Genomic DNA, 69,676 nt, shown 5'->3' on the forward strand with positions numbered 1-69,676 from the left:
CCATTTTCACAAGAGAAAGAAATGTCACCATCAGTGTTGCAGAAAGAAGTTCACCATTATCTACACGAGGGGTGGGCAGGGAAGGAATGGGGACGCGGGACACAAAGGGTGATAAATTCCAGGTTTTTCTGCCCAGCTCTTTCCCCAAAAGGAAAAACAAACCAGTCAATAAAAACCCAAAAGATTAAAACTGAAGAATGGATTTCTGCACCCACAGTAAAAACAAGAATCAAAGTAAAGCCCAACTGTTTAATCCAAACCTATTAATTTCCTTACATAGGATGACAGCCCTGAATACAAAAAAGGTCTCAGTAAATAATGAAAAGCTGGGAAATCCTGTCTAAGATCCAGTGGGGCAGAGTTCAGCAGCCCAGCCCTCCCGAAGCGGACCGGAGCTGGTTGGACAGCGGGTGCTTTCAATGCCTGTCCCCAGGATATTGCACAGAAATCCTCCCGATCCCGTGAGCTCCCTACAGCGTTTGCCTGTGAAGCCACAGTCACCTTGCAGCAGATGCATCCGAACCCTGGGCGCTGTCAGCGGCGTTTCCTGCAGAATCTGTTTGGTAACACAAGGACTTTATCAGGTCACTCCTCCCTAGCGGGCAAAAATAGACAGCAATTAATTAAAATCTAAAGAGCTGAGACCCCAGAAGGTGGAAGCGCCGCTTCAGGGGCGGCAGAACCCATCTTTCCAGAGAGGGATCTCGACAATGCCCAAGACGCGAGGGGCGGCGCAAAGATTGGCGGCATTTGAAGATGAGGACGCAGCAACAGCTCAGGCTTCAGCCCCTCACCAGGGATGTGTTCACGCTCAACAGCGGCAGCATTTCAGCGCCCAGCGCTCCATTCACACCCCGCAACTATTCCTGAATAATTCCAAGAAAAAAAAAGCCACAACGGTAACTTGGGTAAAAATTTATTTTACATACAGACCATCGCAACTTAACTATGAATCAAGAGAAGTTATCTTTTTCCTTACAGGAAGTGACCAGCTGGTCTGAGATTAACAGAAGGCTAAGCCTGAGAGCTGGGGGTTAATATGGAAATCAGGGCTCGGGGGAAGGTCCTTCCAAGCACCACTCAGTGCAGTGGGGGCTTTTGGCTGCACTGCACTGCGCTGGAAGCAGATTCCCAGTGAGTTCAGACCTTTCTGAAGCTGAACGCGCCAAGAAAGACGATGCCCAGCAAGGTACGGATCCAGCTCTGATATTTTGTTCAGCTCTCAGGCTACAAATGGAAGTGGAAACAGCACAATCTCTGTGAGGTACAAAACACCGAGTTACGGGGCAGCAGACAGACAGGACAGCGATAACGGCCAAGTGCTCTACGTGTAGCGGGTTCCTGGCCGCGTTCATACTATGGCCCTAGTTCAAAGGGACAGAGTACAAAAAATACTTTGACCAATCAATTAATCGTACTGGAAACAAACGGTCTACGAAAAAGCAATTCTTACTCTAGGTGCCAATGAGTCCTTAAAAGCAGGGAAGGGACTGAGGAGCCACACTTGGGCAGTGCTGCCGGGATCATTCGCGCTGCTCCATTTTTACTTTGGGAGGTCTCAGGAAGGTCCTGTTTTTCTTTTCTTTCTTCCCCTTTGTATTGGCCTGGAAATTCCTCCAGCTGTCCACGCGACCATCCCGACTTTCCTGGGAACAAGAGCGGAAATGGAGAGTTAAGAAGTGCAAGATGTTCAAAGGAAACAAGAAACCTCATCTCCAGTGGATGTTCCTCATCTGTCAGCCCAGAACATGCGTTTGTTTTCGCCGTCTCGCATCCTTGAGACAAAGGGATCTCATCAACCTGCGCAGTATCTGAGGGATGGTGGAACGAACACCTGAGCTGGGCTCTTCTTGCTGATGCCCAGGACCAGAGGCACAAACTGGAACACAGGAGGCTCAATCTAAACATCTAGAAACACATTTTTATCGAGGGTCCTGGGCTCTGCTTGAGCAGGGAGGCTGGACCAGATGGAGCCCAGAGGTCCCTTCTGACCTCAACCATTCCTACGAGGATTCAGAAATACTGCGGAACATACACAAGGGACAAAACCTACAGGTTTTAGGGTAAAGAGTGAGGATCGGAACAATGATGCAAAGACCAGAATCACCAGGAGCGGGAAAGCCCAGAAGAGCAATGCAGACGTACAGCACAAGCACCCTGAAAGGCTGAGATTGTTGCACTGGGTTTGTTTGGGGCTTTTCTAAGAGTTTTCCAGAATATCCAGCTTTTGTATAGCACATGAACACAAATTCTTCTCCAGAAACACCCTAGTTGTCCACTTCACGCAGCTCACGCACTTCTCTCCCAGACACCCTCATTCCTCAAGTCCTCTTGAACACAGGCTGGGATCTGGCTTTGGATTAAATGACCAATCCAGCTCATTTTTTCACGAGGTCCTGCACACCATCACTGACTGCTTTCCTGCTCACCGCTCCTCACATGTCACATTTCATCTCTGGTGTGTAATGACGGAAGAGTTACAGCTACAAGTTGCTGAACAGCTACCAGATGAACTTTGACTGGTCACCAGTGACCTGGGGCAAGCAGCAATTCCGATTTCTAACTGGGGACAAGGAACGAGCTGCTGACAGAACTGACAGATCTTTACCTACCAGACCTGTTTGTGGGAAGCGATACCAAAGCCCTGTTGGTGGCCCCTTCTTTCCACAAAAGGACAAAACCCAGGCTTGTGCAGCATCTTTTACTAAGTGTCTGCTTAAATGATCCTATAGCACCTGCAGACTAAAAGTCTCTCTTCCCTCCAGAGTCATTAATTCCCTGCAGCGCGGCCGAAAATTGCTGGAAGTTAAAGCTGGTGGTTACCTCAAAGTTCTTCTGCCATTCTCGCTCTCGTTTGGCTTTCTCTTGTGCCTCAATTTCCTCTTCCCTCTGCCGCTTCCTGGAAGGGAAGCCACAAAGAAGTTATGAAGCCACAAGCATCTGCCTTATAAAGAAACGCAGTAATATCAAAACATCTCGGAAAACTCTTCTCGCTTCTTGGTAGATTAAAGTGCTTATCAGAAGAGATGAATACGCCTGAGCTGCATGAGCAGAACACCCCTCATACCTTTCGTGCATTTCTTTAGCTTCTCTTTCTTTCCTCTTAATTTCCAGTTCAGCAAAGAGCTTCATCGTCTGTTTGTATACAGCTTGTTTGAACTGTAAAACACAAAACCAGTCTTAAAATGATGCCGATAAACACAGTTAGGGAAGGCTGGTTTATGTAAGAACGTAAAAAGGATAAAAGGAATGCGAAGTTTAGATAATATTTACTCTCTACGCTACAGCTAAACTGTTTTCTAAAATGTGTGGGTTTACAATGTCTTATAAGAATTCGTTCTTAAGTGCAAGGATTTACAACACTCTTAAGTCTAATAAATACTTCTGTACTAGTTTTGACTTTAAATTCCTCCAAATACATCCTGGGCTCCCCAGTTTCTCTGAACAGCACATGACTTACAACTTCAGGATCATCCTCTTCTACAGTGGGAGGTTTTCCGTCCTTCTTCAACTGCTTCTTTTTTTCTTTCACCTAAAGGTAAAGAAGGAAAATAAGAACCTAGAAAGTTTTATAAGGTTTATATTCCTGCTCCATTGTGTGGGAAGAACTCTGGATGACAGTAAGTTCTTGATTTGGATCAATGTTTTATTACAGGTGAAGTCCTAGGTCTAGATAAGCATATATAAGATCATTATCACATGAACTGTAGTAATTAAAGACACTATGTTAGATACTACTTACTCAATGCAATCCTTTTGGTTTTTTTAGATATATTTGTATCCAAACCAGCAGGAAGTTTATTTTGCCTTGTGTTATTTAAAAGACGAACAAGCAGCAGAATATCAAATGTTCCTTGCCTTAGAGTATCTGAGTTCTCTCATATTATCTGCTCTCTCGAGTGTGTTGTGTTTTAGTCCACCCACATCACTCAACTAACTTCTTAGCCAGCATAATCCAAGCTCCTTTTCTTATCTTATAGGTCATTTCCCCCCAAACTTCCCAGTCTCCTGCTGTCACCACTTATTTTCTTCCACCTACGCACATCTGAACCGCGTCGTTCATTCACAGACTCAGAAAAAAAAATATTTAGGTCAGGCTGTGTGGCTTGACCTAATTATTTCCAGTACTGAATTTCACGGGATTATCTGGCGCTGAGCTCACCGGCAGCCGGGGACAAAGTGCGTTTGTTCGTGTCGTGAAGAGCCCCAGTCCAACTGCGTGGTGTCACTACGAGGTTTGCTCAGCTCACCTTCGACTGACCCAAACATGCAGCAGGTTGGACCAAAACCACGCCACAAACGACCTGGCCAGGCCTATGGAATACTTGCCGTGTGTTCCACGTATTCTTTTCCTGCCTGTATCACATCCAAGGCCCTCTTCTTTTGCTCCTGATCCAGCAGCAACTTGTACGCTTTATCTACAGCTAACAAAAGGCATCAACATCAATAGCACCATTTACCAGGCATCACAAGATCACTACGTGGTGACCATCACTACAAATTTTGCTTCCTAGAATTTGGAGGGGGGTTGATTGATGCGTACACCCAAAACCATCACGCTCTTTCTTTCGTGTGGGCTTCGAATAAAATCTACTGCACAGATTAAACAGTTTTTCTTGAGCAATCTCAACTTGTTTGGCCCCGTTGCAAACAGGCAATGTGATCACTGCCACCTAGTGAAAAGCCACCCCACATCTGCTGCTCCCTCATCTCCAGTGCCTCTACAGCCTCCACCCCTAATAAAAACTGAAACCAGCTACAGGAAAATACGAGTCCCACCACTATCATACACCAGCCCAGAAAAAGGGTGAGAATGTTACCTTCAAATGCCTTCTGGGCTCTGTCTGCATCATCTTGATTTTTGTCTGGATGCACCAAAATTGACAACTGTAAGAGAAAAGGTCTTGCTATCAGAAGATGAAGACTGTTTCACAGATTTTGGAGAGAGTAGGGAAAGAGTCTCAGCTAAAAGGAATCACAGAGGATGACATTCCTTTGTATACAGACAAATCAGCTAACAACATGCAGAAGGATGCACCGGTAAAAGCTTATAAATCAAATACAATCCCAGGCTGTCTGAGAAACTCTGCAGCTTGAGATGTACAGAATAATAAGAACACCCTTCAGTTGCGGTGCCTGGGGATGACAGGAATGCCTTGATCACTCAAGGTTTTTAACCGTGGTCTTCAGAAGAAACACACCTCCAAAGATCATCCTCAACTGAAGTTTCCCTTTCACCCAACAACACCTCCCATGCAGTTCTCCAGTACCCATAAGGCTGTTCAAACACTAAACTGTTTAAAAGAGCGGGTAAGGTTTTTGTTAGGCTCCTTTACTGAAAGAAAACTGCAACAATCCCAGTTTACTGATTCACAGAGCTGACAAGTCAGTAACAGACTGAAAGGTTCTCTTCTCACCTACAGAACTCACTCGCAGCCCATTGTCAACCCCTCCAGGGATGGTGACTCCAGCACTGCCCTGGGCAGCCTGTTCCAATGCCCCACAGCCCTTTGGGGAAGAAATTGTTCCTAAATCCAACCTCAACCTCCCCTGGCGCAACTTGAGGCCGTTTCCTCTGCTCCTGGCGCTTGTTCCTGGGGAGTAGAGCCCAACCTCCCTCACTTGTTGATACAAAGATTGTTCTATGCATTTCTTCCCCAAATGGCTGCTCCTCTACCACTGTTTTTCTTGTTCCCAAGCACAGCTGCACAATCTTCACAGACCTTCCAGTTCCCTTCCAGAGGCTTCAAGTGCAAAAGCCAAATACCTGTCGGAATCTTTTCTTTATCTCTTCATCTGTGGCTTCAGGATCCACCTGCAGCACCTAAAAGAGACCAGGAGAGCAGAGGAAGTTCGACAATACTCCCCACGTTTCAGGTTCTTGGCAGCAAGCTCTAACACTTGGTTCCCTGGTGTACAGACACAACAGCAAAAAGCTTCCCCCATCACGGAGCTGCTTCAGGACATGAATATTCACCTAGTGAGACAGAAATATTATAAAAGAAACGTGGTTTGGGATGTTCACGTAGACAGCTGCCAGCCCTGAACAGCCACAACTGGTCTAAACCTTCAATCAGTTGTAGAAACTCTTTGATTGGCAGAAACAGAAGCATTTGGTGCCTTTGGGACACCATCGGATCATTCGCAACTGAGGATCTGGGGCAGAAAACCTACTACTGTGTCATAAATTAATCATTTTACCATTTTGGAAGAAGACAGGACAGTTTTACTGTTTGGTTTCCATGAACATCTAGGGAATTTTCTTCTTTCTTTACGTTTGGTCTTTTTACTGAAATAAATCTGCAGTAAATCTGGAAGCTGCTATACTGAGTCAAACTAACCTCGAAAGGGTTCAAGTTGAAATAGGAAGATCCAGGTCGGGTCAGCCTGTCGATTTGGTTTTTGGATGTTAAGACAGAATCTCGTTTCTCAATTTGCTTTACCTGAAGAACAAAAGAGACCATCACAGTGCGTTTACCTGTTTTCCACCAGTCATCACTGTCCTGTACCACAATTCTTGCTCAGCCCAAGCCTGCAGTTACTCAAGCACTAGCACAGCACATTTTTTTAGCCTTCCCTACAGCATGACAGTATTTTTAGTATTTCATTATAGCTATAAAAACCCCCAGCAAGCATTTCTGGTTGTCTCTCCTATATCAAGCTCAACAGCTGTGGTTTTCCCCCTCACTTTGCTCCCATACCAGCCCTGTCATTGCAACTCCTCAGAAACCCGCCCCACTACTGCTTTTAACTCCCTGTAGGCAGGAAAGCCCATTAAACACTTTAAATTATACCAGTGCAAACACACAACTCCTTTCTGACCACAGGTTAGTTTGGTTCAATTTACGTTTTGCCCATTATGGCAGGGGGGTCAAATCATTGTCACTGGGAGCCACATCAGCCTCAAAGGGTCAAAAAGAATTTTCTGACTGTATCAATGTAACTGCTTCTACATTTACACAGTCCTAACATCCCATTCGGCCCTTCAAAGGCAACTGCAAAATTGGTGTGGTGAAAAAGAGTTTGACACCCCTGCTTCATGGTATTAAGCCAAACCAAATCTTGCATGTATATTTAATGTTCACCTTTATTCTTTAAATAAGAATAAAGCACCGGCACCACCTTTCCTGAGGTAAACACACCCGAGCTTTTGCACAAAGTAACGGGAATCAGCACAGGCTGTGGGAAAGGGCCCCGCGCAGCTTTCCCAACGCCCTCCTGTCCCCAACAAGGCCCAGCAACGGAGCGAGGCCGGGGAACAGCCGCCCTCCCCCGGGCCCAGCACCTGCCGCTCGCCCACCCGGCCATTCACTCGCCCCCCACCCGGGGCAGTGCCTCGGCCCGCCCTCCAGGATCGGGCCCGCCAGGGTCGGACTCGGGCCTGCCCGCCAGGATCGGGCCCGGCGGTTCCCTTCAGAGCTGCCAGCCCGGGCCAGGCGCCGCGCGGCCCCACAGGCCCCAGCGCCGGGAGGGAGGCTACCGGCCGCCAGCCACGGGTGGGCAGGGCCCAGGGGACGGGGCAGGGCTCAGGAGGCGGAGCGGGGCGGCCCGGTGGCTCCGGTACCTCGCTGTAAAAGGTGAGAAACGCCTCCTCGGCGGCGCCCCCCGCCCCGGGATCCCCCGCCGCCGCCGCCGCCATCGCCAGCACCCACGTGACGCCGCGCAAGTTTGCGTGAGCACGTAGCCGCGCGACGTAGCAACAAGCCCCGCCCCCCCCCGCGGCGTCCCCCTCCCGCGCTGCCACCGCCCCCTCGGTTGGACCGCCGTGGGGGGGACGGAAAGAGGGGGACAGGACAGGACGGGGCGGATAGGACGGGGCGGCCCGGCCCGGCGCCCCGCCCAGGGAAGGGAAACGCAGCCCAGCGCCCACGGGCTCGTATAGGCCCCTACTTCCGCCCGGAGCCTGCTGGGGCTGGAGCGGGTTCTGCGCATGCGCGGGCCGTGCCGCAGCGGGCGGGCCCCGTCCCTCAAGGGCAGGCGGCGATGGCGGCCGTGGCGGTGCTGAGGGGCGGCCTGCGCGGGGTCCTCCTGGCGCAGCAGCAGCGCTGGAGCTCGGGCTCGGGCGCCGACCAGGTGGGCGAGGGGCTGCGCGGGGGTACCGGGGGTGTGTGTCCCTGCCGCGCTCACCGATGTGTCTCCCCGCAGCTCGGCGAGCTGGGCAAAGGCGCCGGGAAGGGCGGCGGAGGCGGCGGCGCCATCCGGGAGGCCGGGGGCGCCTTCGGGAAGAAGCAGGCGGCTGAGGAGGAGCGGTACTTCAGGTGAGGGGGTGCCCGGTGTCCCCCCGGCTTGCTCATCACCCCCGGGTTTGCGGGTGTCGCACCTTGGGCCTTATGTGATTTTTCTCACAGGGAGAAGGAGAGGGAGCAGCTCTCGGCCCTACGGAAACACCACGAGGAGGAGATCGACCACCACAAGAAGGAGATCGAGCGGCTGCAGAAGGAGATCGAGCGCCACAAGTCGAAGATCAAGCAGCTCAAAGATGACTAAGCCGACACTGCTCTTGAATGTGCATGGTCAACGCTGATTGTGGTGTAAAACAGACTGTATGTTGGCCAATATAATCCAAATTCATCCCATTATACTGTGGCCTGCAACACTGTCGAATAAACTACTCAGCCTCTCTTTTCTGCTTAGTAACTTTAATGGAAAAAGATACCTATTGTCTGGTTTTAAACATTGTTATTCCAAAATAAGGCGATACTATTGAGGAAATGACTGTTTTTACTTTGTTAAAGCTGCAGGAAGGGTTGGGGAAAAGTGGTGCCTATGTGGAGGCCCCTTGACACAGAAATAACTTCGTGGGGAGATGTGTCTCTGCTTACCTAGGAGAGTTTCTATAAAAATGAGGTTCCTTTGTTGCACTTAGTGCCACAGAGACAAAAATACTGTTCTAAGTCACAGTGATTTCAGTTGTGGTGGTGAAACTTCCTGGAATACAATAGCTGAGGTGCTGACTTCTACATGAATGAAACTCAATGAACAGCAATATGCCATTGACCTGTTTATTTTTTGCCCATTTAAAAATCCAGATGTTTACCCATTTAAAAATGTTTGTCCCATTGTATCTGTCAACTGGCTTACTTCCCTGAAACGCTGCGGAGTCACTAGTGAGGTGTCCCTGTTGAAGACCAATTTCTTGACATTGTGGCTGCAGTGGACTATGGAATAGCTGAAAAAATATTAGGATGACTTTGTATTCTGAAAGGAACGGATGAGGGCTTAAATTCCTGGGGTGTTGGGCTCATGGGGGCGGTCATTCAGCCTGTTACCTCACCAGCCTGTATTTTTTATCTGACCCTGATGACTGTTTTTCTAGGTTAGCAAGTTGAATGACTTGTGAAGTCCAGAAGTGTCAAAATCACCACCAAGGGAGCTACTGAGGAGATGTGGGGGGGGGGGTTGGATGCAACTTCTCCCAACTCTTGAAATTACCTTTGGTAAATTATAGGGACAAACTTCATCAGGGCCTGTTGTGACAGGACAAGGGGTGATGGTTTAAACTAAAGGAGGGAGATCCAGGCTGGACATGAGGAAGGAATTGTTGCCCTGAGGGTGGTGAGAGCCTGGCCCAGGTTCCCAGAGAGGTGGTGGATGAACCATCCCTGGAGACATCCCAGGCCAGGCTGGACGGGGCTCTGAGCAACCTGAGCTGGTGAAGATGTCCCTGTCATGGCAGGGGGAACTGGGAGAGATCCCAGTTATTAATCCCTTAGTGGAAAACTCACATGCTCAACTCCTATACTTGCAAAAGCATCCCAGGCTTAACAGACAATCAGCGTGGATTTGGGTTGAAAATGAGAACTACCTACCCCCAAACCCCACAGCCTGGGAATGCTCACAACTACCTGCAGATCATTAATTACCCACAAGGGGCTTGGGAAATACCAGCGCAAGAGAGAAGAAAGTGTCAGCAGTGCCATAAAGGCTTTTATTTTGGCAATTGGTACCTTAGGAATGTTGCTGTAAGATCCGAACAACTGAAATTATTACACTGCCATGTTGTGGAAGTGTAATTTAAGGTTCTGGTTGTTCATACCTCAACATACCTTTTGCTGTAGTCTCATCACGTTCAGTTGTCATCTGATGGGAGACGTCTCAGTAAACTCCATACTTCACTCCTGGATTCTACATTATAAAATATTTCAGAGCTTTGCAGGACATTTATTAAGCACCACTAAAGGAAAAGATGCTCAGATCCCTCCGTTCCTCTATCCTAAAATTTTTACCCAAGCTGAATTCCCCCGGACTTATTTATTGCGTCCAATCTTCACTCATTAAGAGCCTGATTCAGCAAACCAAGTTAATCACGGATTAATTGCAAAACAGCCGGCCCGGACATCAGAGAAGCCGCCCCCGTTCACCCCCCTGCGCTGCGGCCCCGGAGCCGCCCGGGACCGGCCCCGGTTCCCCCACAGCGGGACACGGTTCCAGCAGAGCCCGCCGGGTCCCGACCGGCACCGCCAAGGCCCGAATCCCCAGCCGGGACCGCGGGAAACGGCACCCAGAAGACGCGGGGTCGGGCCCGCCCCCAGGGCCAGGGTTCACCTCGCTGGGCACCGCCCCCCAGCCAGCCCCGGGCCCGCTCCGGCGGAGGCTCCGCCCGGGCGGGGAGGAGCGGAGCGGGGGCGGCCCCGAGCGCTCCCTTTGTTCGGAGGCCGCGAGTGGCGCTGCCCCTTTAAATCCCCCCAGCTCCGGCCCTACCGGCGCGCCGGGTCGAAGGCGCTGCGCCATTGGCTGCAGTGCCTCCCTCTCATTGGTCCTCCAGGAAAGCGGCGCGTCCCGCCCCCCGCATCTTATAGGTCCTCCCGGCTGCTCGTCCGGAGCGTGAGGCTCTGAGTGGGCGAAGCGGCGGTCCCTGGAAACAGTTCCGGGAAACCCCGCGTGTTGCCGGGGTCGCGCCGCCGTCCATGAGGAGAAGGAGGAGCGCGCGCCATTTGCCGTCGCTGCTTCGGCCCGAGCTGCGCCGCGCAGGCCCCGCTCCGGTGAGTCCCGGGGGATGCCGGGGGGGCCGCTTCGCGCGGGGGGGGCTCCCGTGTAGGCCTCGGCGCTGGCGGAGGCGGGCCCGGGGCGGTGGAGAGCGGGGCGGCGGCGCCGCTGGGTGCAGGCCGCGGTGTGGCCACTCTGCAGGCCGCGGCGGGGCGGGGGGGCTGGGGAACGGGGCGGGGCGGGTCCTGCGGCCTGGTGGGGGGGCGGCCCGGGCCGGGCCCGGCCCTGCATGCGGCGGGGGGGCCGGGACGCGCTCTGCCCGCTCCCTCCTGGTCCCCGCCGCGCCGGTGGGGCTGAAGCTTCGGGCAGAGCTGTGGGAGCTAAACCGCTCAGCACCTGCTCCTGGCTCCCGCTCCGTGCGGGGGTTGAGCGAGTGACACTTGTCAAAGGAGAAGGTCTCCAGAATTTGGTTGCTAAGACGTTGTTTTTCTTAAACACCGCAGGCCTTGATTAAACCTTCAAAACTTTTAATAAGTCGTTATTGCTGTTGTGTTTAAAGTTAGGCCCTAGTTGCTGGGTCTTAGCAGCCTCGTTACCTGTGGCTAGTTCTCTTTAGATGATTTAGTTTACTCTGCTGGACTACTCTTTAAAATAGTTGTTTGGATTCCCCTCCCGTTATACACTCCACCAAATGGTCCTACTGGTAGTCATGTGTTTATGCTGCAATGCTGTGTGTTGTGTTTTATTTTTTATTTCTTTTTGAGATTATGCTTTAAGACTGATTTTTTTTTTTTTACGCGCCTTCTAAACGTAAAGGTAATCTGACCACAACGCTGCGTCTCGCAGTATAATTTTCTTTTTACCTATGCAAACTAGCAGAGTCTGCTTGATAATTTTGTGTCCTAGAAGCTGTCTTTCCCACAAGTATTTAATGACTTTACTTCGTAGTTTTTCTGGCTAGATGTGAACACAGTCAGGATAATATTTGAGCCTCTGATTATTTTTGTCATAAAAACCCCAATACTCCTTCCTTAGGCAAAGATCTGACCAACTCTTTGAGGATAAATGAATCAGGACAAAGCTTATTTTGGTTAAAGTGTCCCGCCAGCATTTTGCTGCTGCACAGCCCCAATAACCAGCTGAGCTCTGGTTGGAAATGAGCGCGGACGGAGTTTGTAGCTCAGGTCAGCACGACGTCGCGGCTGCCAGTGCCGTGTTTGGTGCTGCTGTTGAGGTAAATCTACCTCTTGATGGTGCTTTTGTCGAGTTTCGGTGCAGTCTGTGCTCTTCTCTTGCTGAGCATCCTGAGGGTCTCAGGTTTTTTCATCCCGTGGGGTTCGGGAGGGGGAAAGGCTGAGGTGCCGACTGCACTTGTCACAAAGGTCCTGCCACTGAAACGTGGAAACTTCAGGGGGTGATAACTTCAAAACAAGCCTTGTAATTCATGCTGATAAACACATCTCTCATAATTAAACTATTAAAAATGTACTTTCTGGGATTGAATTAGCCACGGTACAAAAGAAATGGCTGTTAGAGGCTTGGTGTAAAAATAAGAGGATGTGCCAGTGCCGTTGGTGAGACTTTATTAAGCTCCCAGCTCAGAGTTTTAATGTGAGTTCTTACCCTCGCTCCTGTGTTTCTTTCTCTTTTGACAAGAACCTTCTTGAAGTGTCAGGTGTCAACCTTATAGGGACTACAGTTGTTCTGTTGTGGTTAATTAAAAAAAAAAACAAACAACAAAACAGAGTGAACCAACCAAAGAAAACCCCAAGAAACATTCCCCTTTTAATGTGGTATAACTTAAATGCTTGACAAAGTGTGTTCAGTAGAAAGAACAGTATCATAGGCAAGTTGGATGACTTTAGTGTGGAGTTTTTCTGTGTCAACCTGAGCTGAAAAAGCGCAGTTTAGTTCCTCTGTGAAATCAAGTGTCATGTAGCAGGAAGCTGACAATATTGATGGGTAATCACTGCAAAGTTGGTTGTGGTGGCTTGAGATATTGTCCCTTGGCCAGAAATTGCCATTTCTGCTCTGTTACTAAGTGTGTTTTGAGTTAACGAGGCTGTGAATTTATAATTAATTGGCTGGAGTTATACTTAGAATGGCTGTGGGTGGCAACCGCTGTTTGAGTCGTGGTGGAGGATCCAGGGAACAGGAACAGCGGGGCTGTTCGAGCATCTTGTCATACGATTAGAGCTCAAAAAAGGGCACATGACTCTTTAGAGATGCAGGAATTCCAGGTGAAAGATACTGGATGGCTAGAAAGATGTTTTATATTATTAAGTATTCATGACCTGCAGAAAAACAGTGTTGACACCAGTGTGAAGTCTGAACCAAGACAATCCTTCCATTCCCCTCGCACATACTAATATGCAGAATCCTTTAGTTAAAATCCACGCTTCAATCAATATCCCTCTTTGAGATATTTGAGTTAATACAGCTGGAGAAACTCTCAGTGCACGTGGGTGCTTTTTTGCATGACCTGGCCTGTCATAGGCTGAGCCAAATGAATACTCCTCTGTCCTCTAATATGCTTTTAATATTTTTTTAGAGGAGAACAAAAATGTTAATAAAACAACTGTGTTTTCCTTATTGATAAAATAAGTTCTAATAAGTCTAATCTCAGATTTCAGGCCCAGCTTGCAGAGCCAGCAGGGAATCTCATTATTAGGATTGTGAGAAGGAACTTATTTCTTCTGGATGTTGTGGAGACCTGAATATTTTGGCAGCTGGGTCACTTCAAGATTTTCCAGAGTAAATTTCTTCCAAGTCAAGTTTGTGTGACAGGAAATAGTTAAAATTTGAACACCCAAACTGAACTGTTCTGGCTAGTGACCATGTGTTTGAGTTGAGTTCTTTATGAGGATACTAATTCTTAAATGAAAATAAACCGTATGGCTGGAGAATTAAAACGCTGAGATTTAATTGGCGTTGTCTAAAAGCCTGTTTAAATAAGCACGTGGTGCTGTGCAGTAATCTGGTGCTCAGGGGTGAGGTATTGCTCCGTGTGTTGGTGATGAAGGTAAATGTGTTTTCACGCCATCAGGAGTTGGAGTTATTGACCGGCTTGTGACACAGAATAGCTGGCGAGCTCTTGTTTGGTTATAGGAGATGCTGAGAATGGCACCAAACTTTGGGGTGTGTGACACTCGCAAGCTGATTTAGATTCACAAAAACCCCGTGTCTGAAATTCCGAAGGTACTTGTAATAGTTTCAAATAACTTGATGTGTTGGCTCAGCCTTGCGGCTCTTGGCGGGGTGGTCAGACAAGTCAATGTGTGTGTTCGGAACTGATTTTATAAGCCAGTAAAAACAAAAAACCCCTCCCTGGATATTTTTTGGGTATATCACCCCGTGCATCTTGGAGCAGAGGGGTTTGGGATGATACTGCACCCAAAGCATTTGCAGTTTAACTAACCCCCCCCTGTTTCAGATTCGAGGGCTCAGCTGATTTCTGTTTTCCATGATTTTTGTAACTTCATGTTCACTTAATATTTGGAGAATTTGGTTGATACTTAAAACGATAGATAAGCATTCTTGTAGTCTTCAGGTAGGACTTCTTGTTTTCTTCTGTAATTAGGCTATAGTTGTGGTTACTTTTTAGTGAACTGAATGGGTTAGAAATTTCTCTTTGTCAAGTAACACTATATATAGAGATAGATAGATAGATATAATTTTTGTTTTCTTGCAAGTCTTCATAGGAAATCTGCCCAAAAGCTCATGAGCTTTAGTGTAGAGGGGCTGGGTGTACAAGTGACTATTAGAGGTGCGGTTGTGTTTGGAGACTTGTTTTGCAGCACAGTAAATAGCTCGAGGCTTCAGCATTTCAAATACAATCCAAAAGTGTTCTTGAATCACCTTCATACCCGTATTCCAGCACCAAGTCGCATTGCTCTGCCCGTGCTGCAGACGTTGTCATTTCACATTTCATTGACTTCTTCCCCATCTTTTAAAGTCCGAGGCGCATTTCACGTGTGGGTTGAGCAGCTGATTGCCCCGATGTTCTCTGCTGGGTGGTTGGATCGTCTCTCGTCAGCCCTTTTATTTGCGAGCACTAAATATCAGCCGTCTGGCTAATGGAGAAATTGAAACTGGATATAACGAATTGGGCAAAGCCCGCTGGGGTTGTTGGAGAAGATAGTTGTGCACTTTTCGGTGCACGTGTTTGGAATCCAGTTGTCTTCTTATTTGTGTAAGAACTGAAGATGCCGTGGTCATGGCTTCCTTTTAAACCAATAACTTACATATTATAAAAACAAATAGTTGTGATTTGTAGAGCTCCTATTGAGTAGAACTGAAAGTTCAGTTGCAGCTCCAAATTATAATGTGGATTACGGTGCAATTTTTCTCTCTTTTCTGACAGTGTCATGAGAAAGCGTTTGAGTTGAATGCAGCACATTGGGTTTGAAGGAAGACATGGCAACAAGAAAGTGAAAATTAGCCAACGAGTACTGACGTTCCTATATGTTAAGGGTTATGTGTTTGCTAAATTTGAAACGATTGTTTGAAAAGTAGTGGAATGGGAAATGAATATAGCACTAGTTCTTCTGATGAAGGATGTTATTGTGGTGTCCCAGTAGCTGCTATGGTAACCAGTTAACTTACAATTGGCACATAAACTTTAGACGTCGTTATGTACATGAGGTACATTTTTTTTAATTCTGTAAATTCTTCCATGTACATTTTTCACGATATCAAGGGTTGTGCTTTCTTTTGAAACTTAGACCAGCTGCATCAAAACAGTATTAAATATTTTGCTACAGGTCATTTGCAGCATGTATACCGATTAGTTTAGATAACTCATGCATTGTCCTACAACCTAGTGATTTATTGTAATGCAGCTCCTGAATTTTTTCCAGCAGCCTAATAGAATGGCTAATCAGGTGAATGGTAATGCGGTACAGTTAAAAGAAGAGGAGGAGCCCATGGACACTTCCAGTGTAACTCACACAGAGCACTGCAGGACACTGATACAGGCAGGCCTCCCCCAGAGCGTGGCAGAGAGACTTGATGAAATATTTCAGACAGGTATCACATTGCATTTCTTGTTTCTGATTGGGTATGCAAGCGAGGGCGTAGCGCTGTCCAATTTTTAGAGATTAAGGTGTAAAAAAAATTCACTGTTTTTTGATCTGTGTAGCTCTGAATGTTTTGACTTTCCCTAAAGGCAAATTGGGTTTGACGTTGACTAATGACCTGACACATCCTTAGTGTTGTATGTGATAACTTCAGGGCACAGAGCACTAGTTTCAAATAAAGATCTATGTCTGAGCACACTAAACTGTACATATTTTTTTCCCTTCAACCCAAATCATCATTTTGCTTTTACTTTTCTCCTGTCAGCTCCTCACAGTGGTTCCTAAACACTCCAGGGTGACTTAGGGAAGCAACTTGTCTTGCCTGGGACTACATTGGAATTGAGTCTGCCTGGGGATTTTGGTGTTCTCTCGAGTTCCGAGCGGACACTTTAATCCATGTTGGATTTTTATGTTCTCTCGAGTTCCGAGTGGACACTTTAATCCATGTTGGTTATCACGCTTTGACACCAACTGCTTTTCAACCAAGTTGAGGACTGAGCTCGGTAGCAGCTCAAGTAATTCCTTGCTGGGTAGGAAGTGGTCTCTGCAGCTTCTAGGGAGGTTTCTTTACAGACAAAGGTTTTTCTAGTTTGTTTTTGTAACCCCCCTGGTCATTCCTTTCCCTCTTTAGACCGTGTTCTGTGAGCAGATTTACCAAAAGCAGTAGAAACGCTCTATGTGCTGATCTCGAACGCCTCGCTGGCACAGTGAGAGTCCACATCCCACTGATGGAGGGAAGGCAGTTCCAAAATCTTCAGCATGGTTCTTTTGGGAGCGAGTGTCCATTGAGCCTTTCCCAGCTTTTATTGGCTTTGGCCAATGTACTTTGTGGGTCACAACGTGCACTCGATGGGTTGAGAGAAGGTGGAAAATGCTTGTGGGGCTGTGGGGCAGTGAAGTTGTGTTCTGAGATCTCATTCAAAAGCTTTTCAGCCCAGAACCTGACTGCTTAATACAATTCCACTGCATGATTAATGGGGAAAACATTTATTCAACCTCCTTAAAGCCACCGAAGAAGTTTGCATTGCGCAGGGGTTGGGCAGCAAAGCCAAGCACTAAATTTGGGATTTTTAATCCGCTGAGGTCTTCTCTATAAGATACAGATGCCTTCCAATGTGCAGGATCACTTCTGAAATGTAGTCCTTGGGCTCGGCACTCCCGAGTATTTTTGAAATCAAGTAACACTCAACCTGCGTTTTGTGGATCAAGTTGTTGCAAAGTGTGTGGAGTTCTTGGTATCCGTGTAGTTTAAAAAGCGCAAATCTCAGTCTGGACTTGAAGCTCCACAGCTTGTGCAAAAGGAAAGAAAGAACCTGTAAAGATCATTAAAGAGAACAAAGTGCTTCAGAACTGGTCCAGTGTTTCGTGGGGGAGTCTGTACCTGTATAATTAACCTTTTTGGGTACACAGCGGGGCTTGAAATAATAAAATAATAACCTTTTTGCATTCTGGCTCTCGAAACTGCGTAAAGCAACAAAACGAGTTAAAAAAATATAGGGAGTCCACTGTTTTTTGCTTTTTGAAGTTGAAGAGTGAACAAACCGTTCCACTCACTAATGTTCAGTGGGGTAGAGCTTGATGAGTATTTGATCATCAGTTAGGCAGCTCCTTTTTCACATCCCTGTGACGTTCACATGTCAGCTCATTCCAGAGCAGCTCCATTCGAGGGAAGGACGCAGGAAACTGAAATAAGACAGACAAACCAAATCCAGGTTATTAGAAGTGAGCCAGAGTTGGTTGTTTCAAACCCTGGTGTATAAAGCTCCTTTTATGCAGCCAGTTGTGTGTTAGGAAACTGTCACACGTGAGCTCTGATTTTGCACTTAGGTCTATACATTTTAATTTTTTCTCATTGTTGTACTCATGTTCTCTCATACCTGTGTAGGAATATGTCATGATGTTAAATGTATAATTCTGTTGCTATGGATCGTAACTTTTTGACTTTAAGTTCTTAGTTTGTCTGCACTTAAAGAGAAATCTGTAACTTGTTTATCTTTAATTTTAGGCTTGGTAGCTTATGTCGATCTTGATGAAAGAGCCATTGATGCTCTTAGGGAGTTTAATGAAGAAGGAGCCCTGTCTGTGTTACAGCAGTTTAAAGAGAGTGACCTGTCGCATGTCCAGGTAAGGTCAGAGCATCAGTGCAAATAGTGTCCAGGTGCTGTCGGCACGAGGGTTGGGACTTAGAAATTCAGTCGTGTTGCTGCATTTGAGCATTTCAAACCCAAATTTAAAAGTTGCCTGAAACGAGGAGGTATTTGAGATAATGAAAGTCAGTGTGCTATTGAGAAAATAAGGTAACATACCACCTGGAATCTGTTTTTTCAGTCTGAGTTTGTTCAATCAATTCTCATATTTTTTCTAAAGGATTATTTTGTCATTTTTTGGTATTGGCTTGATATAGTGACCTCGGGGTCTGGAGTGTGAGATTCGGTGATTCCCCAGGGCTTTTCACACGCACAATTGAATTGTTTTGTGAATTGTGTCTGCAGAACAAAAGTGCATTTTTATGTGGAGTTATGAAGACCTACAGGCAAAGAGAGAAACAAGGCAGCAAAGTGCAGGAGTCAACCAAGGGACCAGATGAAGCCAAGATTAAGGTAACAGAAAATCCTGATTATTTTCTGCCTGTGTGCAGAAAATACTGATTATTCTTTACTGCCCGACGTGCAGAGTGAAGTAATTCTGTATATATTTAAAAAGCATCAGCGCTACCTGGGTAAATATATTCACACTTGGAATTAAATTATAGACGCTCAAAGAGTGCTTGTTTAAAATACAGATCTCCCTAATTGCACGATGAACTTAATGTTATCTGAGTTCTATGAAAACGTTTCTATCTGTGTAAGAATTATCTTAGTTGTCTTATTTTAAAGCTTTCCCGCATTCCTGAAATTACTTTGAGACCGATTGGACATCTCAATGAGGTATCAGTGTATTAAGAAAACCCTAAATATAGAGGGGGTGAAAAGAATCACCTGGTGCTCTGGAGTTCTTGGACTGCTACGGATGAAATGGAAAAGAAAAAGGAACTTTCCAGTGACCGTGTAGTATAAAAACAATCTTGGTAGTGGGTTTTTAAAACCCCAAAATAAGGGGTTTTTGTAGGTTTTGCCTTCTTACCAAATGTGGCAGGGGGCAGATAAGGAAATGTTTGTCTTAGGACACTTTTTTTTCTGTTTTAACTCCCTCTTTTCCCACCTCCTAACTAATGTGCTGATTCATTTCCAGGCTTTGCTGGAGAGAACTGGTTACACTTTGGATGTGACTACGGGCCAGAGGAAATATGGGGGACCCCCCCCAGATACCGTGTATTCCGGGGTGCAGCCCGGGATCGGAACTGAGGTCGGTACATTCTGTGTGTTTGTGCAAACTGATAAGGGAGAAATACTCAAAAATAAACCATATTCCAAAGGAAGGTTGAAAGTATCATAGGGCAAAGCGTGTGTGTTCATCAGCCTTTCTCACTCCTCGGATAATAGAGCGAGGGGGGAAAAGCAGGTGGAATATAATCAAGCTGCATAAAATATTTTACAATGTAACATGGCCATTAAAGTGAGACTTAACGGTCCATCGCTTAAAAAGCAAGGGTTAATTGTATAGATATGGAAAAGCACGACTCTGTTTGCGACATAAATGGAATGGAAGTGACGGGACCAAGGTTCATTTCATGCAAAGTGCTGGAAGTAAAAGAGATGTGGACATTGTGGGAAGATCCTCAGGGTTCTGAAGGGACAACCGAGAACAGGGATTTGTAACGGATTGTTGATTTGCTTTTGTTACAACTTATGTGAAAACAGCCCTGGTACTGGGTGCTGTGGGGCAGCGCTGTGGGTCTGTGGGGCAGAGCGGAGGAGCGAAGGGTTTCTGTGGATCTGTGGGGCAGAGCGGAGGAGCGAAGGGTTTCTGTGGATCTATGGGGCAGAGTGGAGGAACTATGGGGTGCTGTGGGGCAGAGTGGAGGAGCTATGGAGTGCTGTGGGGCAGTGCTATGGATCTATGGGGTGCTGTGGGGCAGAGTGGAGGAGCTATGGCGTGCTGTGGGGCAGTGCTATGGATCTATGGGGTGATGTGGGGCAGACTGGAGGAACTGTGGGGTTCTGTGAGGCAGTGCTGTGGATCTCTGGCGTGGAGCAGAGGAGCTATGGGGTGCTGTGGGGCAGTGCTGGGGGGGTCTGTGTGGTAGTTTGCAGTCGCTATGGGGCAGCATTTGGGGGGCTCTGGGGCAGTATTGGTGCTGTGGGTCACTGGGTCAGTGTGTGGGTCACTCACCTGCAGGGGGTTCAGCCTCTTCTGGGGTGTTTCACCCCAAAACAGCCCTGTTGAACCCCACAGACCCTTGTGACCCCCCACTGAGGGCAGTGGGGGGGGCGTGGTCAGGCTGCCCGCACTGTTCTCTGGGCAAGAGCTGCAGCTTTTGTTTTGTTTTGGCTTTTAATGCCCAATTTGGTTTCAAGATCCTAGTAAATAGCCCCAAAGCCCCCCTGCTTAAATATTAACTTAGTGAACAAATTAATTGTAAAATAGATCTTAAAAACTTCTTTGAGCACAAATTATCGAAATTATCATCCTCTGAGACGGCCGCCTGGGGCTGAGCCAATGGGAAGCTTTCCCGCCAAATGGTGCTGGCCAATCAGCGGGTGCCTCCTCTCCCCCGTCAGCATGAGGGGGGAGACAAAATGGCGCCGGGAGCACAAGATGGCAGCGGGTTAAAAAAAGCCAAATTTGTCCCCACTTTAATATTAAACTTAGTAAATTATTGATAAGTTGATTGTAAAAGATTTTAGGGGGTGCTAATCAGCCCCAAAACAGCCCAGAACTGGGATCCTGAGCTTTAAATACATTAAATAAAGTGAATTCGGCCCCCAAATGCCCCCTCCTGACTTTAAATACAATAATTTAAAAAATTAAGCAGCTTCAGGAGCCCCAAACGGCCAAAAATACTCCCCCCAAAACCCCAAACTCAATTAAAATGCAACCATCAAAATCCCCGTTTTAATGTAATACATTACATTAATAAGTGGTTAAAATAAGCAGCCAAATTTGGACTCATAATCCTGGGAAACAGCCCCAAATCCCCCCACGCTTTAAATATTAACTTATTTAATAAATTAATTATCAGTAAGTAGATTTTTAAAAGCTTTAAAGTCGCAACTTGGCCCCTCAAACTTTAAATGCGTTAAATAAACCTTTTAAAAATCCGATTTAGGCCCAAACAGCCCCAAAATGACCCCTCCTGGCTTTCAATAATTAAAACAATTAAATGACTTCAGGAGCCTCAAAACGCCCAAAACCCTCGAATAAATCCCCAGAAGAGCCATTAAAAATCAAAGTGAACCCACCACACTGAGAGTCCCTGTAATTTAATCAGTTTTTGCGTTCTTGCGTTCAGAAAGGTGGTTCAGAAGTTCTTGACCACCTCAGCGTGATGATGCGATGGTCTAAAGTGTTACTGAATTGCACCTGTATGTTATTTATTGATAAATAATCTTACGGATATTCAACGTGTTGTCCTTTTGCTGAAAGGACTTTGTGGGTGAAGTGTCTGGTGTGTTTTTTACTGGTTGGGCTTGAAGAGCAACTGGACCGTTTTGAAATGTGATTCTGTAATAAAGACAAAGCAGTTCAAGCCGTGCAGAAGCTCAGAAGAGAAAATAATTGCAATAGGATTTGATTTTAAACCTGATAACTGCTGATTCTCAAGGGGCTTGTACGCGTTCCTTTGTTTGACTTAAAACTTCTGAGATGTCTTTTCCCAGCCTTTTCTTACCTCCTTAAAATTTTGTAAAGGTGGTTGGAAGGGTTTTAACGGTTCCCCCCGCCCCTTCTTGCCCGAAGGACAAAGCCTAGTCCGTCAGCACACGGGGAATTTCGAGTTCATGATTGAACCTGTGTGTCTTGCTGGCAAAGTCACCACAAATCCGTGGGCCCCGATGGGATGAACGCTCGAGTACTGAGAGCTGGCAGGTGATATTGCTGAGCCGCTCTCTGTCACCTTTGGAAGGTCGTGGAGAACAGGAGAGGCGCCTGACCTCACTCCAGCCTTCAAAAAGGGCAAGAAGGACAACCAAGGAGATTACAGACCCATCGGGCTCACCTCCATCTGTGGCAAGGTGGTGGAACAACTCATTCTGGATGTCATCTCCAGGCGTGTGGAGGAAAAGAAGGTTATCAGGAGTGGTCAGCGTGGATTCACCAAAGGGAAATGATGGTTGAGCAAGCTGATAGCGCCTCGGTAGGCAGACGAAGGATCCAGGAAGGCTGTTCTCTCTTCAAGAACTTGATTGTGGCGGTGCAGGAGCAGCTGTCCCCATGTGCTGGAAGGTGAGAAGACCTGCCTGGCTGAACAGAGCTTCTGCTGGAACTGAGGAACAGAGTGAGGATTTATAACCTTGGGAAGGAGGGGCAAGAGACTGAAGAGGAATACAAGGATTCTGTGGGGTTATGCAGGGAGAAGATTAGAAAGGCCAAAGCCCCACAGAGCCTGGCCACGCTGTAAAAGGCAACACCAAATGTTTCTATAAGTGTATCAGCAACAAGAAGAGGGCTAAGGACCATCTCCATCCTTTGGTGGAATCAGGAGGAAACGTAGTGATGGAAGATGAGGGAAAGGCTGAGGTGCCAGATGCCGCCTTTGCCTCAGTCTTTACTAGTCAGACCAGTTGTGCTCCAGCTGGGCAGGGATGAGGAGCAGAATGAAACCCCAGTAATCCATGGGGAAATGGTTGATGACCTGCTACACCACTTGGACACACACAGGTCTATGCAACCAGATAGGATCCACCCACGGGTGCTGAGGGAGCTGGTGGAGGTGACCACTGAGCCACTGTCCATCATTTATCAGCAGTCCTGGCCAAACGTGGAGGTCCTAGGTGCCTGGAAGTTGATGAATGTGCCGCTCATCTACAAGAAGGGCCAGAAGGATGATCCGGGAACTACAGACCTGTCAGTCTGAGCTCAGTGCTGGGCAAGGTCATAGAGCAGGTGATCTTGAGTGACATCGCACAGAACATACAGGGCATGCAAGTGATCAGACCCAGTCAGCATGGGTTTGTGAAAGGCTTGACCAGCCTGATCTCCTTCCATGACAAGGTGACCCACCTGGTAGATGAGGGAAAGGCTGTGGATGTTGTGTACTTAGACTTCAGCAAAGCCTTTGACACCGTGTCCCACAGCATCTCCTGGAGAAGCTGCAGCTCATGGCCTGGACGGTGTGTCTGCGATGGGTAAAGAACTGGATGGAGGGCCCAAAGAGTTGTGCTGAACGGAGCCCAATGCAGTTGTTGCCCGGTCACGAGTGGTGTCCCCAGGGCTCAGCACTGGGGCCAGTTCTGTTTGATCTCTTTATCCAAGATCTGGACGAGGGGATCAAGTGCACCCTCAGTCAGTTTGCAGATGACACCAAGTTGGGTGGGAGTGTTGCTGTGCTGGAGGTTAGGATGGCCACACAGAGGGATCTGGACCGGCTGGATCATTGGGCCAATTATCTGAGGTTCAACAAGGCCAAGTGCCAAGTCACACAACCCCATGAATGGGTGTTGGTCTCTTTTCCCAAGTAGCAAGTGACAGGACAAGAGCAAACGGCCTCGAGTTGCGCCAGGGAAGGTTCAGATTGGATATTAGGAAAAACTTCTTCCGCAAAGCGCTGTGGGGCATTGGAACAGGCTGCCCAGCGCAGTGCTGGAGTCACCATCCCTGGAGGGGTTGAAAACGTGTTTAGATGAGGCTCGAACCAGCATTGCAGAGAAGGACCTGTGAGTTCTGGTGGGCAACAGGTTGACCATGAGCCCACAATGTGCCCTGTGGCCAAGAGGCCAATGGGACCTGGGGTGTGTGAGGAAGAGTGTGAGCAGCAGGTCAGGGAGGTGAATCCTCCCCCTCTGCTCTGCCCAGGGGAGCTCACATCTGCAGTTGTGGGTCCAGTGCTGGGCTCCCCAGTTTGAGAAGGACAAGGAATCACTGGAGAGAGTCCAGGGAGGGACAGAAAGATGCTGAGGGGTCTGGAGCATCTTTGTGATGAGGAGACACTGAGAGAGCTGGGGCTGTTGAGCTGGAGAAGAGAAGCTGAGAGGGGTGTGATCAATGGATCAGTATCTCAGGGTGGGTGTCAGAGGATGGACCAGACTGTTCAACTGCTTTAAGTTGTCTTATTGTGATTTAAGGTAAACCAGTTGTTCAGCAACACTGGAGGTCACATAGACAGTAGGAACCTCTACACCGCAGTTTGAGTGACTTTTCAAATTAAGCGCAGACAAGGTGAGGAGAGGAAATGTTAGAAATATTACATTAAATGCAGTCACAGCAAGGAGGAGCTTGTTGAAGTGTATGAGGATCAAAAGGAAACAAGACAAGCATTTGACAAAAACAAATGTAATACCATGTAAGACCTGATTTGAAGAAAAGGAGGCTTCTTTGGTAACTGCAAAATGTCATGTTATCGGAGATGTTGGGGCAGCTTAAACTGCTTTTGGCTGTAATAAATTGAGTGGGAATAGTCAGTTACTGTGATAATTCTGATTTTGGAAGCAATGGTATAATAAACTCAGCAGGAGTTGAACCAGACAGAGCTCATGCTGGGTATATACACAAATGAACTGTCACCCCCACAACTGGGAGTTCAAAGGTTTTGCATTGGGCCAGAATTTTTTGATGCTCCCGTATTTATTTCTCTAATGAAGATCGTAGATTTGGATGAGATCCTACGTGTTTGTTCTGACCCTTGCAAGGTGCTCACCTGGTGTGTCATGTCTGGTGTTGATCTTGTGGTTTGTTAACAAGTGTACAGGCTCAAAGCAAATTCACTTAAATGTGAATTACTCCCATGGAGCTCTTAGTCCTTCTGTTGTAAATGGAAATTACTCTGGAATACGAGTCAGATATGAATGTATTCAAATCAAATCCCTAATCCTGTTTCTCATACTAGCTCCTGAAATAAAGAGTATTTGATCTTATTGGAATGTTTTGCTTGTATCAGCAATTCAGAGGTTTTTGTAATTGAGATCTCCAGAGATTAAAGAATTTGGGGAGAGCTCAGCCAAATAGATTAAACCCCTTAACAAAACTTTATTGAAGTTTATCATCATCACTCTGTGTAAGGGATGAAAACACGAGGGCTTGAGATTTTCTCAGACTGATATTAAAACATTCAGTTGGTGGGAGCTGAAACGAATGCGGTCTAGAAAAGTCTGGATTTCTGCAAAACCTTTGTATAAACGTCCTCTTCCCTTTCAGGTTTTTGTGGGTAAGATTCCCCGAGACCTGTATGAAGATGAACTGGTGCCGCTGTTTGAGAAAGCCGGTCCCATCTGGGACCTGCGCCTCATGATGGATCCTCTCTCCGGGCAGAACAGAGGTTATGCCTTCATCACCTTCTGCAGTAAAGACGCGGCACAGGAAGCGGTCAAGCTGGTGAGTGACCTGTTTTCACGATAATGTGAACAGCAAGGTAATCTCTGAGATAACGAAGTCTTTAATTGATTAAAGCATCCTTTGTCACATGGGGAGTTGGAACTAGATGATCTTGAAGGTCCGTCCCTTCCAACCCAAACCGTTCTATGAATTCACCTGATGCTGTGTGAGGAAGGGGCTGAAAACCAAAACGTCTTGTGAAGTTGGGGAAAAAAACCCACCCACAAAACCTATAGAAACTCCAGAATGAATTCAGCCTGTGCAGTTGTATCTGTTGTGTTTTGTTCCTTGTACATCAGTTTCTTTGGAGCTTTAGCAGAACTTCCAAAGTTCCTATGGAAAACCTGAGTTCTGCGATGTTCTTCAAGTGAATTCTGACCTGAAAACTGGAGTCGTAGTGATTGTGAATTCAATATGCTGCGTATAAAAACAATTCATTGTGATGAAAGTAGCTGAGTGTATGACTTTGGGGATCTTGTGGATAAAGCAAATGAATGGCTTTTTATTTTCTCAGTGCGACAACTATGAAATCCGTCCTGGAAAGCACCTCGGGGTTTGCATTTCGGTGGCAAACAACAGGTTATTTGTCGGGTCAATTCCAAAGAACAAGACTAAGGAAAACATATTGGAAGAGTTCGGTAAAGTTACAGGTAAGACCTTCTGAAGGAGTTTATTGTAATGGCCCCAGAATTCAGTCTCTCTGTTCTTTAGGTCTAGTTATCTGGCAGATATTTATCATTTATTTCCAAGTTGGATTCCAGGTTTGTTTCTGATCGAGATTTTATATTTCAAATCTATTTTGTGTTGGAGTGTAAAGGGTCTAGAGTCTGTTTTACTCATTTTTAAATGAACGTTTTGCTGAGGAATGATGAGGAGGAGGAAATAATCTGTTTAGAGGGGAGGTTATTGTAGGAATAGTTAACAACAGATGGATTTCTGGCCCAGTTCTTCCGTGGTGTTCTCCAGTAAGTAGGAAGAAAAGTCATCAGCTTCTGCTTTAAATAAGAGATCCAAGTCTTGATCACCTGCAGGAGAATTTGAACCTGCTGCTTCTTTTCCAGGCGTGTTATTTATAAGCACTTCAGGGAAGTGGTGAAAACAGCAGGTGAATATTCCTTTAGTTTTCTCTCCTCGTTTTTGAGAGATGTGGAAGGAGTTCTTTCCAGCTTTCCCTGTTGGCGGGGGGATGCCATGTGTTAATGCTATGTGAAAATGGTCAAATATCTTAAACTTAACCGGTGTGAACTGTTCAGGTCGATGTTTTGCAGGGCCTGATTGCAAGGTAAGTTTGTTCTGGAGAATTTCACCTGCAAGGTGACCCATTTTTCCTCTCGAAGCTTAACGCCAAAGCTGTGTTTTCCAGAGGGTTTGGTGGATGTCATCTTGTATCATCAACCCGACGACAAAAAGAAGAATCGCGGCTTCTGCTTCTTGGAATACGAGGATCACAAGTCGGCAGCACAAGCTCGACGCCGACTCATGAGCGGGAAGGTGAAAGTCTGGGGGAACGTTGTGACGGTGGAATGGGCTGATCCGGTGGAGGAACCTGACCCAGAGGTCATGGCCAAGGTGAGAACAAATTAACTGGTTTGTGCTTTGGAAGGGATTTCTTTGTGCCGTAGAGACAAAGATTTGTTCCAGCTGAGCAATGCAGAGAAGGGAATAACACTTTATCACTTTCTGTTCTTTTCCTTCAAGGTTTGACTTGTAAAGCTTACAGCTTTTGTGCCTTTTGTGTGTTTTTTTTGTTTTGTTTTAATCAGGTCAAAGTTTTATTTGTAAGGAACTTGGCCACGACTGTGACGGAAGAAATTCTGGAGAAATCCTTTTCAGAATTTGGCAAGCTGGAGAGAGTAAAGAAGCTGAAGGATTACGCGTTTGTTCATTTTGAGGACAGAGGCGCAGCAGTGAAGGTGGGTTGATGGTTCTTTCTGTGCGAGCAGTTCGTTTTGTACAAATGGCTTTAAGAATATGGTGAATACATAGATGATTTGTGCAGCCCATTTAATAAGGTGAGAACTTGCGCACTAATGATTTTGTTCCTGTGATTTCAGTAGCTTAGGAGGATGTGGAACTTGCAAAGGACAAAACTGTAGCGAGTTAACAAGTAGATGGAAAAGAGGTAGAGACCAATGCAGGAGAATCTAGAGAAGAGGAAAAAATGTAAAAAAGATCAACCTAGACAATTTTTCAGAGGAAACACAGAAGGTATCGGTTGTCTCTCCAGACCCCTGTTCAAAGGCTGTGTGTAGTTTTGGAGTGAAATTCCTCTGGTTTTGAAATCCACAGTTGGTGGGAGGAAGGAGGAGAGGACGCGTTTTGCACCTTGGGGCCTGGAACGAGTACATTGGATGTGGCTACGTAAAGAGGTCAAAGGCTCTTCACTCAACTTTATTGATCATTTTATAACCATTTAATCACTTAAAATTTTCCTACCCACCAAAATACGGTTTAGAACACTCTTGAGTTTGGCTTTGGGATGAATGTCACTCATGTAATTGAAGCTGAAGTCAGTTTGGAAAAGCATCTCGAATGCTCCCGTCTCTGAAACAAGCTGGAATTCTGCCACGTCTGCCCCGTCACCGAGTTGTGGCTACTAAATTTAGGAATTTTGGGAGATATTTCTGTATGGAAATTTTTTTAACAGAAGCATCGCTATTATATTAATTCATAGAATTGGTCCATTGAGTCGACTGTCTACTGGTTTTCATACCTCCTTAGAAATAAATCACCGCGATCACTGATGTAAAGGCTTTGTTGATGCAAATGTTAATCCCCAGAAATGTGAAATGCAAAGTGGGTAACGCCAGGTAAAGAACTTGGGGGGTGTCCTGACCATACTTTGTATCCCATTTTCTTTGTGTGCGCACTGGATAACTACAGATCACACACGACTGTTCCCAGGGGTCTTGTCTCATTTGATGAGATCACCAAGTTTCAGTCATGTTTCAATGTTTGAATCCCATTCTTTTACCTTATGATATAAAGAGAATTATCATTTTTTTTATTTAAATGCCACTTCACTGTAACTGGTGAATAAAGTAGGACTTGAAAGAAGAGTCCATGTTCTGGTTAAGTAGCACGTGTCTCAGTTCAGCCCGGAGCAGCCCACCCAGCAGCGGGTGTTAGTTTTGGTTTCCTTTTGAGCAAAAATAAATTTTTAGATGTTTCTCTTTCTTTTTTTCCCTTTTTTCTTTTTTTATAGGCTATGAATGAAATGAACGGCAAAGAGATAGAAGGGGAAGAAATTGAAATAGTGTTAGCAAAGCCACCGGATAAGAAAAGGAAAGAACGCCAGGCTGCCAGACAGGCCTCCAGGAGCACTGCGTGAGTGCCCGCTCCTTGACTTTGGGAGACTTTTGATGAGGAATTGAATGCTGTGATTTGCAGAGCGACGTTCTGCTCCCAGACGGGAGAACCTGAGCGGCTTTTATTTTGTGTGTGGGGAAACTTGATTTTTGGGAGACATTGATAAGGAATATTTTGACGCCGCAGAGCGATGTTCTGCTTCCAAACGGGAGGAGAATCCCGGTGACTTTTATCCATGTTGCATATCGGGAAACTTGATTGGCAGACTTTTGATGCATAACGGAGTAATTCTGAAGATAAATAATAAGAGAAATGATGTTTCTTTTTCTTAATAGGTACGAAGACTATTATTACTACCCTCCGCCTCGCATGCCGCCTCCTCTTAGAGGCCGAGGCCGTGGGGGCAGAGGCGGCTATGGCTACCCCCCCGATTACTATGGCTATGAAGATTATTACGATGATTACTATGGCTATGACTACCACGACTACCGCGGTGGCTACGAAGATCCCTATTACGGCTATGACGACGGCTACGCTCTCCGAGGAAGAGGAGGAGGAGGAAGGGGTGGGAGAGGTGCCCCCCCCCCACCTCGGGGCCGGGGGGCACCACCCCCGAGAGGTAGAGCTGGTTATTCCCAAAGGGGGGCACCCATGGGACCGCCCAGAGGAGCGCGGGGTGGGAGAGGGGGCCCTGCCCAGCAGCAGCGAGGCCGCGGCGCCCGCGGGGCCAGGGGCAACCGCGGGGGCAACGTGGGAGGCAAGAGAAAGGCGGACGGGTACAACCAGCCCGACTCCAAGCGCCGTCAGACCAACAACCAGCAGAACTGGGGCTCCCAACCCATCGCGCAGCAGCCGCTCCAGCAAGGTGGTGACTATGCGGGTAACTATGGTTACAATAATGACAACCAGGAGTTTTATCAGGATACGTACGGGCAGCAGTGGAAGTAGACAAGTGAGGAGGGATTTGAGAGGATTGGAAACGTAGAATTGGCTCTAGCTCCACATCCTTCAAAAAAACCCACAAAAAATTGGCTTAATGTCTCATCCTTCGGTAGAGATTGGCTGCCGTTTGTATTGGGCTGAAGAATCACTCTATTGTGTATATACTCGAGTCTCTTAGTTTTCTTTTTTCCATAACCGCACTTGGACATTACTGGGCTTGCAGAATTCCTGAACTCCGTACGGGGTTTTGACGCTTTTATCATTTTAGGCTTCATTTTAGCAGTTTAAAAGCAGGAATGGCACACTGTTCAATCATGATTTTGCAGAACCTCTGGTTTTGGACAGTTTTTTTTTGGATTTGGGATAGACTACATAGGAGTATGCTGTACATAAAAGTAAAAGCTAGTGCTTTGTCTTAGTAGTTTTAAGAAATTACAACAAATTAAGTTTTCTTGTATTGAAAATAACATGATTGTATGTTTTGCATTCCTAGAAGTAGGTTAACTGTGTTTTTAAATTGTTATAACTTCACACCTTTTTGAAAATCTGCCCTACAAAATTTGTTTGGCTTCAAACGTCAAAGCCGTGGCAATTTGTTCCTTGATGTGATTGTATTTCCAATTTCTTGTTCATGTAAGATTTCAATAAAACTCAAAAATCTATTCAAAACATCACCTATTTCAAATTCAATTGTGTCCTAAAACATTATTTCATTGGTAATTCTTGCGAAAAAAAACCATTGTTTTCCAAGTATAACTGCCTATGTGAGTGATCAAATTCGTGCAAAATTTCTTGTGCTTTCCAACATGTGGACATCACTGAAAACTGAGAAATTACAGACAGCCCACGGGGCCACTCTGTGTTTAACTGTTCAGCATCTAATTTTGAACCTTTTTTCTTTTAAAAAGCGTTGAAATGCATCCAAACCATTCATTTAAATCTAATCTAATGTGGAGAAGGAAGCAGAGCCTACAATGGTGTTAACTTTGTGCCTTTGATTACGCGCTGCTGAGTCCCTGCTCTATCGTATCGTTCAGCGTACAAACACGTAGGTTCCGATCTCGAGCGTAGCTTAAGATAATCTCGTAATTTAAGATAAGATTTGATTAGGGCTGAGAATTCCAAGTTAGGGGCAGAGTGAGCTAAATTCTCACAGCAGATCACACAAACGTGCTCTCCCTATTGTGCTTATTTCTGTCTTGACGTTTTAATTTGATGTTCTGCCATGATGAACAATTTGCCGTAGAATTCTCATGCCTTGTAATAAAGGCCATTTAAAAATATATATATTTTTTGGGGGGACATTTCTAGCTACATTCTTGGGGTATTTCGTGTTGCTTTGACCCTTGTTTTGGACATTCCCAGATGTCAATTTTAACATTACTCTTGTGTCGCATCTGAGCCATTCTGTACCCCAATGAAGAATCAAGAAAATAAGAGAAACAAATGGATTTAAACTTTCTCTAAAGAAAACTATTGCTGGACCTCTAAATATCCCAATCAAACGCATTGCTCCTGCTTGATTTACAGTGTTCTAAACGCAGACCATTGAGGATGTTAAACTGCAGTGGTCAAACTCCTCCCTTTGTCTTCTATTCCTGGCTGGTGTCTCTCGAGTGGTTCATGTCAGAATGTGACCAAACAAATGAGCTGCATGGTTTGAGTTGGACCCGAGTTGAAGCGAGGATGTACAGCTGGTTCTCAGATAACGACTTTGCCCCCCGGTCAGGCTCCTCCTTTCAAATTCATAGAATTAATCGATAATTTTTAAATTTTTGGTTGCACTTCATAAAGCTTAATGGCCCCAAATCCCTGTCCTCTCTGTTTGTATTTGAGCATTGCCTGAGTAAACGTTTCAGGCTTTTGCTTGTGGTAAGAACCTGTAATTTGCTTCAATCCAAGGGTTTGCTGTCCTGCCAGTACCACTTGATCGTAGTTTTGTAATTCCCATGGTGTTTGAGCGGAACCCTGGGATCCAGAGAAGTGTTCGCTTTTCATTGTAAAGGGCATCTGACATCCAATTCAAATTGTTCCCGTAGTGTTCCCGTCCTGCATGTTCCGGGTCAGCCCAGTGCCGGGGGGTGTGGGGAGGAAACGCTTCAATTGCGATGATGACAAAACAAACATTTAACAAAAAGAAGTTAAAATTGTCTTCTTTGATCCCTGTAGAGCTGCGTGCGCTGTTTGCTGAACACGGGGCCGGTTTCTTGGTGCGGTTGCCCCTCTTTTCCCCTTCCTAGTGCCAAATTGGAACGTTTTCGAGCCTCGCGTTGGGCGCCACAAAAGCCTGTTGTGGTTTAACCAGCGATGCAACCGCGACAGCGTCTTGTATTTATTTCTGCCCAAATCGCCCTTTATGCTGATATTTTTATCGATTATGAGATGTGAGCTATGTTATTTTTATAATTAAAAATTAAAATCAAAGTTTATATTGACAAGATACGCCAAGTTCTTTGATTTACGTGATTTGCGGTTACTCAAATTCACCATTTAAATTTGCGCAGTGCTTTACTGAATCCTTTAAGATAACGTGTGCTACAACTTGCTCCAGTAGTGGTGGATACTAAATTATTGAACAAAAAATATCGAACAAACACACTGTAGCACAGTGGCAAAACCTGCGATGATAGATACTCAAGGGCAGAAGCTTGCGTAGTTTTGATATATAGTCAGAAAATAAATTTCAATTTGCTCTCATGCATCTGTTCTGATTGTTTCTTCAGCATAACAGCAAAAAATCCTCTTGCGGAATAACAGATTTCAACTTGCAAACCGATGTTAAGCTCTTGTGAGTGTCCTGCTGGCGCGGGAGGAGGAGCCAGGAGGTGGAATTGAACTCATCATTTGATCACTCATTTATAGCAGTTGTCCAAACGTCTGTATCCATAACCTGACTTCAAAATAGGAACTAGGTTGCCAGATTCCCGGTGATTCCAAAACTTGAGCAACGTATTTTTGCTGCTATTGCGTTGCTATAGGCTTAGTTCCACATTATTAACAAAACCAGTTCGCTAAACCTGGCTTTTAATTTTACTAATTCATTAAACGTAGTCTGCGTTTTTTTCTAAGTTTTAATATTTTGTAGCAATAGTTTATTTTCAGGACTCGGCTTCCGTAGTCTTCGTTACTAAAAAGAATGACAACTGCATTGCTTAAACCTTTCCAAAATCAGCTCCAAGTAGAAGATCACCACATGATTTTGGTGACTTTGGATGAAAACCTGACCCCTTTTTGGCCCCTCTGCCCTTGCACATGAAGCCTGTTTTTGTATTTTGAACGCAGAAGAAAGGCTACAGAAACCCCTCTTATTATAAGGCCAGCAGGAAAAGAAATGTGAATTATTGAGCAAAAAGCCTTAAACTTCATAGTAAACCATTTGGCACGAGAGCTGTAGACCCCAACGCAACGGTCGGTCGGACAACGAAGGTTTGCCAGATTGAATTCTGTCATTCGCATCAACTCAAGTAGATCAGAGCCTTATAGAGAGATAACGAGTCGTTTCCTGTTCTTTCTAAACTTAAAGTTAGAGCTTCTGTTAACTTAGCACTTGAACGAAGTCGTCGTAGTCTATTGGCTTAAAATGTTTGAAACCCTAAGCTGAGCGTATATGAGTTGGTGAAGTGTGTGGAGTAGGGAAAAATTGTGTTAAAAGGAAATATTTTGCTCTCATTTAAACAAAAAGGTCAAGGTGGATCTGCAATATTTGGTTCTTTTGAAATTTTAGAGCGGGAGAATCCCTCTGAAGAAGCGTTTTAGCAGCTCGGAGGTTACCAGAAGCTCTCAGACAGTTCAGAATATTTTGCATCACGTTTTTTCTGATGTCCAGAAATGGAGAAGTGTCAATTTTGTGTTTTAACTCCTTGTTTTACCTGACTATCAGGGAAGCGAGCTTGAGGCTGACCTGACATGTCACGATGTCGACTTGCTAGGTGGGGTTCGCAAGGGACAGTAACCCTGGAGCTAGCGGTAAGACAACTTTATTTCTCGTTTTCCTCAGTAAAATGGAGGGGCTGGGGGCGGGCGGGGGGGCACACGAGCCCCGCGGGCCCGGCCGCTGGAGTGGTGTTGAAAAGCTGCCACTTCATGGAGAGTTCCCAAGCGCTTGAAGGTAAAGCCCCAATTTAAATGCGCCCATGGCCAAGAGGAGCGTGGCCTAGGTTCTCCATCAATTGGAAAATAAAGATGCGCTTCAAAAGAAAACTGGATGCTGTTTTAGGGGTGCTGGAGGCATAAAGGATTTTGAACGCTTCAATTTTTTCTCTAATTAAATCCATTTTTTTTCCCTCCACCATGAAAAAGCGAAGAACTTTTCTTCAGAGTCTAAGAACGTTGTTAAGAAACGTGTCCAGGTAGATCTCTGTAAAAGAATAAAATTTTACCGTGAAAATAACAACAAAGCTTGGCACATCACGAGTTTGGATCATTTCTTTATTGAACACGATAACGCTTAGAAGGCATTGAGAGAGAGTTGTGGTTGATGCCTGTATAAATCCACTGGATTTTAGTCGTAATTTTGTTTTGCGGAGGGTGCGATGCGTTGATTCTGAATGAACAGCAAACGCTGAAGAGCAGCGTTACAAAGGGAATACTTGACATGTTGAATCCTTCACGGCAGCTGCTCATCTTGCGTTTCCCTCAGCCACAAACGCCAAGACTTCCCTCGTCCTGACCTTACGTTTGTGCCGGATCGGGAGCGGAGAGGGCGGGAAGAGCTCGCTGGGCTGCGTTCCAGCTTCGGTTCTTGATCGCCGGTTCTGCCGCCAACCGCTGAAGCGATGCGACTGGTGAGTAGGTGTCCAAATGCATTTCGGTGATTGCGATCTGCCAAATTGCATTAAACGCTAAAAAAAAAGGCAAAAAGAATGAAGAGCGGGTCAAAGCGGAGTTCTGCCCGCCTCGCTTCGCCTGCAGCTTCGCGCTTTTCCCTCCCTAGCGCTCAGTCTTGCTCATTAATTTTCTTGTTGAGCTTTTCTACAAAATCACTGATGTTTTTTTCAAGCACCTCACATCAGCCTTTGCGAGCGGTGGCTCTATTTCCATTTTAATTTCAAGGAATCCTGTTTACACGACATTTTTCCAACGTCCCTTGGTGTGCAGAAAGCGTGTACCCAGCTTGAATTTAACAGGCGTTGTGGTGTAAGGATTGATTTTGCGATAGGAAATAATACAATTCTGGAGCACGTTCAGCCGTCATAGTAGCGGATGGTCTTGTTTTTCCTTCACTTCCCTGCTGTGCTGCTTCAACTTCTACAGAAAGCATGAAACGCTGCGATGAAAATAGTTGAAGCGCGTAATTGAAGATGGTGTTGTGGTGCAGAGCTGAATGTGTGTTGCACAGGCGGAAATTTGATGTTTCTGGCACTCGCTGTTTAACTGGTTCCTGCAGCAAGCAGGTTTTGAAACTCTATATCTTGAACCAGCGAGGGAGAGAGTTTGTGCAACTTTTTGCTGGTGGTACCTAGAGAAAAACACCAAAACGGACGAGAACACGTGAAGTTCCGTGTCTGTTTTGTAGCAATTACAGCTTTTTCTCCCCATTTTCCTGGGCAAGCTCTTTGCTTTGTTTCTTCCAGTTTGCTGGTTGTTGCTCATTTCTTAAGTTTGTTTTCACTTAGAGGAGGAGGCGCAAATATGTTCTGATTTTTTCTCTTGAAAGATGAGTGGTTATTTTTGACAAAATCAGAAACTTTTGGCTACAATGTTGGTGCATCAACACTTCAGCCCCAATTTCTTTAAAGGAACGTATGTGTCCTGACTAATATGGCTGTGGAGAATTGCATCGAACTAAAGTAGCCCTGATTTTTTAGTCTTGAAACTGGTTTTTATCCTGCTACATGAAGTTAAACTAACGGGGGAATCTGCAGGTAAGGAAGAGGCAAATGATTTACCTGTGTTTTTAGAACTTGCGCTCAGAATTATTTCCTTGAAGCACTGAAGTTTGTTGGCAGAGCTGTAGCGATGGTGCCTTTAAAATATTGAGTTATATGTGTGAGGCAAAAGGTTTTTTCTCCTCCACATAATCACAGAATCATTTTGGTTGGAAGAGACCCTGAGGGTCACAGGGTCCAACCATCACCCAGTTCCAGACTAACCCATGTCCCTGAGAACTGGCACGAAAAACTAATCCAGTTTAGTCAATTTGTACAGCTTCTATGCACAAATCTGTTTTTTTCCAGATTCGCTTATTAGCTAGTAATAATGAGGTGTGCTTATTAGCTAATTTTGCAATTAATTTGCCCATTTTATGCAAATAAAGATTTATTGTTCCTCGTATCTACAAAGCATTAAAACATAATGTTCCTTGTAAACTTTAAATATTTCACAAAATGTGTAATTTCCCTAACGGGGGCCCATAGAAAATGAACGTGCTTTTTTCTCCTCCCCTTTTACTTGTTGCTTGGCTGGCCTTGGCTGCACAGTTTTTACCCTTTATGTCAAATGAACGCGTTCAGCTGCGCGCCGTGCTCAGAACGGGGCTCAGCACAGCATGCGAAGTCTGAAGGTCATAAATTGAATGCGTTTCACTGGGCCAAAGCAGCTCTGAGTCCCTCACAGTGTTTCTTCTAGGGCGATGGAAGAAGAACAACGCGCGTGTCCCCTCTGAGCCGCTGTGACAAGTTCCAGAGCCCCCTCAACCAGGAAATAGTAATAATGGATTTTAAAATCAAATTGGAATGTAAGCAATGAACTAAAAGTCAGCGCTGCCCTGTTCTAGCAGAGCTTGGAGTGGTGGGAGTCGCCAACTCAGAGGCAACACTTGGAATGTTTAGTCCTTTAACTTTACTAATTTTCACTTATACTTAAACCTTTTTAGTGAATTAAAGCATTTAATTATATAAAAGCCATAAATCTGAGTGCTTGAGGTACGATAACCTCCCAGAGGAGGACAGTGACCTTGGCATCCCCCCACTCTTGCTGAGACTGCTCCTTCTCCTCCCGCGCGTCCATCTGGTGCGACGTGGGCTTGGAGGGGTTCTCAGGAAACTCTTGGTTTGTGATTGAGCCCTGTCCGGAGTCTTCCGGAGCCCCTGTCTGTTAAAATACACATAAAATAGTGAGGAAAACTGAATGTGCTGCTCAGGTTGGGGAGGTTCATCCACACCTGGTGCGACCTGTTCGTCTGAAGACATTTGAACAGCAAATATTGCAGTTTTTACTAAGTTTAGGAGGTGGGCTGCTTTTTTTTTTCACTTTTTCCTCTGTTTTTCTTGTCCAGAACTCTTCATATGATCCGCAGTTGGGATGAGGAGGAGCTTCTTCCAAACCGTGAGTCCTGTCATCTCGTGTCGATGGGTGTCTAACGACGTGGGTAGGTATTTAGTGATGTAGGTGGGTGTCTAACGAACGACGTAGGTGGGTATTTAGTGACGTAGGTGGGTGTCTAACGGCCTAGGTGGGTGTCTAATGATGTAGATCAGTATCTAACGACATAGGTGGGTATCTAACAATATCGATGGGTATCTAATGATGTAGATCAGTATCTAACGATGTCAGTGGGTATCTAACGATGTTGATGGGTATCTAGCGATGTCGGTGGGTATCTAATGGTGTAGATCAGTATCTAATGATGTGGTTTTACAGGTGTCTGAGTTTCAGTGCCCCGTCAATACAAGGAGTCCTCTCGAACGCAGGTCTTTCTTCTGTAATCTGCATTGGGGAACCCATCTAACATAACACCAACACTTCTGTTGTCTGGTTGGGCCTCAGGGCAGGTGAGAATGATGGTTGTGTAAGGGCTGGAAAGCTGCTTTTGGTGCTGTTGGGTGCAGTAGGTGAATGACCCATACAACCTGTTTTTGAAGGAAAATCCTGGATTGTGGTAAAAGTTTCCAAGAGAATTTTGCGTGACCAAAGGTCCACATGCAGTAACATCAAAGTGGCATTAAATCTGCTGTAGTCAAAGAATACAATCAGTCTTCTGTGTTCTTAGGTTTTAGATTTATCTAAAATCAACTAATTTTCTGAAAAAAAGTGGGGACTAAGTGGTATTTGGGTGGGAGAGGAAAGTTGCTTCTTGTTTATTAAGGAAGTAGCGTCTGCTTCCTTCCTTTTTAAATTTTGCTATTAGGAGAATGATTGTAATGGACTGTATCTTTCTATTTTAATCTCTTCTTTAAATCTCTGTAACTATATGTGTTTCAGGTTGAGGTCCTACATGCTGGAAATGCAAGGAAGTTGCATGTTTTGTATCTCTCGAACCATCGTGTGTTCCTTACAAAGCTTCCAATAATGAGTAAATGAATGCAGGACAGACCACAAGGATGGTTTTTAACTGTTTTTCTATATAAAAATGCATATTTCAGATACTGAGCAGGATCCAGCAATAGACACTGTGAGCTTTGTTCTTGATGTAAGAGGAATATGAGGGCTGCATAGTTCACCTTGGTTCTCTCTTGGCAGTTACTGTGTTGGTAGGTGAAAATGATTTATTTTTGTCGATTAATTGTTTAAATAAAATATTTTAGAAATGATAGTTGATGGAACTTGATCAGAAATTGAAGTTGATTGAACTTGATCAGAAATTCGCATTGATGGAACTTGATCAGAAATTAAGCTCCACAAAAGTTACAACTCATTTATATCAAATGTGTGCAAGCGCTTGATCCCTTTTATTGACCAGTAATGTTTTGGCTTCCGTTCTCATCTCGTCGCTGGTAACCCCTGGATGTTCGCGATGAGCTGAGCTGGCTGGTGAGTTATTTGTCTTCACTTCTTAAGTCAAGCTTAGTTTTAGCCTAGCGCTTTTTGAACACGAGTGTCTCAGGCAAACCTTTGGCTGGGATTATTTACAGTTACTTCTTAAGAGTTTTGCACAAAAATTTCAGTTGTATCCTGATTTAGGAGATTTTAGCGTTCCCGTGAATGGCTCTTCCATGGCCCTTTCGCAGCCCACATTGGGGAGAAAAAACAAACCAAAAAACCCACAAACCACAGACACACACAAAACCAAACGAAAAAACAATTAGACAAAAAGTAATTAAAAAAAAAAGGAACAAAAATCACCCACAACAACAAAACCCCAAAACCCCAAGCCAGCCACCCCAGACCCGACAGACAGGGAGATGACACAGAAAGATAACAGGACTCTATTTTCTTTTCAATATCTATTTGTTTCAATATTTTCATTTTCTAGGTTTCCTGGGCTCCGTCTCTGTCCCTCTCAGCACAGAACTGCATGATATTTCACTTTTTCCTGGGTTTCAGTGCTTTTGAATGGAAGCATTTGGGAAGCCGGATCTCAGCTTTCAGTGGAGGTGAGGAAGCAGTTGTGTAACCGCCCACTTTATTTGCCTGAAAACACCTTTTGTGGTGTTATCTCCGTGCTGAGGTACCTGCTCCTTTGCAAGGTTCATATTTGTGAGGCTCAGCAATACCACGAGAATCAGTTGTTGATTTTGATGCATATTACACTGTTTGTGACCCAAGAGTTGAGTTAGGTCTGGAGTTAAGCTTGGCTTGAGGGAGCTTTAGAGCTTTATACCCACTCAGGGATGGCAGAAACCTGTCAACCACTGTTATTTCTTGGAACAGTTAATTTGAAGAGAGCATTTTTCTTCTAGATCTCTTGATTTCTGGTCTCCGGCCTGTGCTGGATCATCAGCTTGGCTTGACCTTATCTCTTAATCTCTTCAGGGTTCAAGGCATGAAGATTTCATTGGTTTCATTCTATTTTTAGGGAGACACACGTAGTGCTCACAGCTCTCAGGCACCTCCTGAATCTTAAAATTTATAGTTTCTGCAACACTGTTGCTTGTTTTGTCTTCACCGCTTTTAGGCCTCAGGCTTAGAAGATGCTCTTGGGGAGTGTGGTCAGTGTTGCCTCCTGGGATAGCACATGTTGACAGTACTGCGACAGGTAGAATAATTTAGGCTCATGTAGGCAACAAGAAATAATTATCTGATTTGGAGTAGAAGCTTCCAACATATGGCAGGAGAAAAAAAGTTAAGAAAGGTTTAGCACCAAAGTCAAGGAACATAGATATTTATTACTTATCCTGGACCAGGCCTCAGACTGTTATTCAACGACTAAAGTGTAAAAACAGGATTAGAGGACTCTGTTAACTGACTTTCTCCTGTTTGAAATGTCATTATTTCTCCTCTTGTCTGGTTTTAGATGGTCACGGACAGACACTAAAGCACCGACTGGGCTGATGTTAAGTCCTTGTATCTGGTCCCTGCGGTATCTGGGGAAGGTTTATGTGCCCTGTGTCTCTTGGCCGTGATTTTCTCTCTTCTGAACTTATTAATTTCGGTCTCAATAGAAACATTTGTCTTTATTTATAGCGTATCTCAGAGCAAGAGATAAGGTGAGTTTGGGGCAGGCGGGAAGTGGGTTGACAACCAAGTCCTCAATAGTTAATCTCTTCTGGTATTTTTTTCTGATACAACCCTTAAAGTTCTGCAGACAGATGTTGGATTGAACTGAAACTCTAACAAAATGTTAAGAAACAAGGCGTGTTTTTCGCATTTGGGAGGAAAAGAGAACAATTTGAGAATTAGATTTGTAATCCTTCCTGAGGTTTTTTTGTCCCTTTGTGATACAGCCCCAGCTGCAGGTGCAGACTCAATCTGTTCGGGGACTGTTTTCTCTGGTCATTTTCCTGATTGGGAATTAGCGTCTGTGTTGGGTTGCCCATGCTCATTCATTTCTCTGCTCCAAGTCCAGCCGAGTTTTGCTCTCTGCTCCGTGACGAGGTTGTAAAGGACTTCCCTGGGAGTCTTGTTTGGGCAGATAATCAGGTAACCACGCAAATGGTCTCAGGTAGAACCACGTGTAGACAACACATCTTTATTATTTGTGGGGAAAAAATGCAGTGTAAGAACCCGAAATCTAGGTTACCTTGAATTAAATCAATAAACAAGACTGTAGGAGATACAGCATCTTAATGCCGCGGCCTGGGAGAGTGATTTAGAAAATCTTGAGGATGAGCCTTGTTTTCACTGTTATTAAAACTACACGTGCAATCTGTGCTTCTGCAGTAAACGTAAATCGTACCGTGGATTAAATATCTCCTACGAGAACCCCGGCAGGTGATTGAGCGGCGGCTCCACGCGGCGTCGGCTCCAGGTGAGTGCGTTGTGTGTGTTTCCAGTCTTCCTCCTTGTTCTGTGCAGCGGACGAGAAGCTGCACGTGCCTTGCTGTAACTCGTTCCCTACTCGGTCCTCTTGTAATGTCCAGTTTTTCTAATAAACATCTTTTGAAGTCATTGCTTTGTGGCTGTTTTCCAAGGGTCTGAGTGTTCTCCTGTGTCGCTCGTCCCTGGTGACGTATCCGCTTTGGGTCACGCAGGGAAGAGAAACTCATAATCCCTTTGGCTGGGAACTTGATTTTGCTGCCAGGTCAGAATGCAAGACCTTGTCTAAGAGCTTCTGTTCCTGTAGTTTTTTGGAGTGCCTGATGCTCCAGATCAGACAGAAAACCGTTCTAAGCAAACTTGAAGAAACTTCTTCTGAAGCAAACTTAATTCTGAATATTTCCTTGGAAAATGATGACAAAACAAGTTGTCATATTGTGATTTTATTCCTGCGAAGCGCCAAGTCCTGCGGGAAACTTCAGCCGTATGGAGTTCTGAGTTAAGTCATGCTTACGTGAATACCGAGGGTTTGGCTTCATCCTGGTTGTTGGTTTTCATTTTGAAGGAGCACTGAGAAGCGAGTAGCGGGTCCGCAGCCGGTGTGCTCGCCTAGATGAATTTTCAAGAGGTGAGAATCTGTGTGTGTGCATGTGTATATTTACTTAAAAATCCTTTTTTTGCTATACAAGTGTTGTGGCACGTCAGGTCGGTCAGTTTGGCTTTGTTTTTCACGTCAGCTGTGCAGACAGTACCAGAATCACTCAGAATGACACTCTTTTTTGCCACACTTAATTGTTGTTACGTACAACATTGTACCAGTCTTGCTGAGCAGCAGGAATGAGCGGTTCCTGAAAACAGCTGTTGCAGAAGCGTAAATTCAGGAGCTGGCATGAGATTGTTTTGGGCACTTGGCCGAGTGTCGAGGTTCGATTGCAGGGTGACAATAAACCCTGGCAGATGTATTGTTAATCCCCTTTCCCCCCTTCCCACTCAGCACAGGCGATCGGGAGGGAAAGAAGGACAGAGAGAAGAGAATTGGGAAATTAAAAATGTTTTACTAATGCTACCGATAAAATAGAGAAAATAATACAGAATATACAAAACCAATCTTGAAAGTCCCGGCAACTGCAGAGCAGGCACCCGAAGTCCTGGACTGGACTCCGCAGCAACCGGAGCTGGATTCAGTCTGTCACTGGCCTCAGTTCGCAGGGACGACTCGCAAGGTCCTCTCCTAATGTCACCACAGGGAAAAGGGACGAGATCCTCGAGATCTCCCACTTTTCTATGAAGTATTCACGTGAATGGGATGTTATACACAGTTGGTCAGGTTTTGGTCACCTGTTTCTCGTTGTCCCTCTGGCGAGATGTCCATCCATGCTTATCAATAACCTCACATCCCATTGCTGTGTTCACCAAAACATGGATCTGGTTCTCCAGGAAAATGCAGCTGATATGGAGCTTTAGCTGACAGGGAAATTCACCAAAAGAGAAACTTGTTTTTAACAAAACCAGGACACAAGAAAGCAGGATTAAAGTTAATCCTGTAGCAAACATGTTTGGCAAATCAAAAAATTATATATATGTGAAAGTGATGAAGTTTAACTGGGCTCTAACCCTCTTTTCAAACAAAGAAAACTTTGGGTTTCAAACCAAGAAAACATTTCCACCAGGACCGGGCTGCAGGAGCCGCTGGCTGCTGGCAGACGAGGAGACGTCCACGGCCCTTTGATTCCAGCAGGACACGAATAAACTTGTTCTGTGGTTGCGTTCGTTTGTGTGGATCCCTGCTTTCTGCAGAGGGCTCGTGAACGGGAACTAAGCCCTGTGCTCATGTTGTATTCCGGGCTGGGGGGACGTGTCCAGTGTGCGAATCCTCCGCTTCTCTTGGTTGAAGAACAACATTGATTTTGCTCTGTGGCAAAGTGTGAAGTATAAACTGTAGCTGGGAACAGTTCTGGTCCTTACGGACCTTGGGCTGATGGCGTCACTTCAATTTCTGCTCCCAAGAAAGGGACGTGGTTTGTTTAAAGGGCTTTAGGGTAGGAATTAATATTTTCTGGAAGCTTCATGCTCCTTTATTTGGTACCGGGCAGGCTTTCAGGTGCATTTATCTTCCCCCCGCCCCGACAATTCAACTTCACCTGTTGTAGCCAAAATTCTGCGTGCTGCCCATCTTTCACATTTTAAAAATGGACACATATAGGTCTCCTATTTTAAGGAGGCTCTTTACAGGACTCTCTAAATCCACCTGCTGGTTTTCAAACTAAATTTTTTGTGTGTTTGCGTTTTTTCTTTCCATATTTTGCCTCACACACTTGCATACGTGCAGTGCACAGAGGAGGGCAGATGTGCTGAAACAAACACAGGTTAACCCATCCCCTCCAGAAACACAGACATTGCGTCGAATTATTCCCTTTTGAAATTCTAACTGAGAAAAATATACAAAGGCAAATATTTGGATTTTCAGAAGGAAAGTTGAAAACTTCAACAAGACACTAAACTGTGAAAAACAGTGTGGAAATGTCACCGTTTCAGCTGATGGGGCCTGTTCCGCTGAGGGGACAGCTCACGGGAGCCCGAACCACCTGGAGCTGGTGTGAGAAGGTTAAACCAAAGGAGAATAGGGGGTGATGATTTGATTTTCTTGTTGATAGTGTAATGGGCCATCACGGCCCCAACCTGACGGTGTTCAGGAAGAGGCTGGACACCGTCCCCAGACCCACGGGGGGGGCGGTGGGGTGTCCTGTGCAGGGACAGCGGTTGGACTCTGACCGTGGTGGTGGGTCCCTTCAGACTCAGGACTTTCCATGATTCCACGGCCTGAGCTGGCGTGGGATGGCGGCTTTAACAAAGACAAGTGCCCTGGCCTGACACGAGCAATGAACTTTAGGCCCCTTGCAAAACCTGCTGTGGGTACCCAAGCACGCTGCACCTGCAAATCTTTTCTTGATCAAATGGTGCTGTAGCAGGACAGGAGTCAGAGATACTTGTTCATCGGAAACATGGGGGCCTGGTGCAAGGGGCTGGGGCACAATCCAGCAGCAACCAGGCAGCTCCTTGAGGGGCTGTTACCATGATGGTGCTTTTTTTGGTGTTAATAACAAGCGTTAGTTCGGACTACACGAGTGGTGCTCTCGAGTGAGTTCCAGCCTTCCTCCATCTCGTGGTCCTGTAGGTCATCAGAATGTAAATGTGAGAAATGATGGAGGTGCGATACCTCTTCTCCAAGCTGCCCAAATATGCAACGAAGGGAAGAGGGCAAGGTTGGGGGAAAAAAGCAAACAGATGATGCTTTGACCTCAAGTGACAGAAAATGGAAATTTGGGAGCAGAAGGTTCTGTCCCACCCCGGCGTTGCAGAAAGTGCTGCTCAGGGTTTCATGCGAGTGGGGAGATGGAGTGATAATCCTTGTGTAACGTTAAAAACCACGGTCAATGGCAATGGAAGAGCCGTCCTGCAGCTGCCTCCGGTGCACCCGTGTCTGTGGGAGGGGAGGGAGCTGTGAGCGGGAGAGCTGGACCGCAGGAAGGGGCCATACCCTGGTGACAAAGGCAGCTGGGCAGGGGGATGCAGTTCTGCTGGTGCTGAACAGGGTCATCAGTGAGATCCCCAAACTGGAGACAAACCATGGAGTTCTGTATCCCCTTTGAAGGTCAGCACTGGAGGTGGAAATGGTCTCGGTGGAAGGACGGGTGATGCGTGACCAAGGTTTCCGAGCGCGCTGCCGAGGGAGAGCGGGAACCAGGCTGAAGGGCTTGGGCGTCTGGGCAGCAAAACCCGGGCTGAAGTGTCAGCCGTGGGAAACGCGGCTCCCGCGTGGTGTCCCAGAGCCTGGGGCTGCTGCTGGTGGTTGCTGGGCAGCAGTGGGACCCCGAGCTGGGCCAGGGGAGCCGCTCAGTGCCTGGGAGCAGCCGAAAGGCAAGGTGGGTGTTACGAGCTACGGTAAAGGAACAGGGAGCTCCAATGAAGCTCGCGATGGGACCGAACCCCACCCGCCGGGTGCTGCCTCTTTCCGCCCATTTCCATCCATCGCTTGTTCCCGGTGCTTTGCCGCTCTTCATCCTTTTGAAGATGTTGCTTGGGAACACTTTGTTTTCCCCTGTTCACCGCCGTGTGTGTCTGAGAAGGGCAGCAGGGCCGAGGAGGGAAAGGAGAGCTTTGTGTTTCCAGGCTGTGAGAAATGCAGTGGCCGCTGGCTCTTTCCGCACGAGGAGGATGCGCTGCTGTGATTTTGAGTCTGAGTCGTCCTCGTTGTCAGGCTTAGCAGTCAAGGGTTGTGTGTGGAACATGTAGCAAGACAGTAAATTATGGTTTTTGCACAGGTTTTTGCCTTTTCTCTCTGAAATGGTTTCTGGGTTTTTCGGTGGTGATTTTTTGGTTTTGGTTGGTTTTCCCCTAGCTGGGCAATTGTCGGTTAGAAAATGTTGAATTAAGGTGTGGAAATGAGGAAGGATCGCAGGGAGGGAGCTCCAGACTGTGGAAAAGGGATTGGAAAAGGTTTGTTATGTGTGTTAATTAATTAAACTGGGAATCTAATGAATTCAGAAGGGCTCCTGGCCGAGCGGGGACGGTCTGGGGAGTTCACAGGCAGAGTCAGCACTGCATGTTGTCGTGAGCTTCGTGCTTTTGAAGGTTGTGGCCACGTGTGGTTGGTCTTGCACGATGACTCCCAGTTCTGTATCGTCCTTCCTGTAATTCTTAAATAGCTTCACGTTACCCACAAACCAAGCGGGTTCGTTGTTCTTTGTTGCACTCAGTGTACAAAGTTCGTTGTCAGTGACCTCTGTGTTAGCTGGAGGCCGATCGTGGGTGACATCCAAACGCTGGCAGCAGAACCAGCGCGTGTGCACGTCCAGGTCTTCCAGTCCTGGTTGTTGAACCCAAGCGTGTCTCCTGGTCTTGAACTTCAGTGAACTCCCGTTATCCCCTTTGTGACACCATCCCCATCTGTGTGACAGCTCCTCTGCCCGAGTGTTGTCTGCTGGGATGATCTGTCTCGTTATCTGTCTGGCACGGCTGCTCTAATTGCCTCCCACGTTTAAGTTCTTCCACCCAGCTCCCTCCTACACCACAACCTGCAGTGTGTTTAAGGGTCTTCACTCCGAAACTGTCAGAACCTGTAATTCTGTGCCCCGGCTCCCTCAGCTCTGCCGGCCTTTTGCTCCCCGTCTCTGTCGGGGGTTCCCTGGCTCCCTGCACCCCCGAGACACCTTGAGCGCATTGAAATACTTTGGGGTTCATGATTTAAATGTGCAATTGCCCTCATCTTCCTTGAGCGACGTGGGCATGACTCCACGCGTCCTGTGTGCCTGTGGGGACCATCTGTCATTGCCTAACGCAGAGGTGGTCTCCCTATGGATGCTGCTCCAGATGCAGCCTGTGAAGACCCTGCTGGACCTCTTTCCCAAGACCAGCCTTCCTCAAAGGCCGTGCAGGGGCCAGCTGCAGGATTTTGGGGTGCTCTCTCCCCTTTTCCTTATGGATGTGCATCCATTTGCACAAACGTAGCTCCAGGAGGGCTTGGGGCTGCAGAAGTTGCTCTTGGTTGGCCGCTGTCTCCTGAGCTGCAGGTCTGGCACATTCAGAAACCTCTGAATAGGAGAAGAGGTTCATGCAGGATCTGTGTCCTACCCGAGGGGCTGTTTCACTGAATCGTGGCTTCAGCATCTCCCCCGTGTGGGAGTGGAGCGGCTCATACCCCACACGGACCTCGGCCTGTTGCTTATGGGCTTGGAATCGTGGAATCATTTTGGTTGGAAGAGACTCTCAGGATCATCGAGTCCAACCATAACCCAGCCCTGGCACTGCCCCATGTCCTGAGAACCTCATGTCCGTCTGTCCAGCCCCCCAGGGATGGTGACTCCAGCACTGCCCTGGGCAGCCTGTTCCAATGCCCCACAGCCCTTTGGGGAAGAAATTGTTCCTAAATCCAACCTCAACCTCCCCTGTCGCAACTTGAGGCCGTTTCCTCTGCTCCTGGTGCTTGTTCCTGGGGAGCAGAGCCCGACCCCCCCTGGCTCCAAGCTCCTTTCAGGCAGTTCAGAGATCAGAAGGTCTCCCCTCAGCTCCTGTTCTCCAGCTGAACCCCCAGGTCCCTCAGCCGCTCCCATCACACTTGTGCTCCAGCCCTTCACAGCTCCATTCCCTCCTCTGCACTCTCTCCAGTCCCTCAATGTCCTTCCTATGATCAGGGCCCCAAAACTGACCTCAGGATTCCAGGTTTGGCCTCCCCAGTGCTGAGTGCAGTGGCACAATCGCTTCTCTGGGCCTGCTGGCCACACTGTTCCTGACACAGGCCAGGATCTTGGTGGCCTCTTGGCCACCTTGGCACACGCTGGCTCATGTTCAGCCGCTGGCACCAACACCCTCAGGTCCTTTTCCAGCCGCTCTTCCCCAGCCTGCAGTGTCCATGGGGTTGTTGTGACCCAAGTGCAGGACCCGGCACTTGGCCTTGATGAACCTCAGACAGCTGGGCTCAGCCCATCGATCCAGCCGGTCCAGATCCCTCTGTGTGGCCATCCTAACCTCCAGCACAGCAACACTCCCACCCAGCCTGGTGTTGTCTGCAAACTGACTGAGGGTGCACTCGATCCCCTTGTCCAGATCTTGGATAAAGAGGTCAAACAGACCTGGCCCCAGTGCTGAGCCCTGGGGACACCGCTTGTGACCGGGCAACAACTGCATTGGGCTCTGTTCAGCACAACTCTTTGGGCCTGGCCCTCCATCCAGTTCTTCACCCATCGCAGACACACCGTCCAGGCCGTGAGGACGGGTTGTGCTCAGAGCCTTCCTCGTTATCCCTGTAACAACACTTTGGGACTGTCGCAGCACATTTTGCAGGTGTTGCCCAGTTGTGACAAATGTCATTCACCTCAGACAGGGGGGCAAAAGAAGCCCACCAGTTCTGGTCGGTGTTCATTGCAGGCCTGAATTTTTGCTTTTTATTACTGTGGCAGGATGCAACCCCCCTCTCTCCCCCCCTCCTTCAGTATGGAAGGAGCAGGCACATCTCCCTCTCCCTCTGCTGTTTGATGCTGACAGCTGCTTTTGTTTGGCCCAGAGCCCCTGGCCAGGGCCGTTAGGAGAAGGCAGTGCTGAGGCGCCAGGAGCCACTGGGCACCTGTGACCAGTGTGGGGGGTGTTTGAAGGCTTCAGGGGCACCCACAGCCAGGGTGGGGGTGCAGAGAAGCTTCTGGAATGGCCACAGTCAGGTCTGGTCAGCCAGTATAAAAAACGGGACTCTCGTCGAGACTCCGCCCATTGTCACGGGTCTCTGGGAGCACGAGCGAGATGCTGCTGCCGAGAGCCCCCCGGACGGAGACTCCGCTGCCTTGCTGCTGCGGGTGTGAGTGAAACTGCTCCTCGCAGGATTGCGAGTGTATTTATCCTTTCTGTGCACATTTGCATGTGTAACTTCCCATGCTCAATATGAGCATGTGTAAAATTAATCCTCGCACAATCGCGAGTGTATTTTCCTCCTGTGCTTCCACATAAGCACGTGTAACTTTCCGTGTTTAATACAAGCACGTGTACTTTCCGTGCACATTTGCACACGTACTTTAAATTATTTCCTCGCACAATCTCGAGTGTATTTTCCTCCCGTGCTTCCACATAAGCACGTGTAATATTCCGTGCACATTTGCACGTGTAAGTAAATTAACCCTCGCAAGATTGTGAGTGTATTATAAATTTACCCTTGTGGAACCGCGAGTGTGCACTTTCCGTACTCACTACGAGTACGTGTCTCTCTTTACAATAACCCCACACCGTGTTCATGCGGTGTGGACTCCTCTGGGACTCAGGGATGGTTCCGGCATTGTTTTGGTGAAGCCACGTGCATGCACTCTGTGGACCGCCCGTTGTATTGGTTGCTGCTCCTTAATAATTTTCCTCGACTGATATCCAAACCTGTATTCAAGTCACTTCTGGAGTGCTAAAACCCTGTTTCTCGCCGGTTTAATAAAAGTTGTTTTGGACCCTGTTGTCCTTTAAACTAACCCCGAGGTGCCTCCGGGACAATTACTATTTTCACTTTGTTTTTTTTAAATTGTAGAGGGAAGCTATAAAATACAGACATTGTCCGTGTTGACGTTTTATCTCTTCTGTTGGACCTGTCCAGGTGCTCTGGGGTGCAGGGAAATCAGAGCAGACCTGAGTTAGGGCCGAAGTTCCTGATGTGTGGCAGCATTGTTAAATGTTCTGATAAAACGCTGATAAAATCCCGGGGAGAGCGGCACGGAGGAGCCCGCGCAGCGGAGAGGAGGAGCTTGGTGATTTTGAGGTCTATGGGAACAGAAGTAGGACAAACACAAACGTGCTGAGCGAGACTAAAGCGCTGTCCTTTCGCTGGGAGGTTTGGCACCACCCTTGCTGTGGGATGTGATGCCTTCTGAACAGTCTTGTGAAAATGATTTTAAAATGCAGTTGCCCGCGAGTTCCCTGCTAGAGCCGTGTGTCTGCAGGCGTGTCTGCCTGTTTTGGTGTTTACAGAGACACTCAATGTGGTTCGCGTGGTGGATGTTGTTAAATTGGCTGGGGAGTGTCTGCAATGGGAACAAATCGTGGCTGTGGCGAAGGGGGTACCCGAGCTGCTCAGAAAGGCTGAGGAAGCCGTTCCCGTGCAGCCGCGTGCTGGGCTGGAGATGAAAGCTGGCAAGCTAAAGAAAAGGGCTGGGAAAAGGGCAACGAAGATGCTGAAGGGAGTGCAGCATCTCCCATGCGAGGAAAGGCTGAGGGAGCTGGGGCTCTGGAGCTGGAGAAGAGGAGACTGAGGGGGGACTCATTCATGGGGATCAATATGGAAAGGGGCAGTGTCAGGAGGATGGAGCCAGGCTCTTCTGGGTGACAACCAGTGACAGGACAAGGGGCAATGGGTGCAAACTGGAACACAGGAGGTTCCACTTGAATATGAGAAGAAACTTGTTGGGGGTGAGGGTGTCAGAGCCTGGCCCAGGCTGCCCAGGGAGGTTGTGGAGTCTCCTTCTCTGCAGACATTCAAACCCGCCTGGACACCTTCCTGTGGAACCTCAGCTGGGTGTTCCTGCTCCATGGGGGGATTGCACTGGATGAGCTTTCCAGGGCCCTTCCAACCCCTGACATTCTGGGATTCTGTGAATTGGTGTGGAAAGCAAGAACCAACAGAATCAGCAGCAGATAAAACATGAATAAATCATTCCCTGTCCTGTAGCTGGAAATGTGCCTTGGGGAGCGCTCTCAGGCAAAGGAGAACTTTGCTGTGACTTCTTGGACAACTCGAGTGCTCCTGTCACCTCCGTTTGTCACTTGCTGCGCTGTTGAGGTTCGATTGCAGGGTGACAATAAACCCTGGCAGATGTATTGTTAACCTCCTCTCTCCCCTTCCCACTCAGCACAGGCGATCGGGAGGGAAAGGAGGACAGAGAGAAGAGAGTTGGGAAATTAAAAATGTTTTGCTAATGCTACTGATAAAATAGAGAAAATAATACAAAATATACAAAACCAATCTTGAAAGTCCCGGCAACTGCAGAGCAGGCACCCGAAGTCCTGGACTGGACTCTGCAGCAACCGGAGCTGGATTCAGTCTGTCACTGGCCTCAGTTCGCAGGGACGACTCGCAAGGTCCTCTCCTAATGTCGCCATAGGGAAAAGGGATGAGATCCTCATGATCTCCCACTTTTCTATGAAGTATTCACGTGAATGGGATGTTATACACACTTGGTCAGTTTTTGGTCACCTGTTTCTCGTTGTCCCTCTCACGAGATGTCCATCCATGCTTATCAATAACCTCACATCCCATTGCTGTGTTCACCAAAACATGGATCTGGTTCTCCAGGAAAATGCAGCTGATGTGAAGCTTTCGGTCACAGGGAAATTCACTACAAGAGAAACTTGTTTTTAACAAAACCAGGACACGGCCACAGCTCATTGCTTGTCCTTGGTCACTGGTCTGGATGTTGCGTTCAGAGGACGCTGGGCCGTGTTTCTGCTTTAAGCACAAGTCTCTCTCTTACCGGGGTGGTGACGTGGGGCTCACAGCTCTGTGGAGAAGTGTCCCATGGGCTGTGTCTCAGTGCTGGTTGGCTCTGTGCTCTGCTACCTGGTGATTTCAACAAGGACGCGGTGAATTCCAGCCCTGGTGTGTGCAGGGATGTGGTGGGAGATGAGCGACTGAGCTTCCACTGTGGAGACCTCGCAGTGCTGGGCTGGGAGGTGCCCCGAGGTTGGGCATCAACATTGTGCAGGGTTCTGCTGCATCTGGAGATGCTGCTCTATGGGGGACAGACTGCCATACAAGCAGAATAAGGACACAAGGAAGGCCCGGGATATAACGAATAACGTGAATAAAGTGTACGCAGCCCTGGTGCTCACAACTCGCCCTGGTATACGTGATGTTGCTGTGCTGGCTCTTGCTAATCGTTGCCGTAGAAAGCTGGCAGGTGTTGGGAGATAAAGGCGTTGATGGGGTAGCGTTAGCTGTGATTTCCTGCACTGGAGGAATGAAAGGACGGTTGCAGAGGGGAAATCTGCTGCTTATGCTGCAGAAATTGTTAAAGCTGCTTTAGGCAGAGACGAGTGGTGAGGGATCAGAAGGCTGAGGCAGAGCTTACGCGGTTGTGCGTCAAAGCCCGTGGGATGCAGGCAGTCAGACGAGGCTCTTCGGTAGAATACCAAGTTACAGGAGCTGTGATGCTCCATATTTAACACCCAGTAGCCCTGCAAGTGGCTCGTTCTTCCTCACAGATGCCAGAAGGAAGGAGCCGAAAGCCTGGTTTTAAATGAGGATGCTAAAAAGTATGTTACATCAGACACCTGGTGTGAGGAAGTCGCTCTTGATGTCGGGATGCACGGCGCATAGCAGAGCTCTCCAGTGTCAGCGTGCGCGTGGTGACGTCTTCAGAAACACTGAAGCCACATTAGTTAAATACGTGGCTCAAGAAACAACATGGGGCCCTTTTGAAATGAAGTTGCAGGCCTAAAATCTAAAGGAACAGTGTTAGAACTGGACCAGCACATGGAGGAAAGCAGAAGAAGGGGCACCAAGGGAGACTTTGCCCCAGTACAGGTTGGGTGTGATGCTGAAGGTAAGTTTAGGGATACCACACATGACTGCTTTGTGGAGCAGAGACTAGAGGACCCACAAGAGGAGGAGTGACTGTTGACACGGCCCCAAGCTGACAGTGCTCGAGAAGAGAGTGGACACCGTCCTCAGACACACGGGGTGAGCTGTGGGGTGTCCTGCGCAGGGACAGCAGTTGGACTCCATGATCCTGTGGGTCCCTCCAGCTCAGGAGATTATATAATTCTATGATAATAAAAGAACAGACTAAAGGGTAAAACACTTGCAGAAGCTTTGAAGATATAATAACATAGTGGAGACCTATATATATATTTTTTTAGTGAAGGCCAGGATGGCTGCCCAGGAAGGCTAGGACAGGCCAAACTGCAAGGAAGATGCCTGAGAAGCACGTTAAGGGTTATCCCAGGTAGACTGGAAGGCTCAGATCTCCCCTTACCTCCTTCAGAGTAAGAGTTGGGGATGTCAGAAGAAACTGGTGGCTGCACAGCAAACCACAGCCAGTCCTTCTCCCCGTGGTGCGCAGTGAAGCATGTGGACATGGCTGTGTAGGGTAGTACAGGGGTTAAGGGCTCACAGGTTTGCAGAAACTGGTCTCGGAAACCCTCTCCAGCAGTGCCTTGAAAGCTCGGTGGTGGGAGAAGAAGAAGGAGCCTGTCTTGTGTGAACCTACTTCTGACCCAGAGGGCACCTTGGCTCTCATCTGCTGGTCTCTCAAATGGCAGCTTTAATGGGATGTTTGCCAAAAATGTCTCTGTCCGAGACGTCTGTAAAGCCATAGGAGGCTGGTTCAGAGCTGACAACTTGGATAACTCAAAGCGTATTGTAACCATGCCACGTTAAATAATGCAGCATATGGACAGCATTGACGTTAATTTTTAAAAGGTTTGAGCTATGCACTAGTTCCTGATTGCTTTTTCGTCTGTGACATATCCTCCAACCCTCTTCCTCTCCGTGTTACTCAGATGCTATCGATTCATGGAGGTTTCTCTAGAAATACTGGGACTTTCATGCCCTTTTTTTTTTTCTGTAAATAATCACTGTTGATTTGCTTCATGCATTAAAAATAAGATTGTCTCATAATTTTTCAGCAGAGCCCATATAGTGTCTTGCTTTTTTATGAGGGAACAGTCATTGAGTGAGATTATTGATGAAGGCAACAAATTTGCAAATTTGAAAAAGATGCTATATTAGGAGAAACTGTAAAGACAAGATCAAAATTCAGGCTTACCTGGACAGACTGGAGATCTGTCTGAAAGCAGCAGGATGCTCTTCAGTAAAGATGCTGCCCGTTGTCTTCCTGGCACTGGAATAATCAATGCACAAAAACACAACGGGAAACACCAATCTGAAGGAAAGCACAGATTTATTGCGGACCTCGAGATGAAGGTGAGGCAGGTGGGTCGTGCTGGTGTGGAAGTGGCAGGCTCAAAATCACCTTCCTCTGCAAGCAGGAGAGGAATGCAGAAGCACCCAGGACACAGCCTGGGGAGACCCTTGTGGCTCTGCGGTGAGGACCGCGGGCATGTGCTGGGACGGGGTCACCTCGATCTGCTGCTGAGGATGAGAAGCTGGAGGTGGTTGGTTGGATCCAGCAAGTCCTCAGGTAGTTGACTGATCCTGGCCACCGCTCCTGGGCTACGGACTCGAGTAATCTTTCCCTTAAAAGTCCTCTTCAATGCACATCTCAATACCTCTTAAAACCAGACCGGAGTTTGCTGTGGGCAAAGGACCATAGACATCAATGCTGTGAGGTCTGCAAGCCATGCAACATTCAATTTGTTCCATTCAAACATTAATATCTGGTTTATTTTATCCTCCATTCACTGAGGCTGAGGAATAAGGGCTTTTGAGGAGGGACAAAGGTGCCATGGGTGGGACACCTCACATGGCTGGGTGCGGGTGGTTCAGGAGAGGCAGGAGGAGGTGAGCGTGCTCTGCACAAAGCAGTGTTGGGCCAGCCAAGAGCTGGTGGGGAAGGCTCAGAGAATGGGCTAACACAGGTAACCGTTGTGTGATGAAGAAGAGGAAGCAAATGAAACCTTAATCTCAGGTCCTGATGCTCATCAGGATCTCCAGTCACCCTGGTGGGGCAGAAGGGCAACAGGGCTGGGCGCGAGCAACCCAGGAGACTTCTGGAGTGTGTTGGAGACAACCTCTTTGTGCTGATAATCAATGAACCAGGAGATGTGCTGCTGGTTCTGTTGCTCAGAAACAAGGAAGAGCTGGTTGGGGGTGTGAAGACAGAGATCGGCCTTTACAACAGCCCTGAGCTGGTGGAGTTGAGCGTCCTGGGAGAAGGGAGCAAGGCAAATCAGAATTGCAACCGTGGACACAGGTCCCGTGAAGAGTGTTTTGTTGCAGTAAGTTCTTTGGACTCGTATGACTAATTAAGGAAGAATTTGTTCCTAGGGATGACATCCCTTGCCTTTTCATCCTGTCCCTAATTTCTTGAATCTGTTTGGGAAAGCCTTGCCAGGTATAACTGGGAATAAGAAGGTCACCCATTCCAGACAGGTGTGATCTTGCACATGCTGGTGCTTCCAGCACTCAAGGCACACGCAGGGGAAACCTCAGGCCTTAGAAATAAATAAAACTTTCAGCAGTTTGGCTGCTTAAAGAAGGTCACTCCGGTTTTCCACTTGAGCGATTTCATGCTGCCAAGTTCAGTTGCCCCAGGGGTTGTCTGGTGTCTGACCACTTCTGAAATAGGAACAGACGCTTTCACTTTGGGGCCTGAATGCGGCATTCACAGTGGAAAATGGTGATCTTGGAAAGAGGAGAGGCGATGAAGAGAGCTCAGTAAAGCCCTGAACAGGTTAGCTCTGTCTTAGTTTGACCAAAGTAAACCCGACTGAGATGTAAAGGGCGACGCTCCACTCCCCGTTCTCACATCCTCGTTCCCTTCGCTCCTCAGGCTGTGCTGGAACATTCACGTCCCACAGACCGCAGATTGGCTGGTGGGCTTGCCCCAGGGTCTGCCTTTGGTGTCTCCACGTTAAACTTGACCCTGGAAAGCAAGGACCGATGACTTGGTCCCCACCTGCTCCAGGTTACAGTCTGTGGACTGGCAGTGGAGAAGGTTTAAGGGTTTATGGATGAGACAGGGGACACTGGGCCACAAGCACTGAGTGATATGAGAGCACTGGGGTCCAAGGACGCAGCGCTTGTTTAAAGTAGAAATTATCGTGTTTTCACCCCGCTTTCTCCCCAGTGAAAAACTGTGATCAGTGCAGCTGTAACCGCCACGAGGGCAGAACACAAGAGAGTGCCTGGGGGACAGTAGGTGAAAAAATCCCTGGGGTGAGATACGACCATGGGAGAGGAAGAGGTGGTTCCAGGACCCTGCCCACCTCCTCCTGACCCAGCATCCCAAAGAGGCTGTGGTGTTCACAACTCTGTGAATTTATCCTTACTCTCTTGATAACACCGACTATTAGTAATTAACAGCATTGATTTCACTGCAGCCATTCCCAAGTGAGGTTTAACGCAAACTTTCTTGCTTCTCTTCTGTTACTTGTGTGGCTTCCAACGTGGGATGAAATCCCACATGAACGCAGTGGCGGTTTCTCCTGCTCCTCACATACTGCTCTTTTTGCTTCTGGTATTTCTCCTGGAAACTGAACAGAGCTCTGGGAATGTCCTCCAGTTTATCTCTGGGTTTTAGTACAGCAAAATTAGTCTCCTTTGATCACAGGAGTGTGAAAGGAATGGTGCCTGTGGACCAGATGTGAAGGGAAGTGCGGAAAAATTTAATACAGAGATATATAAAAGTTAAATAGCAAAGCACTTACGCTAGAAACCATGTTCCAATTTAAAGTACTGCAGGAGGCCTTCAGGAACCTGACAATCACAGCACAAAGTCTGATAGATGGTAATTGCTCTGCTTTTTGCTGAGCAGAAACTCACTGCACAGTCCGTTAATCCTTAATTATAAGCAGTAGACTGGTATAATTTCTCTTGTCTTAGATTGATCAGGTCACTAATATTTCGAGATCATGGTTGTAGGACAAGTTCTTTGATCCTTGTGGTCCTATTTTCCACTGTTCCCAGAGGCTAAGGTGGCACTGAGGGGCTGAGCAAGGGGGCTGAACTGGGAGATCGGGGGTTGTTCTTGCTGAATGGAGGGGGAAGCTCCTCCTTGAGCCCACGTGGATCTCCTCCCAGTCCTCCTTCCCTTGAAGCAGCAGCCCAGGTGTGACTCCTGCTCACCCTTGTCTTTCCAAGCATTCCGCACCTACAGAAGTGGGTCTTGCCTGGTCTGCTGAGAAGCCTTGAGCTCAGTTTGGCTGGAAATCGTCGTGTGTCAACCTGTATGTTGATGGTTGTCAACTGTCAGCCCTGTATATGGGATGGGACTGCTCCAAGCCAGAGACCAGCGCCACGTGCTGAGATGTCAATGTATGTCATTGTCTGGTAGTGAGGACGGCAGTGCGTTTGCTGGGGCAGTGTGCTGGTTTGGCTGGAAATGGGTTTATTTTCTTTGTGCAGTTAGAAACCTTTATTTTTCCTAGCTCGCACGCTTATTTGGACTTAGTTTGGACTTATTTGGACTTGGTTTGAGAACAAGAGAGAAAACCCGAGCACAGAGTTAATGTGTTTAATTGCTCTGGTCTGAGAGCCACGGGCACCGAGCTCTGCCCACAGGTGTGAGGGGGGTGGATGGACAGAGCTGGACACCCAGACTGACCAGTGAGAGTGTTCCAGCCCATTAGCGTCACCCTAATTATTTAAGGAGCCAGGACCTTCTGGTTGGCTCTTTCTTCTCTTCGCTATTTTTGTTGGAGCTGGGGGTGGTTTTGGTGTGGGACATTTAGTTCAGCTTTTTACCACTTTGCAGAGGTCTCTGAGCCTTTCAGCCTTTTTCTCTCTCTGGGATCAGCTGTTGGGACCAGGTGCCATTTCCTGGGACGCTGCTCAGCGTGTGCGTGAGGAATTGCCTTGAGTATCTTTTATTTCTATTTTATATATGTGTTCACTAGTAGTGTATTAGTATTTTGTTATTTTATTGAACTGTGTTGATATCAATCCAAGTTTTTTCCTTCCCTTTTGATTCTCTCCCCTGCTGGGGGGTCAGGAAGGGGTGAGCGAGCGGCTGTGTGGTTGTGTTGCCAGCTCGGGTTAAACCACGACAAACAGAAGGAAGAATCTGGTTAAATTTCTAAGTCTAAGTAAAGGCCCTGCAAGCAGGGTTTGCTTGGCTTCTGCCACGTGCTGACCTTGCTGTTACTGACAACGCTCCATGTATTATTCATGCCTTTAGCAAAGGTCAGCGGGTATTCTCATGACACACGTGGTTCAACTCTAGCAGGTGCTTCTGAAGGGTGTTTGGAGACCAAACTGTGCAGCATCAGTTGCACAGTCCTGGGTGGGTCGCTGGAACTACGCGACACGGCCCCTGGGCAGCCAGCTGGGGGAAATCCACGGTGTTCTGAGGGACAGTGACCGCGCTGGCATTTGGACAGAAAAACCCCCCAAAGGAACCTGGCAGGGAAATGAAGGATGGGGACGTGAGAGTAGGGAGGGAAGAGCATCTCCCTTATGAAGAAAGGCTGAGGGAGCTGGGTCTCTTTAGTTTGGAGGAGACTAAGGGGGGACCTTATTAATGTCTATAAGTATACAAAAGGTGAGTGCCAGGAGGATGGAGCCAGGTTCTTCTCGGTGGCAAACAATGATAGGACAAGGGGCAATGGGATCAAGCTGGAACACAAGAGGTTCCACTTAAATTTGAGAAGAAACTTCTTCTCAGTGAGGGTGACGGAGCCTGGCCCAGGCTGCCCAGGGAGGTTGTGGAGTCTCCTTCTCTGCAGACATTCAAACCCGCCTGGACCCCTTCCTGTGGAACCTCAGCTGGGTGTTCCTGCTCTGGCAGGAGGATTGGACTGGATGAGCTTCTGAGGTCCCTTCCAATCCCAAACATACTGTGATACTGTGATACTGTGATGGTGGTCTCGGGCAGGAAAACTGAATGAAAAGAAGAGTCTGAGGCTGCCACCACACATCTCAAGGCCTATTGAAATACTGAGTCTGATGTGGAAACACAGGCACTTCACATCACCCACGCGGACCACAAAACCCGAACAGAATACAGCTGGTCTGACAAAACGTGGGTTTAGGTCCTTTGGTTCTTTCCCCAGGGTGGGAATATTTGGGCCTGAACAAGTGGCTCACCCTGTGGAAAAGCATCTCCTCTCTCGGATGTAACTGGTGCAGGGAAAAATTTTGGGTGGTTTTCCTAGATTTAGGTACTGCGGTTCCCCTTAAATCACATTTCAATGGGCAAAGCAAGGTCTCTGGGCAGTACCTGTGGTGCTTTAAGAAAGAAACGGTTAAAATCTGCCCTTCTGACCTTTGTTGCAAAGTATCTGTTGTTTTTTCTTTCCCTTGGTCCCTCTGATTGCTCAGGGCAGTCACAGCATGTACAAGATTAGATGTACGTTTCTCGACACCAGTGGAGAGAAGCAGCAAGGATGAAGCAGAAATAGCACAATACTGAATAATATTTTTGTTATTTGAAAACAAGGTTCAATTCATTATACTCGAAACTTAGAAAAAAAAAATAGCTGGAGAGAGTGTTTTTGTGAATTATTTGCATGAAATCTCTATGATTGCAGTCTCACCAGCTCTCCAGTTGACTGCAGCGTCTTCCAAGAAAATCTGTGTACACAGGGCCAGAATTTCCAATGAAAGAAGAAGCAGAAAAAGTATTGATTTTTGTAGTCTTTCCAGGCCTTTTTTAGAAACAGAGGAGAGGACAAATTTAATTTTTCTGCTCTGCATTTCATTAATGTTCGTGGACTATTTAAAGATATTAGAAGAGAGATTTAGACAGCAAGATGTGGTTTTATCACTATTTATAACATAGCAACAGGACATTGAGTTTCCCCCAGACCGGCCAGATGCCATTAAAACCCCACACTTTTAAACTACGACGTTAAACGCACTGTCAGGTTGCAGGGGTCACGCACTGAGTTGCTGGTGGTTTTACAAATCCTCTCTGAAATGGGGAAAAGTGGCTTCACGGCAGCAAAGGACAGAGACCCCATTTTGGGAGACGCGTCTTCCTGGCTGTGGGGTCTCCACTGGTGAGTATCCTGGGGAGATGGGACTTTGTTCTGATCCAGCAAGTGCTGTCCTACCTACAGCAAGTCCGTGGGCCTCTTGCCCATCCTGAGTTTTTGCTGAAAGCTGTGTCCTCTTGGACACTGATGATTTTCAGTAGCAAATAAGGAATGATCACAGACGTGCCTCAAGGGCAGATTATCTCTGCTTCATCTGCTGTCAGTCTGGGAGAGCCTGGTCAGAAATATATTGTCAATATCCCACGCTTCACTGTCACATGTTGTTAAAAAGCAGCCAAGACAGAAATCCTCTCTGCAGCGAGCCCTGCTGAGTTTGTGCATTTGCACTGATTTCTGTAGCCACCCAAGGGACGTGACCTTATTCATCACAGCAAACAACTGACTCCACTGTTTTTAGAGGTGAGGACCATCTGTGTCATCACTTGGGCATGAGCTGGATTTGTTAAAGAAGCCTTGGTCCTTTCTAGTATCAACTCCGGTGTTAATATCGAGAGACATCCCGATAATCTGTACGAATGAGTCAACAGGGATCTTATGAAGTTCGACTCAGGCAAACGCTCGCTCCTGTCTCTGGGATGGGATAACCCCATGCAACCAGGATGGGTGAGGGACAACTACTTGGGGAGCAACTCCATAAAAGACCTGGTGAACAACTAGTTCAATGGGAGTCAGACGTGCATCCAGGTGGTGGAGATGGCCAGTTGTATTAGCAAGAAAATAGCCAGAGGTCTAGGGAAGTGGTTCATCCCCTTGACTCTGAGACACATTCAGCATCGTGCCCACCTTAGGGCTGCCCAAGGCAAGGGAGACCTGGCGAACTGGAGAATCAAACAAAGAGACAGTAAGATGATCAGGAACGGAGGTGCGTGATGTACAAGTAGAAGCTGAAGGAAACGGGCACAGCGAAGAGAAGGTGTTAGGGGCAATAAAACTTCTGTCTTCAACTACTAGAAGAGAAAGTCATGATGAAGATGGAGCCAGACTCATCTTACAGGCTCACAGCGAAAGAACAAGGCAGCTCACACAGATGACAATGTTGGAAACTATGACCAGCTATGGTCATCAGCCACTGGAGGAGGTGCCCAGAGCTGGTAGAGTGACTATACTTGGAGGTTTCCAGAACTTGACTGGGGAAAATCCTGCCAGATCTGCTCTGGCTTTGAAGCTGATCCTGCTTGGAGTGGAAGGTTGTGCACGGTGACCTCCAGAAATCCCTGTCATCCCAAGTCTTTCTGGGATTCTATTATGAAATCCAAATGCTATGAACATGGGAAATCCAGGTGTATGAATGGTTCCTTATTAAATCCAAAATTATTTGTGTATATATGGCATCAGTCATCCCATTCTGCCATGCAGGCAGGTGATAAGTGCAAGAGTCAAAACTAGACACAGGAAGGAGCACAGCATCGTTTGGCAGGGATCAGATGTCCTGAATTGGAGTAAGGTGATTTTTCCTCACACTTTGTCTTTTTAACACTCCGGGCGACAGAGCTGGAGCTCTGTGAGATGTGTAACTTCACCACTCAGAGACGAGGCTGCGATGACCGTTCATCCAGCTCTGTGAACCTCCCTGATAGTTCTGCATACAAGTGAGGCTTGTGGATGTGCACCCAGTGCAAGACTAAAAAGGCACTAGGCAAGACACCTACCCAAGCGGCACCTGGTGCCCAAACTGGGGTGGATGAGAGAGTTTGCAAAGGCTCCCTGATGAAAGGAGAACCCTTCGTCAGTGCTGGTTTTGAACACTGCAATCCCTTTGACTTTAAAAGAGATCAGGGTTGAGAGACATTCAATATTCCCTGAAGGCAGCACATCTTCTGTTCTGCAGAAGGAGTATGGGCTGGAAAAGGATGCAATGGAGTGAGACAGCACAAGAAGGTGTTAGCAGATGGGCAGAATGTATGTGCTAACAGGAGCAGAAGAGTGAGCAATCCAGAGCGAGCACCGAAGGGAGATGCTCCAGAGGAGCATGCGAAGGAGATGGCTCCCCACACTGACCCCTGGACAGCTGCGCTAGGCAGGTACCGCCAGCCTCTCACCTCCACCGTCACCGAGTCCCCGTGGTGAGCTCCTTGCCCACTCTGCATTTCCTCTACAAATCTTAATATTTCCCAGCTTCATTATTCATGTTGTACTTTGACAAGAATGTTAGTGAAGACAAGAAAGAGGATATTAACCCTAAAATCAAATAGTGGATGTGTCAGGTTCAGACAAAGGTTACTTTCCCCGAAATGCGCTCTCTGTCAAATGCAGATGTCAGCAGATGGGCCAACATCTCATACCAGATGGGACCTGGTGTGAGAAGGAGCAAAGAGAGATGCCTCTGTTCTTGGCTTTCTCCTGAAGTCACTGGGAGGTGAAATGGAGCTGCTGGGGATTTCTGCATGAACAGAGACCACAGGCGATGGGGTAGCACTGTCTGCTATCTCCTTCCTCTGGGGGATGGGGCTGCTGGCTGCAACAGGACCGTCCCCCACCCATGTCCAGAGGGAGATGGATCCTACCGTGGTTGATCCATAGTTCTCATTATTGTTACTGCAGGAACAACCCTTGGTCACTCTCTGCTCTGCTGACAGCCGCAAGTGTCTCCCAGGACCTGTACTGGACAGGACATGGTGGGACCCAAGGACTCACTGTCAACGTTTCACAGAATCGCAGAATCCCAGACGGGTTTGGGTTGAAGGCACCTCTGGAGATCATCCAGCCCAACCCCTGATAACACGGGATCACAGAGCAGATCACACAGGGTCACAGAGCAGATCACGTAGGGTCACCAGAGCGGATCACACAAGTCGGTCCAGGCAGGTTTGAATGTCTCAGAGAAGGAGACTCCACACCTGCTCTGGGCAGCCTGGGCCAGGCTCTGGCACCTCCCAGCACACAAGTTTCTGCTCATGTTCAGATGGAGCCTCCTGTGTTTCAGTCTGTGCCCATTGCCCCTCACCCTGGCGTTGGGCACCACTGAACAGAGTCTACTCCATCCTCTGACACCCACCCTGAGATATCGATCATTGATCACATCCCTCTCAGCTTCTCTTCTCCAGCTCAACAGCCTCAGCTCTCTCTGTGTCTCCTCATCAAAGATGCTCCAGACCCCTCAGCACCTTTGTGACCCTCTGCTGGACTCCCTCCAGTAATTTCTTGTCCTTCTTGAACTGGGGAGCCCAGAACTGGACCCACAACTGCAGGTGGGGCCTCCCCAGGGCACAAGGACATGTTGCTGGCTCATGGTCAACCCACTGTCCACCAGCACTCCCACGTCTTTGTGCGCAACGCTGCTTTCCAGCAAATCAACCCCCAACCTGTACTGGTGCTTGGGGTTGTTCCTCCCTTCACTTGCCCTTGTGGATGAGATGTCCAGTCTCCTGACATATTTAGAGGACTTTCACAGTTACCTCTCCAAAGTAGGGAGCTCTTCTGGTTGTCTTAACCAAGGGCATGGGGCAAGAAAGAGCAAGGCACCATGTGTGTCATCTCCAGAGCCACCCAGACCATATTCCTGATAACTCCACGGCAGAAAACCAGAACAGAGCCTTGACTCATCTAAGATGTCTCCTGGCATGCTCTGGATTTGGCTCCAAATGCCTCTGTTTTCTCAGCAGGGAGAACAAGGCATTATCTCTCTTCACAGCACATCATGAGACTCGCCCACCTGTGCGAAGCGCTTTGCACTCCCTGTGCTCACGGCACTGTTTTCAGTTTTCAATCAATGAGCCTTGCAGTCAGTCGGACTGTTTGACTCCATTTGAAGAGTCCAGTTTCCCTTTCCTTTCTTGAGATGTTTCTCAGTGCAGCTCTAAAAGCCGACTGGGTTCACCGAAACTCTTAAAACAAGCAAAAACCAGGTCCTCAAAAGTCTAAAGGAGGACGATGTTCCTTCAGAAGTCTCTGCTGCCAGGAGGAACAATGTAGGAACACACACTATGTTGGGAATACTTCTTGGTGTTTCAAGTGATTTAAAACCACAAATTTAGATCACTGCATTGAAATTAGAGTGTAACGTATTTATCCTTCAGTCTGTTTATATTTCCTCTGGCAAAGCTGGAAGCTCTGGGTTGGCAGAAAGTCACCAAAGAAATTAATCTAAAATCATGATAAAAATGTGGACTAGTGAAACAGGTTCTTCAGACAGCCCCAAAAATATTCCAGTTGACCCTAAAATAAGTGTTTGTTTCTGAAGTATTTGGAACTAATTAAAAATCAAAAGGTTTTAGAGGGTTTAAAGGATTTAGAAGATGTGTAGATGAAGTTCTTGGGGGCATGGTTTAGAGGCAGTGTCATGTTAACAACTGGACTCAATGATCCTGAGAGCCTCTTCCAACCAAAATGATTCTATGATTCTTCCTTATCAGTAGGACCTAGCAAGCTCATTTTCGGGGGATGGTCTGTAATTTTGGCTTCTAATACTGTTGGAATCCAGGCCTGTGTATAGGTACTGACATGCAGTTACTGGGAGTCTTTACTGTGAGTATCTGAGTTTGACATGTTGGCCCAACTCTTTCATTCATAGATAGCAGGGAAGACTAAAAGCTATGAACAGCAAGTTGTGTAGGGCCTTTCTCATCCCTACTAAAGCTTCCAAACTCAACTTTCAAATCTGAGCTGTCAACATAATATTGCTAGAAAAGCAAAGTTACCTGCACTAGCAACTTTATTTTCCCTTCTCTCACGTTAAAGATGGATATACCCCATGTAATCCTACACACCGATCCTTTCTGAAATGTTCTGTTCTATATGCCTTGCACAATCCTGTTTACTCCGAGTAGTTCGTTATAGCCCGAATATGTTCCACAGCAACTTCCAGCAATATAGATTTTGGTTTTGGCAGTAAATTCTCTGAATTCTTTTTCCTGGAAGAGCTCTGGCATCCCACACCTTGGTGAAGAGCCAGGAAGTTCAGTTAGGAAAAGTTTTGTATCGTGCTAAGTGGTGACTCTGAGGAGCTTCTTCTCCAAAACCTACTGGCAAGCAGGCGACCAAGAACCACAAAATCTGGTGAAGCACCTGCCTCGGATGTTAAGAATGGACACAGAAAACTGCTGTTGCCAAAGCCTGTCAGCTCCAATGGGAGGTGTCCATGTCAGGAGGATAAACCACTGCGAATCACTGTTTATTCTTTTTCTGGGTTGCTTTTTTCAAATGTGTAGGAAATCATATTCTAAATAAACTAGATTGAAATAATATCTGGATTTAGACACCTAAGTGGGTTTTCTCCAGGAAAAGTAGAAGTCTCTAGTATTTTAAATGTGAACAAATGAACTTTCTTTCCTCCAGACAGTTCCCGGTGCCTCCCGTAGTCATCAGTGCTCTGAAGTTCTGTGCTCCTGCTTCCCTTGCACCACCACCAAAAAAAACCCCCAAAAAACAAACCCCAAAAGCTCAACGAGTAGTTTCAGATCATTTCTTAATCTGCAGGTCCTACAGGCAGCTAAAGCTGCCCATCAGTGCCCATCACGGGACATGGGTTAGCGCTGGGCACTGGGTGCACAGGTAGGACAAATCAGGGTTTTTTTTCCCAGCTGTTAAATTATTTGCACCAACCTAGAGATGTAGGGGAAAGGGTAATAATTAAACATACTAGAACTATAGTAAAAGAAGTTAAGGCTTTAGTAGGGCTACTGGGGTAACTGTCTGTCTGTTTTCTCAAATATTTTAACAGAATTGGAATATACGAAATTGTTGCACTATTACTGTTTACGTGGGGTGGTGGCTGAACATTAAACAGCCGCTCTCCCTCACCTTTCCGTGGGGAGAAGGAAGGGAAAAGAAGGAAAGACTGGTGGGTTGAAATGGAGACAGACAATCAAATAATAATAAAAGAAGAATGAATAATAATCTGAATACCACAGTGGAAAAAGTCCTTCGTCCCCTTGGCAACAACCAAGATATCAGTGAGATAGTACATTCTTTTAGTACCAAATCTCAAATGTTGGAAATGTACAGGAAGAAAACCTCAACTCTATCCCAGGGTGCTATTTATTATTCTCAAACTAAAACCAAACCAAAAGGCCGTGCTGGCTAACGCCAGATTCCAGCTGTGCGGAAAATTCAGCTAACCCAGCAGAGCCCACTTCTGGTCATTGAAACGTATGGATTCTGCCCATCCCCCCAGACACTTTTTGAAGCGTTATTCACTGAACTGGGGTGGTATATCGGGCAGTACAGAGGAAATAGGACCTACAAGAAAATTCCAAAGCAGTAGTGGTGTTAGGATGGATCTTTTGGTCTTTTTTTGTCTCCAGGTCTGGTCTGTCTCACTTCTCCTGCAAACAAATGGAGTTAAAAGGGATCTCCAGGATCAACAGTGTCACATCCTCCTGTTCATCAGGTCCTTGATCCAGTTGCGCTGTTTGTTCCGTGCGGTGAGGCGGTTCTGGGCATTCACTGATCTCGTGTCAGGGCGTGTTTGATCTCTAGTTGAAATCTATTTCTGAGCTACAAACACACGAGTTTTGAGCTGAAACCCATGAGCTTTGTGTTATTTTTGTGCATTTGGTGAGGTAGCTCAGCCTTCCTCTGCTTACCCACCTGACATACCCTAAAGAAGAACCGCAGTCCAGGTGCTGCTCTCTCCCCTTCCGAAGTGCCGTTATGCTCAGGGCTGTGGTGGCTCTTCTGAAGTACAGGAGGAACTGAACAGTGGCTGCTGTTTCTTAATTGCTGCACACCGCTGTTCTTCCACTGGCACTGCTGCCCAGGACATTCGTGGTTTCATCTTGTCTTCAATCTTGGTCATGCTCTGTCCCTCATCTTCCTGTCTCAAAATGTTCTCTTTCATTTCCTGTGGGAGGAAGAGACTAGGCCATCCCTGTATGTGCTGAAGAATCAGATATAAGTTTATTGAATCCAGTTTGCTTACAGATTGCCGACAAGATGGATGTCAAGGAGAGAAAAGAGCACGGTGTTTCAGCCCGAAGCCCTGGCTCCATAAAAAAAAGGTAAGATCCTGTGCTACAAATGCCGTCAGATGAATTAAAAACCTTCAGTATATGCTCCTGTTGCACTCTCTGTGATGCTGGCTGCTCATTTTGCACAGTATAAGTACTTGTTCTTCTGGCAGGCTGGAAGAAGATAATGCATTATGACCAGCTGATAGTTAGATAGTTTGCCTTTAGAACAGCCTGAAGTGTCTTGCCAGGCCTGCCTTGTTATGATCACCCTTCTAGCATTCCCCAGGCTGCAGCCAACGCCTCGCTCTTCCCCTCATACAGCACAGCGGGACATGGAAACTCCATCGCGCGTTTCTCAAAAACCCACTCTGAGAGCCTGAGCCCTAAGAACCAACTCTACCCGCGCTCTCTCTAATTCACAGAATTCAAGACCAGAAAAACATGGTGATGATTTATTGCTGCTTGGCAGCAAAGTCAGCAAATGTCCTGTTATCTTAGCTTTATTGGCTCTCTCCTGAACAGACATGGTCAAAGGAAAAACCAAACGTGGTTGAGGACCCATAGTTAGTGTGGAGTTGTTCACTGGCTTTCAGTGCAAGAGATTCTTTGGAGAGAAGATCTCTAGTCCTGCTGTCCAGACAGCCTCACTGTACAGGGCCTTTCTCAGAGCCCTGTGGACTCCAATCACGTTTCACCATGAATTAGTTTTTCTTGCCAGACTTGGACCATGATTTGTGACCCGGGGTGGGCAGAAGGACGTGAGGCCCAGAGGGTAAGGACCAACCAGGTTTTGCTTATCTTCATCTTTTCCTACTGGGAGTGGTTTTCAAACAATTGTTAAGGGAAATCCCATGGGCAAAGCTGCTTGAGGGTAAAGGGGCCCAAGAGAGTTGGTTGGTGTTCAGGGACTGTTTCTACTGGGCACAAGATCAGAGCATCCGACACATAGGAAGTCAAGGAAGGGAGCCAGGAGACCTGTGTGGTTAAACAGGGAACTGCTGGGTGTGCTCAGGTGGAAGAGGAGAGTTTACAGATCATGGAAGGAGGGGCTGGCCACTTGGGGAGAATATCAGGCTGTTGTCAGAGGGTGTAGGGAGGCAACTAGGAAAGCTAAGGCCTCCTTAGAATTAAACCTGGCCAGAGGGGTCAAGGACAACAGAAAGAGCTTTTTCCAATACATGGCAGATAAAACTAACAGCAGAGGCAATGTAGGCCCGCTGATGAACGAGGTGGGTGCCCTGGTGACAGATATACAGAGAAGGCAGAGTTATGAATGTTCTTTGTCTCTGTCTGCTCTGCCGTGGCTGTCCTGAGGAGCCCCGCACCGCTGAGGCCCCAGAGGCAATCAGGACAGTGGAGGAGTTTGCCTGGGTTGATGAGGACTGGGTTAGGGAGCAGTGAGGCAATCTGGACATCCATAAATCCATGGGTCCGGATGGGATGCACGCGCGGGTGCTGAGGGAGCTGGCTGAGGTCATTGCTGGACCACTCTCCATCATCTTTGCCAAGTCTCGGGAAACGGGAGAGATGCCTGAGGACTGGAGGAAAGCAAATGTCACTGCAGTCTTCAAAAAGGGCAAGGAGGAGGACCCGGATAACTGTAGACTGGTCAGCCTCACCTCCATCCCTGGGAAACTGATGGAATGACTTCTCCTGGGTGGCATCTCAAGGCAGATCAGGGATAAGAGGGTCATTAAGAGCAGTCAACATGGCTTCACCAAGGGGAAGTCGTGCTTGACCAACATCATTGACTTTTATGAGGACATAACAAGATCGATGGATGATGGCAGAGCAGTGGACGTGATCTACCTTGACTTGAGTGAGGCATTGGACACAGTCTGCACAGCATCCTCACAGCTGAACTGAGGAGTACGGTCTGGATGAGGGGGCAGTGAGGGGACTGCGAACTGGCTGAAGGGAAGGAGCCAGAGAGTCGTGGTCAATGGGCAGAGTCCAGTTGAGGCCTGGATCCAGTGCAGTGCCTCAGGGGGCAGTGCTGGGGCCGTATTATTCAATATACTCATCAATGATTTGGACGAGGGAACAGAGTGACTGTCAGCAAGTTTGCTGATGACACCAAGCTGGGAGGAGTGGTGACACTGGAAGCTGTGCTACCATCAGAGACCTGGACAGGCTGGAGAGCTGGGCAGGGAAACATTGAATGAAATAGAACAAGGGCAAGTGTAGAGTCTTGAATCTGGGCAGGAACAGCCCCAGGTTCCAGTGTAAGTTGGGGAATGATCCATTAGAGAGCAGTGTAGGAGAAAGGGAGCTGGGGGTCCTGGGGACAGCAGGGTGAGCATGAGCCAGCACTGGGCCCTTGTGGCCAGGAAGGCCAATGGTACCTGGGGTGGGTTAGAAGGGGGTGGTCAGTAGGTCAGAGAGGTTCTCCTGCCCCTCTGCTCTGCCCTGGGGAGACCACACCTGGAATATTGTGTCCAGTTGTGGCCCCTCAGCTCCAGAAGGACAGGGAACTGCTGGAGAGAGTCCAGCGCAGCCACCAAGATGCTGAAGGGAGTGGAGCATCTCCCGTGTGAGGAAAGGCTGAGGGAGCTGGGGCTCTGGAGCTGGAGAAGAGGAGACTGAGGGGGGACTCATTCATGGGGATCAGTATGGAAAGGGGTAATGTCAGGAGGATGGAGCCAGGCTCTTCTCAGTGACAGCCAGTGACAGGACAAGGGGCAATGGGTGCAAACTGGAACACAGGAGGTTCCACTGCAAGAGGAGAAGAAACTTGTTGGGGGTGAGGGTGTCAGAGCCTGGCCCAGGCTGCCCAGGGAGGTTGTGGAGTCTCCTTCTCTGCAGACATTCAAACCCGCCTGGACCCCTTCCTGTGGAACCTCAGCTGGGTGTTCCTGCTCCATGGGGGGATTGCACTGGATGAGCTTTCCAGGGCCCTTCAACCCCTGACATTCTGGGGTTCTGTGACCTTTGTCTGTCTGCTCCTCCCTGGAATCTGCCTCTGACTCCTTCAACAGCAAAGGAGGTTTCTCTATCGCTCCTTTTTTGGCTGCCTGGGTTGCTTTCTTGAACATGTCAGGAGTATTTTCTTTCAAGGAGGAGAGTTAGTATCTCCATTTTATCCTGATGGAGGAAAGCAGCTTGGAAGATTAAGGATGCCATCTGCTTGGGCATATCATAGAATCATAAACTTTCTCAGTTGGACTTTATGATCCTTGTGGGATCATAACTCAGGACATTCCAACTCAGGACATTCTATGATTCTATGACCTCAGTTTTGCAAATAACCTTGGTTTTCACAGAGCCCTGTATATCTAATGAAGGAAAGTTAACTTGGATGCCATCCCCAGAATAACCAGAACAGAGTTCCACCCAGGTTTGGGTGGCAGGTCTGTCTCCAGCCAGGTCCAAAGAAAACCCATCATTTGGCTAACAGGTCCCTGAGCTGTGCTGGGTCAAAGCACTCAAGGATCCTACAGTGTCTATAACCGCAGTTACTCCCTCTATCCAGTTCTTAATTTCATATGATCCTCTTCTGTTTTACCTCACTATGCCAAGAAAACACATTTGTAGTCTTACAGAGTTACCCTCTGGGCCCCCCCGTAGGCCGACTGTGTAGTGTATTAATCACATTGTGTCTCCAGCCATCACTGTGTGTAAATGTTCTTCAATGTGTAGATGCCCTAATAATCTGTAATGTAAATGCCGACAGCTCTAGAGCAGCTGCACAAAGTACTCCAGGAGGAGATGGTGCATCTCTGCGGGGTGTTCGGGTACCAGGATCACCGGGCGCAGGCTGAGCGGAGGCCACTCGCCGTCTGCCCTTCCACGACTTCCTCCACCGTGCACCGACTGCTGACTTACAGCCCATGCAATGTGTATTGCAACCATTGGAAATAACAGAACTATAGGAACATGCTTCAAAAAGCCTTTCCTTTACCGCTTTTTCAG

The 69,676-nt window shown here is 47.2% G+C and overlaps 3 protein-coding genes across 5 annotated transcripts; 2 read left to right on the top strand and 1 right to left on the bottom strand.

Annotated features, from left to right (window-relative positions):
* Positions 1-900: 900 nt before the first annotated feature.
* On the bottom strand, positions 901-7,682 carry DNAJC8 (DnaJ heat shock protein family (Hsp40) member C8). The gene is made up of 9 exons (XM_065857075.2): positions 7,565-7,682; positions 6,342-6,443; positions 5,768-5,824; positions 4,821-4,887; positions 4,330-4,424; positions 3,461-3,532; positions 3,068-3,159; positions 2,824-2,899; positions 901-1,646 (listed from the first exon to the last, which is right to left on the bottom strand). The coding sequence occupies exons 1-9, from the start codon at positions 7,637-7,639 to the stop codon at positions 1,524-1,526; spliced, it is 759 nt and encodes a 252-aa protein (XP_065713147.1). The 5' UTR covers positions 7,640-7,682; the 3' UTR covers positions 901-1,523.
* A 138-nt stretch (positions 7,683-7,820) lies between these two features.
* Positions 7,821-8,622, top strand: ATP5IF1 (ATP synthase inhibitory factor subunit 1). Its single transcript, XM_065857078.2, has 3 exons — positions 7,821-8,073; positions 8,146-8,258; positions 8,349-8,622. The coding sequence occupies exons 1-3, from the start codon at positions 7,984-7,986 to the stop codon at positions 8,485-8,487; spliced, it is 342 nt and encodes a 113-aa protein (XP_065713150.1). The 5' UTR covers positions 7,821-7,983; the 3' UTR covers positions 8,488-8,622.
* A 2,216-nt stretch (positions 8,623-10,838) lies between these two features.
* HNRNPR (heterogeneous nuclear ribonucleoprotein R) lies at positions 10,839-30,337 on the top strand. 3 transcript variants are annotated; one of them, XM_065857054.2, is made up of 11 exons: positions 10,852-10,982; positions 15,786-15,954; positions 18,010-18,128; positions 18,497-18,604; positions 19,236-19,349; positions 25,236-25,412; positions 25,927-26,062; positions 26,776-26,981; positions 27,176-27,325; positions 28,618-28,739; positions 29,057-30,337. In XM_065857054.2, the coding sequence occupies exons 1-11, from the start codon at positions 10,908-10,910 to the stop codon at positions 29,667-29,669; spliced, it is 1,989 nt and encodes a 662-aa protein (XP_065713126.1). In that variant the 5' UTR covers positions 10,852-10,907; the 3' UTR covers positions 29,670-30,337. The 3 variants fall into 3 exon arrangements, with proteins under 3 accessions (XP_065713129.1, XP_065713126.1, XP_065713128.1); XM_065857056.2 differs by having other exon boundaries at positions 10,853-10,982; positions 15,789-15,954; XM_065857057.2 differs by lacking the exon at positions 15,786-15,954 and having other exon boundaries at positions 10,839-10,982.
* The last annotated feature ends 39,339 nt before the right edge of the window (positions 30,338-69,676 follow it).

This window comes from Patagioenas fasciata, chromosome 25, assembly GCF_037038585.1.
Source record: "Patagioenas fasciata isolate bPatFas1 chromosome 25, bPatFas1.hap1, whole genome shotgun sequence".
Taxonomy (NCBI): domain Eukaryota; kingdom Metazoa; phylum Chordata; class Aves; order Columbiformes; family Columbidae; genus Patagioenas; species Patagioenas fasciata.

Excerpts from the sequence above, each read along its gene's own strand:
- HNRNPR (XM_065857054.2), top strand. The coding sequence starts at position 10,908 with ATGAGGAGAAGGAGGAGCGCGCGCCATTTGCCGTCGCTGCTTCGGCCC. Across the intron at positions 10,983-15,785 it reads GCCGCGCAGGCCCCGCTCCG|CAGCCTAATAGAATGGCTAA; the intron begins GTGAGTCCCGGG and ends AATTTTTTCCAG. Across the intron at positions 25,413-25,926 it reads CACAGGAAGCGGTCAAGCTG|TGCGACAACTATGAAATCCG; the intron begins GTGAGTGACCTG and ends TTATTTTCTCAG.
- ATP5IF1 (XM_065857078.2), top strand. The coding sequence starts at position 7,984 with ATGGCGGCCGTGGCGGTGCTGAGGGGCGGCCTGCGCGGGGTCCTCCTG. Across the intron at positions 8,074-8,145 it reads CGGGCTCGGGCGCCGACCAG|CTCGGCGAGCTGGGCAAAGG; the intron begins GTGGGCGAGGGG and ends GTCTCCCCGCAG. Across the intron at positions 8,259-8,348 it reads GAGGAGGAGCGGTACTTCAG|GGAGAAGGAGAGGGAGCAGC; the intron begins GTGAGGGGGTGC and ends TTTTTCTCACAG.
- DNAJC8 (XM_065857075.2), bottom strand. The coding sequence starts at position 7,639 with ATGGCGGCGGCGGCGGCGGGGGATCCCGGGGCGGGGGGCGCCGCCGAG. Across the intron at positions 6,444-7,564 it reads TTCTCACCTTTTACAGCGAG|GTAAAGCAAATTGAGAAACG; the intron begins GTACCGGAGCCA and ends TTTGTTCTTCAG. Across the intron at positions 3,533-4,329 it reads AAGAATACGTGGAACACACG|GTGAAAGAAAAAAAGAAGCA; the intron begins GCAAGTATTCCA and ends CTTTACCTTTAG.